Source organism: Oncorhynchus clarkii, chromosome 31, assembly GCF_045791955.1.
Source record: "Oncorhynchus clarkii lewisi isolate Uvic-CL-2024 chromosome 31, UVic_Ocla_1.0, whole genome shotgun sequence".
Classification (NCBI taxonomy): domain Eukaryota; kingdom Metazoa; phylum Chordata; class Actinopteri; order Salmoniformes; family Salmonidae; genus Oncorhynchus; species Oncorhynchus clarkii.
In genome coordinates this window covers 27693298-27763172 of record NC_092177.1, presented here as the reverse complement: position 1 = coordinate 27763172, position 69875 = coordinate 27693298, and the positions used below count along the sequence as shown (strand labels likewise).

General features: G+C 44.3%; 4 protein-coding genes, 1 non-coding gene and 3 pseudogenes across 7 annotated transcripts in view; 5 read left to right on the top strand and 3 right to left on the bottom strand.

The window, feature by feature from the left end:
* Window positions 1-4209, top strand: part of LOC139391122 (FERM and PDZ domain-containing protein 1-like) — a 43622-nt gene extending 39413 nt beyond the window's left edge. For both annotated transcript variants that reach the window (XM_071138665.1, XM_071138664.1), the window contains exons 16-17: window positions 1-13; window positions 149-4209. The exon at window positions 1-13 is cut by the window's left edge and continues 1091 nt beyond it. In XM_071138665.1, coding sequence (XP_070994766.1) covers window positions 1-13; window positions 149-2685 — 2550 coding nt within the window. In that variant the 3' untranslated portion in view covers window positions 2686-4209. The remainder of the gene's footprint in view (window positions 14-148) is intronic.
* Window positions 4210-11001: 6792 nt separating this feature from the next.
* LOC139391151 (mitochondrial nicotinamide adenine dinucleotide transporter SLC25A51-like) lies at window positions 11002-16715 on the bottom strand. The gene is made up of 2 exons (XM_071138711.1): window positions 16579-16715; window positions 11002-13668 (listed from the first exon to the last, which is right to left on the bottom strand). Exon 2 carries the CDS (start codon window positions 13577-13579, stop codon window positions 12656-12658), a length of 924 nt encoding a protein of 307 aa, XP_070994812.1. The 5' UTR covers window positions 13580-13668; window positions 16579-16715; the 3' UTR covers window positions 11002-12655.
* A 577-nt stretch (window positions 16716-17292) lies between these two features.
* On the top strand, window positions 17293-23124 carry LOC139390972 (integrator complex subunit 10). 2 transcript variants are annotated; one of them, XM_071138406.1, is made up of 18 exons: window positions 17307-17575; window positions 17758-17825; window positions 17913-18016; window positions 18114-18253; window positions 18342-18423; window positions 18539-18694; window positions 18914-19088; window positions 19262-19431; window positions 19600-19739; window positions 19822-19975; window positions 20088-20170; window positions 20290-20442; window positions 20536-20644; window positions 20727-20806; window positions 20918-21080; window positions 21249-21342; window positions 21699-21767; window positions 22304-23124. In XM_071138406.1, exons 1-18 carry the CDS (start codon window positions 17447-17449, stop codon window positions 22458-22460), a joined length of 2226 nt encoding a protein of 741 aa, XP_070994507.1. In that variant the 5' UTR covers window positions 17307-17446; the 3' UTR covers window positions 22461-23124. The 2 variants fall into 2 exon arrangements, with proteins under 2 accessions (XP_070994508.1, XP_070994507.1); XM_071138407.1 differs by lacking the exon at window positions 21699-21767 and having other exon boundaries at window positions 17293-17575.
* LOC139390888 (toll-like receptor 6) lies at window positions 22941-26116 on the bottom strand (annotated as a pseudogene).
* A 794-nt stretch (window positions 26117-26910) lies between these two features.
* Window positions 26911-26982, bottom strand: trnap-ugg (transfer RNA proline (anticodon UGG)). The gene has a single exon. It is a non-coding gene; the product is annotated as a tRNA-Pro (tRNA).
* An 8182-nt stretch (window positions 26983-35164) lies between these two features.
* On the top strand, window positions 35165-40514 carry LOC139390887 (beta-klotho-like; annotated as a pseudogene).
* A 3664-nt stretch (window positions 40515-44178) lies between these two features.
* Window positions 44179-47862, top strand: LOC139390551 (ubiquitin-conjugating enzyme E2 K-like). Its single transcript, XM_071137746.1, has 7 exons — window positions 44179-44641; window positions 45580-45673; window positions 45952-46010; window positions 46129-46211; window positions 46332-46431; window positions 46588-46716; window positions 46928-47862. Exons 1-7 carry the CDS (start codon window positions 44579-44581, stop codon window positions 47000-47002), a joined length of 603 nt encoding a protein of 200 aa, XP_070993847.1. The 5' UTR covers window positions 44179-44578; the 3' UTR covers window positions 47003-47862.
* Window positions 47369-56612, top strand: LOC139390886 (neuronal acetylcholine receptor subunit alpha-9-II-like; annotated as a pseudogene).
* The last annotated feature ends 13263 nt before the right edge of the window (window positions 56613-69875 follow it).

Genomic DNA, 69875 nt, shown 5'->3' with positions numbered 1-69875 from the left:
TCTGATGGTACAGGTGGGTTGTTGACATGACTTCTTCACTGACAGACTAACTGTTTAAATGTGTTAAAGTTTGATTTCTGTCACCCTATTAACACCTCTCTCTCTCTCTCTCTCTCTCTCTCTCTCTCTCTCTCTCTCTCTCTCACAGAAAACAGTTTGGATGCGGCTGACAATAAGAGGCACAGTAAACGCTGGACTGGCACAGGGAACGGACTGCCAGTGGTACCAGAGATGGAGCCTCCCTCACCCCTCAAAAATAAGCACTCCTCCCCTGACCACAAGAAACAGCAGGAGACCCAACGAGACCCAAAGCCCCATTCAAACCAGGCTTCCACTCAGAGGGTTGATGCCAAGACCAAGCCTCCACCATTGGCCCCCAAGCCCCAGCTACCCATAAAACCTGAACTGGCCCCCAAGCTCCAGATGGGCCCCCAGAGGTCTCCCCAGCGCGGCGGTCCATACTCCCATTGTAACGGAGATGCTGGTGGGGGCCATGCGGGCCTGCTGGAGGTAGACACCATGGAACCAGACAGCATGGAGTTTAAATCAGTCACCTCGGGAGCGGGGGGGCCTCCACTCGCCTCCCCCCTCATCACGGCGGTACGGAGGAGCCAGCAACCCCCTGCCGGTCCACAGGGTGTGGAGAACGGGCCTAAGATAGAGAACAGTTCTAAGAACGGGACTCATCACGTGCTTCCTAAGGACCCTGTTCTGGTCACTGCTGACAACAGGAGAGCTGATGTTGAAACTAAAACAAACAGGGTTACCCTGCTGAAGGCAGAGGTCAGAACGGGGGTTGGGGTGGACCTCCCGAAAAAGCTACCAAGCTTGTCCCCCATTCCACATTCTGCTTCAGGAGATGAGATCAGGTTGAGCCTGGCCACCCCTCCTCCACTCTCTCCCAAACCCTCCCCTCCTTCTCTCCATCCCCTATCAGTCCTCCCCATCCCGGTCTCACAAAATGAGAAAGAGGGGACGTGTCCGCCGAGCGGCCTCCACCCCTGGGTTAGTTGCAACGGGAGCAATCAGACCGGGAGGAGGGTCTCTCTGAGTCACGAGAACCTGTCGCCCAAAAATACAGACGCCCCCCTCAGCCTGACCACCTCCCTCACCACCTCCTCTAAAGGGACAGCGGGAGACCCAGAGAGCACAGGAAAGTCAGGGTCAGACCTGAGGGTCAGTTCTTCCAGCCTGGGGGGCCGTCTGCCTACCTCAGCCCTGAGAGGGAGGATCCAGGCCCTGCCCTGGTACATGACCCGCTCCCAGGAGATCCTGGGCACCCTGGACCACTCTTCCAACAGCTCTATCAACGGGGATGTCACGTCCGGCTATGGCTCCGGTTTGTCAGTCAGCGGAGCCTCTGAGGTCAGCAAGGTCACTGCCCAGGCAACAGTTGGTGAGACTGCAGGGGGAAAAGGGAAGAAGGAAGTGGTGGAGGATGGAGCCGAGGTTGTCATAGCAACCATCAAAGAGTACCAGGAAGTGACTCCCCGTGCGAAGGAGGCCAACGGGAATAGTGGGTCGCACCCCAACCTGACCCTGAGAGAAAACGGCGCACACGTCTCAGAACCCTACGGATTCCTGGGGTCCTGCAAGTTGGAGCAGCCTCAGTCCAGACCCCACTCAGAGGTGGGGTTAGGGGGCGGTTCAGGCCCGCCCCTAGAGGGGGACTCTCTGGAGCACACCCCTCCCCCGGCCCACCGTGAGGCGTGCGGCTGCCGCACCGTCTACGCCAACTGCTTCAGCGGTGACGTGGAGGACGGCTGTGGCTTCGACGAGGAGCTCACCATCTACGAGTTCTCCAAACGCACGCGCCCCAAACCAGCCCATTCTACACCCCTGGCCTCCCCCATCTCCCCCATCCCCTCCCCCAACATCCTGTCCCTGCTGAGAGACACCCCTCGCCCCCTCTCCACCCTCTCCACCACCTCCTCAGAGCTCAGCCCACTCCTGTCCCGCCCTGTCTCCCCCACGCCCCCCATCGGCTCCCTGCGTTCCCTCACCAACAAGCACTATGGGGGGCTGAAAGGGGGCTTCGTCTCCCTGAGACAGGACATCAATCAGCTCCTACTGGTCCTGGCTGGGCCAACACCATCATCAGAACCCTCCAAAACAGATCAGGATGAGGGTGGAGAAGGGGGACCCAACCCAACCCAAGGGGAGGGTGCAACCGCGTGCTGTGGAGGTGCAAGTCCTCCGCCCATGACGGAGCCTGAGAGGAATTTACTCCAGGCGGAGGCACGGCGGTTGGCAACAGGGTGCCAACGTGCTACGCGTGTGGGCTGGGCTCCAGAGGAGGCGCTTCGTTCCTTATCCAATAGTTTCAGTGCCCTGGTGCAGCTCTCCGCAGCCTGCCTGAGAACACACCCCTGTCCTGGATGTGACGTCTGCCGCAGCGGGGGTCAGATCCAGAGCACTGATGATGATGGGGGCCAGGAGGAGGCTCTGGACAAGCTGAAGGAGATCGTAGGGCTGTACAGGGAGTTTGTTGTGGCTGTGGAGACTGCTGGAGCCGGGTCTGGGTCCAGCAGTGGGACGGGGTCTGGGGATGGACAGGGAGAGGGCGAGGGGGTGAGGCTACTGGCCAAACGGTGCACGGTGCTCATCTCTTCCGTCTTTTCGCTAACACAGCTGTTCAGGACGCACTCGCCGGACACACCAGGTCACACGCCTCTCAACTTTTGACCTCTGAACTTTTAAAACTCCTTCTCGCTACCAGGACTAAGGTGATACAGTACAGTACATACACACCTGTACAGTAAGTGCCATGCACACGCACACACACACACACACATACACACACACACGCACACACATACACACAGACCTACTAAACACATCCTTAAATGATGAAAATAACCTCTTCCACTGACTGCCATTACTGCTAGGTCTCCTGATGGACTCATCTGGACTATGCATTTGTACATAGGTATTTTATAACTAACTATCTATCTTCTTATTGTATACTGTATGTATGAATTATGTATGTACGTATTTATGTATGTATTCATTTCTATGACTGTTTGCGCCATGGTCCTTGCTGGTGTAAGACCTTATTGATGTTGTAGTTTCTTCTACCTCCCTCCACCTTCTGTTCCTCCTCTGGGCTGGTGTCTGCTTTAGCTGCTTCAATGATTCTTCCTCCTCTGGGCTGGTGTCTGCTTTAGCTGCTTCAATGATTCTTCGGATCCAGTTAAAGGTGCAATCTGTAACTTAGATGTTTCTATTGGGAACTCTAGGAAAAAGTACAACGAGCATGTTATGCCAAATAGTAAAACACAACACAAACTTTTACATTCGCGAAGACCCACCCCTTCCGTTTACAATCAAATGAAAGGGGAGCACTATTAGCCGTAAAATAAAAAAACAGATTGCACCTTTAAGAAGAGAAATGAACCATGTGAAAGCTATCTATTTCTGTTCCATTCCTGGCTGACTACTTGTGTGCGAATGCTTGAATGGAGAAAACACTCAATAACCCAAACGCTTATATGCAGTAATTATACAGTATATCAACTTTGAATCCAAAGGATACATATATTTTTCTGGGGTGCATTGCGTGGATGGGGGAATAGTGGAAAGGATATTCATTTGGTATTTTGTAAAAAGGTTTTGACACGGCACAAGGAAGGCTGACTGTTAAAACATACTAAATGTAGCATCGATCCAAAGGCATTTAACACTGAGCCACAATTTTTACTATTTTACTACTTGCCCATGTTTAGCTCTGCAGACGGGCGGACTGACTGATTCGGTTTGTACCAGACCTGTAGATAGATATACATCTATGTTTGTGTTAGTTTGAGTCTATCTGTCCTTCCTTGGTTTATGGCTATGCAAACATAACCCCTGTTCTCCCACATATCATTCTCTGTTACATTTGTGTTAACATTAAAGACAAGAATACCTGCATATGTTTTATAGTCTTTGTTCCTGGAAATACAGAGAGGGCTTCCATGTATTATACTGGAGTGTCTGGACTATGATTACGGGTATGTTCAGGATTGCAATGTTCTGCAACGTTGCATGTAATCGGATGCAACATATCTCAGCAGTGGCTTCTAACCTGATGTGTTGTGGGTAAAATGCAGAGCTGTTCTGTGACTTGGAAACTGTTCACAACTCACTTGATCCTGGACAGAGCCCCGGTCAAGATTCTGTAAACATGTTCAATCTGAACTTTGACTAAATAAATGGGTGTTTTGCCTTTCGTTTGATGAGACACACAGCTATTTGATTGACGCTATCATTCTCCTCCTTTTTGTTCAAGCTAAACACAGATTTGCCTGTAGCATCAGATTCAAACAAGTTCCAATAATAAGTATTTAAGATTATCGACACTACAGTTGAAGTCGGAAGTTTACATACACTTAGGTTGGAGTCATTAAAACTTGTTTTTCAACCACTCCACACATTTCTTGTTAACAAACTATAGTTTTGGCAAGTCGGTTAGGACATCTACTTTGTTCATCACACAAGTAATTTTTCCAACAACTGTTTACAGACAGATTATTTAACTTATAATTCACTGTTTCACAATTCCAGTGGGTCAGAAGTTTACATACACTAAATTGACTGTGCCTTTAAACAGCTTGGAAAATTCCAGAAAATTATGTAATGGCTTTAGAAGCTCCTGATAGGCTAATTGACCTAATTTGAGTCAATTGGAGGTGTACCTGTGGACGTATTTCAAGGCCTACATTCAACCTCAGTGCCTCTTTGCTTGACATCATTGAAAAATCAAAAGAAATCAGCCATGACCTCAGAAAAAAATTGTAGACCTTCACAAGTCTGGATCATCCTTGGGAGCAATTTCCAAACGCCTGAAGGTACCACGTTCATCTGTACAAACAGTACGCAAGTATAAACACCATGGGACCACGCAGCTGTCATACCTCTCAGGAAGGAGATGCGTTCTGTCTCCTAGAGATTAACGTACTTTGGTGCGAAAAGTGCAAATCAATCCCAGAACAACAGCAAAGGACCTTGTGAAGATGCTGGAGGAAACAGGTACAACAGTATCTATATCCACAGTAAAACGAGTCCTATATCAACATAACCTGAAAGGCCGCTTAGCAAGGAAGAAGCCACTGCTCCAAACCCGTCATAAAAAAGCCAGACTACGGTTTGCAACTGCACATGGGGAGGCTTGCAAGCCGAAGAACACCATCCCAACCGTGGGATGCACGGGGGTGACAGCATCATGTTGTGGGTGTGCTTTGCTGCAGGAGGGACTGGTGCACTTCACAAAATAGATGGCGTCATGAGGAAGGAAATTATGTGGATATATTGAAGCAACATCAAGAAATCAGTCCGGAAGTTAAAGCTTGGTCACAAATGGGCCTTCCAAATGGACAATGACCCCAAGCATACTTGCCATTTTTCCTATTTTGTTGCATTACAACCTGTAATTTAAATTGATTTTTATTTGGATTTCGTGTAATCGACATACACAAAATAGTCCAAATTGGTGAAGTTTAATGAAAAAAAAAAAAAACTGAAAAGTGGTGCATGTATTTGCTATAAATCCCCTAATTAAGATCTGGTGCAACCAATTACCTTCGGAAGTCACATAATTAGTTTAATAAAGTTCCCCTGTGTGCAAACTACGTGTCACATGATCTATCACATGATCTCAGTATATATACACCTGTTCTGAAAGGCCCCAGAGTCTGCAACACCACTAGGCAAGGGACACCACCAAGCAAGGTGCACCACCAAGACCAAGGAGCCAAAATGGTCAGGGACAAAGTTGTGGAGAAGTAGAGATCAGGGTTGGGTTATAAAAAAATATCTGAAACTTTGAACATCCCATGGATAGTGGTTAGAGTGGTTGGAGCGTTGGACTAGTAACCGAAAGGTTGCAAGATCAAATCCCCAAGCCGACAAGGTAAAAATCTGTCGTTCTGCCCTTGAACAAGGCAGTTAACCCACTGTTCCTAGGCCATCATTGAAAATAAGAATTTGTTCATAACTGACTTGCCTAGTTAAATAAAGGTCAAATTAAAAAATAATAATAAAATGGAAAGAATATGGCACCACAACAAACCTGCCAAGAGAGGGCCTCCCATCAAAACCCACAGACCAGGCAAGGAGGGCATTAATCAGGCAACAAAGAGACCAAGGATAACCCTGAAGGAGCTGCAAAGCTCCAGAGCGGAGATTGGAGTACCACTTTAAGCCGTACACTCCACAGAGCTGGGCTTTACGGTAGAGTGGCCAGAAAAAATCCATTGCTTAAAGAAAAAAATAAGCAAACACGTATTGGTGTTCACCAAAAGGCATGTGGGAGACTACCCAAACATATGGAAGAAGGTACTCTGGTCAGATGAGACTAAAATGGAGCTTTTTGGCCATCAAGGAAAACGCTATGTCTGGCGCAAACCCAAAACCTCTCATCACCCTGAGAACAACATCCCCACAGTAAAGCATGGTGGTGGCAGCATCATGCTGTGGGGATGTTTTTCATCAGCAGGGACTGGGAAACTGGTCAGAATTGAAGAAATGATGGATGGCGCTAAATACAGGGAAATTCTTGAGGGAAATCTGTTTCAGTCTTCCAGAGATTTGAGACTGGGACGAAGGTTCACCTTCCAGCAGGACAATGACCCTAAGCATACTGCTAAAGCAACACTCGAGTGGTTTAAGGGGAAACATTTAAATGTCTTGGAATGGCCTAGTCAAAGCCCAGACCTCAATCCAATTGAGAATCTGTGGTATGACTTAAAGATTGCTGTACACCAGCAGAACCCATCCAACTTGAAGGAGCTGGAGCAGTTTTGCCTTGAAGAATGGGCAAAAATCACAGTGGCTAGATGTGCCAAGCTTACAGAGATATACCCCAAGAGACTTGCAGCTGTAATTGCTGCAAAATTTAGCTCTACAAAGTATTGACTTTGGGGGGGGGTGAATATTTTTGCACGCTCCAAGTTTTCCGTTTTTTTGTCTTATTTCTTGTTCGTTTCAAAATAAAAAATATTTTGTATCTTCAAAGTGGTAGGCATGTTGTGTAAATCAAATGACACAAACCCCAACCCAAAATCTATTTTAATTCCAGGTTGTAAGGCAACAAAATAGGAAAAATACCAAGGGGGTGAATACTTTCGCAAGCCACTGTAACTATCTCGATGGTTTGGCTCAGCTTGGTTTATCCAAAGTGCTGCCCACCAATTGGCTCACCGACATGACTTAGGAACAGAAATGTTGACCTGACATTGAACCCTGGGGTAAATATTTGTAGCAGTACTTGTGAACAGGGCTTGGCACAATACTGAGCTTTCTTCCATCATCCCTTTAACATGAGTCATCACTTACCAAGAATGACTGTGTAAGAAAAAACAATATAGTGGAAACTAAGCAAGCTAATGAAAATCCACCTCTGAATATGTGTAAAAGTCACACTGCACTTTCCTACTTAGTCCTGATTAGTGAACACCCATAGAAAGACAAAAGGCCTTTCAGTAGCAATCTACAGGGGGAAGCCCTAGCTGAACTGCCTGGGGCACGTCTGTGCCTTCTGCCCGGTCCATCTCTCTCTCCAGACCAAAGTCCCCATGTCACATTGCCCTTAATCTGATCGTTATCTTCCAACGTCTGACTTCTTAACCCAGCAGTCAGATCAAGGCCCTCACAAAGCCATACTAACCAACCCTGTGGCTTGGCTTGACAGTTGTCCTCATTTCCCCAGTCGCAGGCTGTACCAGTAAGATTGTTTGGTTGGTGTTACCGTTTCGGGTGAAGGCTAATGTCTTGTGGACAGATTCTGCATGTAAATGGAAATGACATACTGTCGTGAGAATTTTACTTCTGGGTAGTGGAGATTAGGGGAATGGCAAAATGTTTCTTGCCCTGAAATTGCCATAATACCATAACATGTAGACATACCCTTTATTGTGTTAATTAGAGTTATTTGGACATACAATGAAAGTGTGTTTTGAGTAGTATGCATGGAAAAACTTCCTGTGTGGTTTGTCAATAGGGATTAGCTGGTCGTTTCGGTATGAACAAGGTGAACAGTAACAGTGAGTAATGACTGAACCGAAAATGGAAGATCTGAAGCGTCAAGTTCACAATGGTAATGTTGACTCACTCACACCCAAATGATGACACACATACACAACGGTTTAAGAAGCATTTCTAGAAAACCTTTATATAAAACGTGGGTGTCTTCTTATAAAAAAAAATATTTTACTAAATTGTTAATTACACTACATGACCAAAAGTATGTGGACACGTGCTCGTCGACCGTCTCATTTCAATATCATGGGTATTAATATGGAGTTGCTCCCCTCCTTTTCTGCTACAACAGCCTCCACTCTTCTGGGAAGGCTTTCCACTAGATGTTGGAACATTGCTGAAGGGACTTGCTTCTATTCAGCCACAAGAGCATCTGGGAGGTCAGGCACTGGTGTTGGGCGATTAGGCATGGCTCGTAGTCGGCGTTCCAATTCATCCCAATGGTGTTTAATGGGGTTGAGGTCAGGGCTTTGTGCAGGCCAGTCAGGTTCTTCCACACCAATCTCGACAAACCATTTCTGTATGAACCTCACTTTGAGCATGGGGGCACTGCCAGATGGTAAAGTGTGATTCATCACTCCAGAGAACGCATTTCCACTGCTCCAGTCCAACATTGGCAAGCCTTACACCACTCCAGCTGACACTTGGCATTGTGCATGGTAATCTTAGGCATGTGTGCGGCTAATCAGCCATGGAAACCCATTTCATGAAGCTCCCGACGAACAGTTCTTGTGCTGACATTGCTTCCAGAGGCAGTTATTCCACATTTTGTTGAGTTACAGCCTGAATTCAAAATGGATTAAATCATGTTTTTTTCTCACCCATCTACACACAATCCCCCATAATGACAAATTAAAAACATGTTTTTTGGACATTTCTGCAAATTGATTGAAAATTAAATACAAAAATATCTAATTTACATAAGTATTCACACCCCTGAGTCAATACATGGGAGAATCACCTTTGGCAGTCATGACAGCTGAGTCTTTCTGGGTAAGTTTCTAAGGGCTTTGCACACCTGGATTGTACACTATTTGCATTATTATTTTCTAAATTCTTCAAGCTCTGTCAAATTGGTTATTAATCATTGCTAGATAACCATTTTAAAGTCATGCCATAGAATTTCTAGCAGATTTAAGTTAAAACTAACTCAGCCAACATTCACTGTTTTCTTGCTAAGCAAATCCAGTGTAGATTTGGCCTTGTATTTTAGGTTATTGTCCTGCTGAAAGGTGAATTAATCTCCCAGTGTCTGGTGGAAAGCAGACTGAACCAGCTTTTCCTCTGGGATTTTGCCTGTGCTTAGCTCCATTCTGTTTATTTCTATCCTGAAAATCCCAGTCCTGAACGATTGCAAGCATAACCATAATATGATGCAGCCACCACTATGCTTGAAAATATGGAGAGTGGTACTCAGTAATAATGTGTTGTATTGGATTTGCCCCAAACATAACACTTTGTATTCAGGACAAAATATCATTGCTTTGCCACATGTTTTAAAGTATTACTTTAATGCCTTGCTGCAAACAGGATGGCTGTTTTGGAATATTTGTATCCTGTACAGGCTTCCTTCTTTTCACTCTGTCAATTAGGTTCGTATTGTGGAGTAATTAAAATGTTGATCCATCCTCAGTTTTCTCAACATTGGCCTAATGGTGAAACTGAGCAGTTTCCTTCCTCTCCAGCAACTTAGTTAGGAAAGACGCCTGTATCAATTAAACAGCCATCACTAGCACATTAGAGGCTGATGCCTATAGGCATAGCCTAGAAATCACTGCCCACTTTAAGGAATGGATCACTAGTCACTTGAATAATGTTTACATATCTGGCATTACTCATCTCATATGTATAAACGGTATTCTATACTATTCTATGGTATCTTAGTCACTTAATGTTTACATATCTTGCATTTCCCATTTCATATGTAAACTCAACAAAAAAAAGAAACATCCTCACTGTCAACTGCATTTATTTTCAGAAAACTTAACGTATAAATATTAGTATGAACATAAGATTCAACAACAGACATAAAATGAACAAGTTCCACAGACATGTGACTAACAGAAATGGAATAATGTGTCCCTGAACAAAGGGGGTGGGGGGGGGGTCAAAATCAAAAGTAACTGTCAGTAGCTGGTGTGGCCACCAGCTGTATTAAGTACTGCAGTGCATCTCCTCCTCATGGACTGCACCAGATTTGCCCGTTCTTGCTGTGAGATGTTACCCCACTCTTCAACCAAGGCACCTGCAAGTTCCCTGGACATGTCTGGGGGGGAATGACCCTAGCCCTCACTCACACAATTCAGAAAAAGTGAAGGGGTGTGAATACTTTCTGAAGGGACTGTATATAGTGCATCTTCACAATATGATTGAACGTCATGACTTGTTTTTGATTGGGGAAAAAAATGACATTCACAAATTGACCCCCCTCAAAAAAAGAGTATGCTTTCTCTTTCAGTCTTTCAGACATTTTAACTGTTAATTTTCAATGCTTGCTGGCTTGGTTAGCAGCGCATTCATTTAAAATCTGTGACCAACAACAGACCTGTAATTATTTTGGAAATGTTTTATGTAATAGCCTAGTGACAGTTTTTCTGAAACACTCAGTAAAACATACTTGTACCTTCAAAGCTAGAAAAGTGTACTGATCTTATTCAGCGCTTAGAATTGTTGAAAATACAGAAGGCATATAGACAGCGAGAGGGTCAAAGTAAAGGGCAGATTTCACTTTCTGTGCCACAACACTACTCCATATCCCTTTTCATCTGCATTCAGTCTCCCTCATACTAGTTCTCACACACTCCTCCAGTGCCCTCTTTCTAGCCCAACAGGGGTTATGGCCAGAGAGGAGTACACAAATGTTCAGCCGTAAGAATGGAGAGAAAGAGAGAGCAAGGGAAAAATACATATGGAGAGAAACAAGTGTGTAAATGAAGGATTACATCGAGAGATGGAAGTATAAATTGATAGGCAAAACGTGTGTTCCTGTATTGTTGGTGTAAATGTTTTATTATTATTTTTTCAGTCTATTTCATGAAGGACTAGAAGTTATGGGTAACAAGTACATTTTAATTATACTTAAACCAATGGGTACTTGTCAACACTTTGACAGACAAACACTACAAGTAGCACTTCAGGAATATGCTAATTAAACACACATTTGACAAACATTTTCAAGATTCGCTTAGATTGGCATTGGATGACATCATAACAATGAAGCACTTCCCTAGTTCAGTTCCCCTGTGCTTCTAAGCTACTGCTTTTACCAATCATCTTTCAAGTAAAAGAGAGCACTATAGAGAGGAACAGTAACAACGGATTTTGGTAGGCACTAACTCAGGCTTTGTCCAACGAACCATGGCAGTGGCAAAATTGAGTTTTTGTAGGGTTTTTGGATAAAGGTCTGTGATATACACAGGCTTAGGAGATTTGTCATTTTGTTCTAAGGGATAATCTTCATCAGCTAATGTCACTTGTTAATTTTGACGCATTTATTTAATAAAAAAATCAGTCTTCATAATTCATAAAGGTCCTGTTAACGGACTGATATTATTGCATAGAACACAACGTATAAGATCTTCTAAGCCTGTGTAAAATGCTGACCTTATTTTCAGCGTTTATCCCCAAACCATATTCATTCCCCATTAATTTTCCCTATAGGAATGGCTGAACGAACCAGAGGTAACTAATTTCCGTGTTTTAGGACTACAAGCTGGCGAGCGCTATACCTACAGGACAAACACAGTTAGGGTCGTACGCCGCAAGCCGCTAGGGTCGTACGCCGCAGAGGGTCGAATCTGTGCAATAATCCAAGATGACCGACATTGTAAATAGCAGAGCTCACAGTCAGAGAATCAGAGCAGGGAAAGCAGGGGTTGAAGGGACTAATAATCAATGCACACAGAAACACAGGTCAAAACACTGAACAGTTCTTTAAGAGGTGCTCTTGGTCACTGAAAAGGCTTACCCCCTGTGAATCTGCCTCTGAAACTTTGTTGGGTACCACATCAGACTACAATGGGAAAGGTACTTACAGAATGTCAATCATTTGTCAAATCCATTTCAATTGATACATTTATAAAAATAAAAGATTGAAGGCTTTCGTTGGACCCAGACCTCTCACTTTGATACTGTGACTTTAAACAAGCGGCAATTCATCTCACACTGACCCGATGGCCATTGTCAGTAGAGAAACGTCACCTTTCAGATACCCTCTGTCCTCTTCTGCTTGCCATAGACACTTACCCCCCCACATAAACTATCTGGACCTTTTTGGGTGGGCAGTGGGCACATCAGTTTCAAGTGCCAAACACAAGAGACAGCATCAATTCAAAAACAGATAAAGCAATACCTCGCATCACAAAGCCTCTCCCCTATTTGACAGAGATAGTTTGTGTGTATGCATTGATATAAATGCTATAGGTGCCTTTTTTTAATGTAGTTCTATCCTTGAGCTTTTCTATTGATGTACTATACGGACCCCAGGAAGAATAGCTGCTGCTTGTGCAACAGCTAATGGGGATACAATAAAACAAAAAAATTGCGTTCATCCTCACCCTCAAACACTTACGCAAGTCTTTCATATTTTCTCTCGCTCCCCCTTTCTACACCTCCCCCTCTTTCTATCCCCCGTTCAGTATCAGAACACTTTGAGCAGCAGCTCGTACGTGGCGTTGATGATGCCCCAGGAGAGAAGGGAGCGGTGGTAGTTGAGGTGGGCCCCTCTAAACAGCATGGCCACGCTGCCGCCTCTCTCCCGCCAAACCGTCATTAACACCTCCCCACAAGGCCGGAACGCTCCACCAACTTGGGACTGGGCACGGGACTTCACCACGTTCAGCGGGTAGAACATGATCCCCAGCGCCGCCCCTAGCACCCCTCCACACACAAAGTCATTGACCAGGTGGCCGGCCCGGCTGGAGGCTTCAGGGAGCTGCTCCTTGATGGGCCCGCGGAGCCCGAAGAACAGCATGTTACTGGGACCGTTTCTTATTAAGACTGGCACCAGGCCGCGGTAGCACTCCTTCACACCGTACTCTCTTAGGAGCGTCCGGAAGGTGTGGGCCGTGTTGTGGAAGCGGCCGTGGTGCCGGTGGTCCTGGAGGAGAGTCTGCACCCGCTCAAACGGCATCAGGGCAGCCTCTGCCGTGCCCGCCAGCGCAGCTGCGAAGCTCCGCGTCACTAGCTCAGGAATGCCGCTGCCTGTGGACAACTGGTCCAGTAAGACATGGGAGAAGTCCTCATACAGGCCGAACATGATGGCTACCGTGGTGGTCTTCTGCAGAAGAGGAGGGAGCAGCCCCCTGTAGAGGTTCCTCATCCCGTCCCGTTGGAGCTGCCCGACAGCCTCTCTGGCCCGCACACCGTGCAGCTGCTGCCTGAACAGAACTTTCTGGATGGGGAATGTCACCATGATGTTGGTGAAGGCAGCTATGGAACCACACGCATAGTATTTCCCTCGAGGGGTGAGAGCTGCCCCCAAACCCCTGCCAGATAGCAGGGAGACCCCACTTTTTCCAAGGGAGCCCTGGGGCTGTGATGTGCGGGCTGACTCTGGGTCCATGGTGGTAACACCATGGGAGGTGAGACACACCCTGAGCCTACGCCACAAACATCACCGCTGGGGAGACGACCTCTTGGATGATTTTCAACCTGTGGGAGGGAATAAAAAATATTCTTAAATTGAAAATCCACATATTTAAAATGCAATTATATCTATTGATGCTGAAACTGTGTGAATGGAAGCTTCCTGTTCATCTCAGCAAAACATGCCATGGCTATAATAACATTGTAAATGGATGGTCAACCAGTCTGCAAAACTCCCTCATGCATAGTGGAGAAGGATTGTGTGACAACGAGGCTTGTATCCAGAAGGCATCAGGTTCTGCACTGCGGTAGGACCAATGACTGTATATTTGAATGGATAAAGCCATCGATCACTTGACACCATTCATTCCAATGTGAAAATTTGGCTTCAATGCGATATTGAGTTAAGTTGGTTACGATGGCGTCTCATGGAGACATAACATTCACAGTTTGAGCTACGCCAGGAAGTGACATTGCAGGCTAGCTCAGTGCTGCCCCTCTCATTGAGTAACTCAAGTTGAAGGCCAACCGGGATACGGCAGGCTGCCATTAGCAACTAAATTATAACTTCTGTGTGAGATTTTAAAATAAATAGGTTCAAGGACATACATCTGGTGTATTAGAAGCAATTATTGGTACCATGAATGTCTTCTAAATTATTTTTTTCCTGCACTGCCAACAATGCCTGCAGTACCGCATTCGGCCTTCAACTGCCGTTGCTTCAATGAGAGGAGACAGTTATTCTCTCCTGGGTAGGACTGGTGTTGATACGAATATTCTACAAAACAATGACCAGGTTGCCAATGTAAGAAGGATCTTGTGTAAGTAGGTTTGGTATTGCAGTCCAGTGCACCACGAACTAACACAATCCAGTTAAGTGCTGCTGCCTCTATTGAAGTTTGCCACCGTTAACACCTCAGTGATAAGAATTATTGCATAACACTTGGGTCTAATGTACAAGGGTTCTTAGACAAAGGTGCTATTTGGTCATCAGAAGGGGAATTCAAATCAATGACGTGTATATATACACACCTATAAATAATTTATACCTCTGCCTAGATGTTTTTCAGCCAGTTGTCTTGAAAAAACAAGGTCCTACACACAGAGCATGCGCTAAATACACAAAAGTATGTGGACACCCCTTCAAATTAGTGGGTTTGGCCATTTCAGCCACACCGGTTGTTGACAGGTGTGTAACATTGAGCACACAGCCATGCAATCTCCATAGACAAACATTGGCAGTAGAATGGCCTTACTGATGAGCTCAGTTACTTTCAACATAGCACAGTCATAGGATGCCACCTTTCCAACAAGTCAGTTCATCAAATTTCTGCCCCGGTCAACTGCAAGTGTTGTCACTGCGAAGTGGAAACGTTTAGGAGGAACAACGGCTTAGCTGCAAAGTGGTAGGCCACTCAAGCTCACAGAACAGGACCGCCGAGGGCTGTAGCACATACAAATCGTCTGTCCGCGGTTGTAACACTCACTACCGAGTTCCAAACTGTCTCTGGAAGCAACGTCAGCACAAGAACTGTTCGTCAGGAGCATAAGATCACAATGCGCAATGCCAAGCGTCGGCTTGAGTGGTGTAAAGCTCGCCACCATTGGACTCTGGAGCAATGAAGTGTTCTCTGGAGCGATGAATCACGTTTCACCATCTAGCAGTCCGACGGACAAATTTGGGTTTGGCGGATGCCAGGAGAACGCTACCTGCCCCAATGCATAGTGCCAACTAAAGTTTGGTGTAGGAGGAATAATGTTTTGGGGCTGTTTTTCCTGGTTCGGACTAGGCCCCTTAGTTTCAGTAAAGAGAAGAGAAATCTTAACACTACAGCATACACTACAACATTCTAGACAAGTCTGTTCTTCCAACTTTGTGGCAACAGTCTGGGGAAGGCCCTTTCCTGTTTCAGCATGACAATGCCCCCAGTGCACAAAGCGAGTTTCAAACAGAAATGTTTGTCAAGATCGGTGTGGAAGAACTTTGGGATGAATTGGAATGCTGAATGCGAGCCAGACCTACCCACCCAACAGTGCCCAACCTCACTAATGCTCGTAGCTGATTGTTAGCAAGTCCCCACAGCAATGTTCCAACATCTAGCACAAAGCCTTCCCAGAAGAGTGGCTGTTACAGCAGCATGGGGGGGACCAACTTCATATTAATGCCCATGATTTAACAATGAAATGTTCAATGAGCAGGTGTCCACATACTTTGTCATGTAGTGTAGGTCAGAGGGTGATAGAAGTGTCACTGAAGGGTCATTAGAGGTCAAGTTGTCACCTTGTACAAATTAACTGTCCTGAACCTGGTTGCCGAGTCTGATCCAGACACCGTAAATAACAGGTCCGAAGCACAGGACAAAACTGTCTGCTAAATTGGTCTTCCTGTTCAGAACGGTAGAATAAAATGATTGGTGAACGGGTTTCCACTGACCAACTTTAGACAACAGGTACTAAATCAGATTCCATAGCCACAAAGTCAAAATTAACAATAAGAATTTGCTTTTTGGTCCTAATTTAAGGTTGTGGTTAGGCATGTGGTTAATCAAGGTTAGGTTTAACATGAAATGTTAATTAGAGAAATTGTGGAAATGGGCGGAGTTGATCGATAATTATGACTGTGGTTGTGTTAACCAGGTGAAAGGGGTGTTGCTAAACTAACAAGCCAGTTAGCTAGCTAACATCAATTAGAGGGCCGTTTACTTGCCAGTGACATGGCTAATCTTGACAGTCAAGATTTCATTAGCAAGCTATTGTTACTAACAGCCTTTTGACTCTGCTAGCTACAGTTTGCAGGCCTTGTGCTAGCGAGTTAGTTAACGTTAGCTAGCATGTTGCACTACCGTGTCAAAGCTGACAACTTGACTTGATTTTAAACCACACAAGCTGTCGTGGTAAACGTAAAAAAAAAAAATTAAAAAGCTCATTATAATACTATATTTAAAAACTATGTCCCTCGTATCCAACTTTACTTGCCGCGTTAACTCCAGCCGTTGCCTTTTGCCTTGCCACGAAGAATCCGTAATTTTACCACAGAAAATATCTTATTTTAGGTCGTACAGTCTGCTGTGTCGATTGTGGTGAAACAGGCAGGAAGGAAAACCAATAACGATGCAGATTACGGGCATGCCCTACGGCGCATGCGCAAATAAATGTGTTTTAATTTATTTTCCACCACAGTTTTTGGTGGAAAGTTTCAGGCTATTCCTGTTGGTTCTCTTGAAACAGGTTTACAATGTATATTTGACTAAATAACATTTGCACCTCGAATGGATTATATTTTGAGGGTTAACTCCGTGACTAGAATGGAGTGGCGCAGCGGTCTAGGCACTGCATCTCAGTGCAAGATGCGTCACTACAGTCCCTGGTTCGAATCCAGGCTGTATCACATCCGGCTGTAATTGGGAGTCCCATAAGGCTGCGCAAAGCCCAGCGTCGTTCGGGTTTGGCCGGGGTAGGCCATAATTGTAAATACGAATTTGTTCTTAACTGACTTGCCTAGTTAAATAAAGGTCACATTAATATTATTATTTAAATAAAGCCTCGTGCTTTTTATTATGTTTATTTTGCATTAACGCATTTTACTCAAGATTCGCCCTTCATTTTATGTGTGCAATATTCTGTCATTGCACCAGGTGGCAGCATTTACCTGGAAATACGATCCCTCGAGTCTAATGACATCACATCTGCGACTGCTAGTCGTGATGTCATCAAAAGGTTGCCATTGAGCGGAGCGATAAACAAATACCCCAGTTTCAACAATAGGAAATTCATATTTTTGTTTGTTTATGTCTGATAACCGCACTAACCCTGTACCTCACGGAATTCAATAATACAAGCAAATATGTCAGCACAAAAGGACTGCGAGTTTTTAGTGAAACGGGCTCGGGATCTAGTGTCCGAGGACCCGTGTGCAGCCAAGGCTTGGCTGATAACCGCTCGAACCCTCTATCCCACGGACTTCAATATTCAGGTAAGCTGCGTCTAGTAAATTACATTGAAACGCTAGCGGACTAAACTCGGATTTGACAAATTACTAACGAGCCATTTGGAACACATGTAGTAGTCAAGCTAGTCTCTGTCAAGAGATCTGGTCAGTGGCTTTGTTGCACAAAGGCTGGAATGGAATGTCACATTGGTCTCTTGTCTTGACAGCACGAGATGTACACCATTGAGAGAAATGCAGAGAAGACGGCTTCAGCGGGCAGACTGCTGTATGATATGTGAGTGAAAGTTCTTATCTCGCTACTTCTGCACACAGTACTGTTGATGACTGGTGTAACTGCTGTTATGTGTGCTGTGTCCTTCAGGTTCATCAATTTCCCTGATCAGCCTGTTGTGTGGCGGGAGATTACTGTCATCACAGCTGCCCTGCGGAGCGACTGTCAGGACAAACAGGCTCAGTTCCTACGAGGTGAGGACTGTGTGTGTGTGTTAGATCTACATGAGATCGTTCCTGATTGGGTGAAATGTTAGAAGTGTTAACACTGTATTGTGTATGTTCACTGTAGGTCTGTTTGAAACCCTGCCCGGCCCAGTGCAGTGTGAGGTGCTGCTGAAGGCCACAGAACAATGCTTCAACACCCTGGAGAAGGCTGAGATGCTTCTGTTACTGCTCAGGCGCTTCCCAGAGTCTGTGGTCCAACATGGGGTACGTAACCTCTCACCTCTGACCTTCAACACCGTGTTCAATAACACAGAATAATTTATCTGTAGCTTTGTTTGCACTCGCATTCAAGGTCAATTTGGGAGATTCCCTATTGGAGGCGGAGACGGCTGAAAAACTGGAGACACCTGTCAACTGTTTCAGGAAGCTGTTTGGTGAGAGATTTCTCTGAATCAGATGATCGAAACCTAGAACATTTGGACCTCAAAAGATGACAAATGTAAAGTAACTATATATGCATTCTATGTTACTTTTCTTCCTCTCTCACAGTGTGTGACGTTCTCCCGTTGATCATAAACAACGTGGACATGCGTCTGCCTGCCAGTCTGCTGCTGAAGTACATGCTGAAAGCAGCAGAGTTCTACATCGGTTATGTCACGCGGGGCCCGTCTGCTGACGGACAGCTGCAGGGCAAAGCCCTAAACGGTAGCTGAGTACTATTTATAATATCTGCATTTGATCTAATTTATTTCACATTGCATGCAACCTCCACATTGCTACTACTTGCATGCCATCAGCTAGTTTTATGATTTTTGTCCTCAATTTCTCCCTCTTTTCTTTCTGCACGTTTGCTTACACTTTCCATTTTCACGTGTTTCACGGTCCAATGACGTTGCCCTGTACTCATCTTCTCCCTTCTCTCAGGCTCTCAGGAGGGTGGTGGGCTGAAGTCTCCCAGTGTGTCTCGGGGGTCCCAGCGCTATGTGATTGAGGGGCTGTCAGAGAAGTCGTCTTTGGTGGCGGAGCCCTGGGAGAGACTGCTGGATATCCTGGCAGTGGTGGGGGCTCGTTGCGAGTGGCAGGGGGACAAGGGACAGAGGTAGGAGCACAGATCATCTCCCAGTATGTGAGTGTAACTGAAGTGAATGTGTGTGTGTGTTTACTTATGAGTGTGAGTGGTTAGCCTATACATACTCTATGCATGTGTTTGTTTTGCAGGATAATGCTGGGTGTAAAAGCCTGTGCATCACTGTTTACGTGTGTGTTTTGTAGAGGCTACGTGGAGATGCTGCAGTGGGTTAAGGAGCTGTGTTGCTACCTGCCCAGTCTAGAGGGAGAGACCAGGTCACGGTGCTGCAGTCAGGTGGTCATCTGTGCCTCGCTGGTCCTCTTCCGCAGTGCCTACCTCTACGTCTCAGCTGTACAGCCTGCTCTGTTTCACGGTCAGTCTCTCCCCCTGTGTGTTCATATGTATTTGTATTCACATGACAATGGAAATGTCCATTTTGTGCTTTGAGCGTTGGTCTTGTGGAGATTCTGTTTGAGGCTCTCTCCTTAGTTTACAGTGAGGTTGTTTGTGTGTTGCGTCTGTGTATTTATTAATGTTGCAGGTGTGAATGCGTTGGCCTCTGGGTCGTGGATACTGTTGGAGGACCTGAGCTCAGTGTACAGTGAAGTAGAACTGGAGAGAGGAGCAGGGAAACACGCTCACAAGAAACGCAAACTGGCCGACGGCCGCGAGAAGACCATGGTGAGAGGATAGATGGGAAGTCTTTGTGGACTGTGTGTGTGTGTGTGTACATGCTCATGCATGTATTTGGGTGTTTCTTCAGAGCTCAGATGATGACGAGGGCCTGGGGAAGGGGCGTGGCCGGAACATCATGGTCAACAAAACAGAGATGCCCGGGTGGGCAGAGACTCTGGAGAGCTTCCGTTTGGCCAGGGAGAGCTGGGATCTCCTCCAGTCCCACGACAGCCTGGGGACCGGTACGCCCTCCAAATACATCCCCCAGCTCCCAACTGCGTGCTCTCTAAATGCATGTCCTGTCTAAGTAAATGTTTGTCGTTCTGATGAAATGTTTTCACACCCATTCTCCAGAATTCAACAAGATCTGTTCCTCCTGGAAGACAGACAACTGGCTGTGGTTCAGAATATTCTTCACAGATATGATCATATACCAGGTAAACATAAATAATGATCATTGTTCGTTAGGAGTTCATCAGTGTTTTGTATGTACATGTTTGTCTGTGTATGTCCACAGATTTGTGTTCAATGCCAGTGTGTGTGTCCTCTCCCCCAGGGTCATTACCGTAAGGCCTTGTCCAGCTTACTCCAGATGTCTGGGTTTCAGCAGCCTCAGCCTGGACAGAGCTCCCCAGGACAGGGTAACCTGGAGCACCACAGGACCCTTATACAGCAGGCCTCCTGCCACTACGCACTGGGAGAGTACAGGGTGGGTATGCACATACAGAGAGCTCATCCAGAAACATGCATACAACCAGAGAGAGATTGCGTCACTGTTTTTCTGTGTCTCCGTCTGTATCAGATGGCGTGTGAAAAGTTACTTGATGTAGTTGGTGGGCTGGTACCCCAAAACCAGGATCCAGTCAAGAACACTGACGAATCGGGCAAAGCCAGAAACAAGCCCAGGAAAGGTAAGGTTCACTGTGTGTGAGATATCTTCAAATGTCTTTGTTTTATGTCCATGCTTACAATGCGGTGTGTTTTTGTTGCTAGGCAATGATCTGAGGCTGCTGCCCTGTACGAGTAAAGCGATTCTGCCATTCTGTCTTCAGCTGATGTTCGCCTGTTTCAAGGTACCTCAACACTGCCCTTACAAATCAGCCTAAACACAGAACTATTTTGATAAGGGTCTGCAGGTTTTAATTCCCCTTAAACTCAAATAACCTATTTTTAATTTTCATCAGCTTCGTGCCTTCACGGACAGCCGAGACGACCTCTCCTTGGGTCACGTGGTGGTGCTCCTGCAACACGATTGGCCACAGGGCGAGTCTCTGTTCCTGAAAGCCATTGATAAGATCTGTCAGCAGGGCAGCTTCCAGTATGAGAACTTCTTCAACTACGTCACCAGTATCCTTATCAGACAGTATAGCTAAAACAATATATATATATATTTTTTTATATATATCTAAAACAATTCAAGACTAACGAGTTGGTTGAGAAGATATGAGAACGACTGGGGATTGCAGACACTTTATAGCTTTTTGTCTCTCTGTTGTTTGACTTTAACTCGTTCAGATATTGATATGCTGGAGGAGTTTGCATACCTGCGCACTACGGAGGGGGGGCGGGTCCAGCTGGAACTACTGCCCAATCAGGGAATGTTAATCAAGTAAGCCCCTCCCACTGGCAGATGCTTATGTATTGTACGCAGTCATGCTCACATGGATGTAGCGAATAGCAGCTCAGCTGTCAGGCGTTATGTTGAGAAAGGGTTAGAGGTACAAAGCGCTGTCTATCTAAGGTCGGGAAAAAAGTTGTTTAGGTTGTTTGAATGCAACCACTCTCAGTGCGAGTTGAGGAGTAGAATGAGGTTGCCTCTAGACACTGATCTATGATCAGTTTCAAGCTTCCTCTTAATGTTAAACGTAAAGATTTTTAGAGGGTAAGCTGATCCTAGATTTGTGCTTAAGGGCAACTTCTAACCCGGAGCGTGAGTTGATGAATGTTGGTGTTTACTGTCCTCAGGAACCCTAGTCCCGCCCTGGGTGGGGAGTTAAACACCCTGCTGCTACCTGGGGTGCAGACGACCGACAGGTACCCCTGCCCACCACCCCTACCCCAAACACTCTCTCCATCCCTCTGCCCCAAACCTCATTTTGGTTTTCGGTCTGTCGTTTTCATCGAGTCCTTGTCGTGTTTTATTTTTGAGAAGGCGTTTGACCCATTGCATCCGTTTATGTGGTCGTTACTGATGTTTTTAAAGTCAATTTTGGTTGTATTTTTCATATCTGTAGTTGTCATTGCATTTGTGAACATTCACGTTTGACTATGTGTTACTGTTTTTGATGTTGTTGAATCTTCCCCGTCTAAATTTTGCCTGGTTGGTAGATACCCTATACTCTCATTCCATCTCAAAACTATGAATACTGTATTTGGGGAAACATGTTTCCTTGATGTTGTGTCATTTTATGTTTTATCGTTGATAAATTGGTGTTTTCAACTGTTACTGTAGAGGTTTGGAGAAAAATGAACATTATCAAATGTCTGATTTCTAAAATTATGTTTTTCTATGAAAATGCTAGAAATGGTTTCTTTCTCACACCCATTGTCTGGCTTCCTCTGCCCTGTAGGCACCACACGGTGACGCGTGGCATCACTAAAGGGGTGAAGGAGGACTTCCGTCTGGCCATGGAGAGACAGGTGTCACGCTGCGGGGAGAACCTGTACACTGTCCTCCACCGCTTCTGTGTCAACGAGAAGATCATCATCATCCAGTCCCTGCCCTGATCTGACACCTAACCTCTGACCCCTTCACCTTTAAACCTCGGACATCTGACTTTTGAACCTGCTGAGACCAGGAGCCCAGGCTTATGGGTCTAATGTCCACAGTGAAAGTCTGGTCTTCCTTGTAGCTTGTGTGCCCAGAAGACCATCGTCGTCTTCCATCAGACCTGACAAATTAACTTCTGACCCCTGAACAGCCTCTGTGACCAAATAACACACATAATTAGAAAGAGGCAAATTCATTGTTTTCCTCTTTCAAGGTTTTATTTATGGTGCTATTTTCATGAGGGTACAATGTTGGACACTTTTTGTGCTTGCCTTAAACTTAGATGGCTACTTTCAGAGAAGGTTCTGTACTTGGGGAGCATACTGTTTCTGAGGATACTAAACAGGTATTGGTGGTGTATAGTGTGTCTGTATTTGCTGTCTAGTGTGTCTTTCATTGGCTATCTTGATACATTTTGTTTACTTTGCCTAGTTGGATCATTTTGTGAAGCTGATGAAAAAAATGAGAGGTTCCAAATCATTGTGAGATTGTTGGAAAGTTGACAAACGTGAGCTTGATATTGTTAGATAACGTTTTATTGTTTTTCTTTTTTATAAAGCTGTAGTAAAATAGATGTTAGTTTATATGAATTCTCCATTAAACCTGATTGGTTGGAAACAACAGTTCTTTCTTGATTTCTCCACCACTGCAGTGCAGCCCTGAGGTTGGCCCAGAACAGCCTGTGCTTGCCCCTGTCCTGGGGCCACTCCAGGTAGGTGTGCCTGCCCATCATAGCCTTCGTTGGTAGGACTTGGAAGGGATCATGTACTGAGTCAGAGGCTCCAGTAGCACCAGGATATCGCTGTCAAACCCACAGGACAGCCGCAGATAGCTGGCAAAGTACAGCTTGTAGTAGCACCACTCGCTCCGGACGAAGTGTCCAGAGAGGATGAACACATCGCCGGCTCCTCTCCACACATTGGATGATGTTCTCCACGATCGGCTTCCCTGGGACGAAGTCCCTCTCATGGCGACAGATGTGGAGCCCCCTTGGCCGGAGTTCTCCAGGTTAGCAAGAGCGGGCCCTTGACCAGTTGTGGAAAAAGGACCCAATTGTCACACTTGAGTTAAAGTATAGATACCTCAATAGAAAGTTACTCAAGTAAAAGTGATAGTCAGCCCGTACAATTCTACTTGAGTAAAAGTCTAAAGTATTTGGTTTTAAATATACTTAAGTATCAAAAGTAAAAGCATAAATCATTTAAAATTCCCTTTATTAAATCAAAACAGATGTATTTGTCACATGCGCCGAATACAACAGACCTTACCATGAAATGCTTACTTACAAGCCCTTAACCAACAATGCAGTTTTAAGAAAAATAGAGTTAAGAAAATATTGACTGAATTATCTAAAGTTTAAAAAAGTAACAATAAAATAATAAGGCTACAGTATATACAGGGGTACCGGTACCGCGTCAGGGGGTACAGGTCAGTCGAGGTAATTGAGGTAATATGTACATGTAGGTAGGAGTAAAGGGGAAAAGCAGACAGTACCATTTTCTAGTTTTGAAGTCGGGCACACTCCAACACTCAGACATTATTTACAAAAGATGCATTTGTATTGAGTGAGTCTGTCAGGCAGGAGGGATGACCAGGTGTTCTCTTCATAAGTGCATGAATTTGACCATTTTCCTGGCCTGCTAAGCATTCAAAATGTAACGAGTACTTTCGGGTGTCAGGGAAAATGTATGGAGTAAAAGTAAAAGTTGTCAAAAATTATAAACATATACCTCAAACTACTTAAGTGGTACTTTAAAGTATTTTACACCACTGCCCTTGACCCCGTCTGCATTATGCTGGCTGTAGGACACGAAGGAGTGGAACAACACCCCCTCCAGGTCCTGGGGCCGGACCTGCTGGGTCCTGGAATGGTGCTTGGCCTGGGTCCACTGCCAGATCATACTCAGGTACCACGGAACGTCCAGGTGGTGGCACAGAGTCGCCATAACAATGATAACCGTGACCGCTGGGCACCAGATGGTCGTTGCCAGCAGGCCAACGCTGCAGGATATCTCCTGGATCTGGAAGCCCTCTGGTGTGTGGAGTTCCTCAGACTTCGGGGTAGCTGCAGTGGTAGGCTCGTGGCCAGTGGAGAAGTTGGATTCCTGTGTGTCCGCTGCCCAGCCCAGTCCCAAAAGTACCCAGATCCCTGAATCCTCTCAGGGAATGGGTGAAGGGGTTTCTGCTGGCGTTTAGAACCCGTAGAACAGGGCAGGCCCCCAGACCGGTCAAAGACTGGGCATGGAGGGAGTTCTCTGTGAGCAGGAGATACTTAAGGTGTGGGAATCCAGCGCACACCGGGAGATTCTTCAGCCGATTGGTACTAAGGTACAGAGCGAGGAGAGAGTCTAGGGCCAGCAGGGCCTCTGGTACATTGGAGATCTGGTTGTTCTGGAGGTCCAGGGTGGGGGTGCTGTTCGGCAAGCAGCTGAATACCAATTCGCTCAGCCCATTGGAGGATAGGTTCAGGTGGACAGCCAGTGGCATTCCTGGCCGCTGTAAACCAACGAGTTGAGGCTGAGGTCCAGGTGACGCAGAGAGCTCATGTGCTGAACACTTGCTCAGGATTTGAAGGTTCTTGAGGTTGTTCCCTCTTAGAACCAGGATGTCCACTTTTTATTCAGGGTTGTACACTCCACAGCAATTTGCAGTTCTACTCTGGAGGACACTGTATCAGTCAGGGTGCAGTCTGAGAAGTCTAGCTGCAGTATCCCGCTGGGCAACCTGGGGCAGGTCATGTGTATGATGGACGTCTCAGTCATCGGCAGGTGCTCCACAGGCACGTTGATGAAGAAATTACAGAGGGCTTCCAGGGAGAAGAAAAAGGTAACCACCCCCTCTCGAATGTGTCTCTTCGTGGGGTGTCACTAAAAGACGGATGTGGATAGCCATGTCTGAAGTGCTCAGGTGGGCGATGGGGGATTGGAACACCGCGTTTACGGTGTTGGTCAAGTGCTCCCAAGTGATGACCATATTGGCTAGGTGAAGATGTAAGGTGTTGTCAGCCCCTCTCCCCTTCAAAAGTTTCACCAGGTAACTGTGGTCGCCCTTCGGGTTCATACCCATCAGCTCGACCTCGTTGGACATGCGGACCTTCTCTGCCTGGATGTCACCCAGGCTGCCACTCTCATAGGCTGTGAAGTTCTCCAGACAAAGGGTCAAAGTTTGCAGGTGTACGTCAGGGATGTTGATGTTTGCTCCGAGCCCCAGACTCTTGCTTTCCCAGGCTACAGAACTCTGCCCCCAGGTTAATGGTGTGGAACAGGTTCTGTATGAACAGCAGGTACCGTTGTTCAGTGAGATTCTGGAGACGATTGTGGGAGAAGTCCAGACTCTCCAGGAGTGGAGTTGGATGGAATGTCTCCGGATCTATCTCCTCCAAGACATTCCAAGACCGGTGAGTGGTCACTTGGAAATTCTCATGGGGGAGTTTGTTTATGTTGTTCTGGGAGAGGTCCGGGGCTTAGGTGGATGGCGGTAAGTTTCTGGGGAAGGAGAGGGTTTTGGAAGAGAGGTTGACAATGAGGGTGTATATTTCTGAGGAAGAGAGGGTGCTGCGATGGACACCCACTAACACAGCCACTGCCCAGAGGGTGACGGCCACATTCCTCATCTATGGAAAGGATCAAGCGGAAGAGGGAGAGAAAATGTAAAAAGCATTGGTTTTGTAAAAGAGGTTCAGTACACAGTGTGTTTGTGAATCACAATAAAATGTAAAGGCTTTGTTTTAAATATGAATGTCATGCAGCGTCCTTATTCACAAAAAAAGCTTCCTTGTTTTTTTTTTATAGACTTTTGAATACTCTTCAGCTTTTTTGGTCTATTATACAGTACTTGCGGTACACACACACACACACACACACACAGAAAGAGGGAAAAAAGGAAAGACTCACCTGTCCTATTCACTGTCTTTTCAAGAGGTGTTTTTTGTTGTTGAAATGATATTCAGTCAGTCTGTCTCTCTCATTCCTTTCAGCTTTATCTCACGTTTCTCTGCCTTTGCTATTGTGTTGCTTTCACACTCATACTATGTATTACCTTATCAGTCTCATGTTTAACACTTCCTCTCTGGCTTACAGTAAATGTTGAGCAGAGGGAAACAGACATTAGAAACCATGCCATTCAAACGTGCAGGAAACATGTTCCTCCTTTACATTTCATATTTCTTCCATTTAATTCACACTGATGGGCAGAGATAGAGTTTGACAGGCAATGAAGTTGAGATTTTGCCACGTCTGTGGATTTGGCATCGACTAGAGGCTATGATAATATATTACTCAATGTATGGCTTCAGTATAAAGATATTAAATAGATTTAACTTATTGATTTTTATTGATTAAAAAGATAAATTAAGAGAACACCTTTTATGAACATGGAGGATATAACGACAAAAACGTTTTAAACATGGGGCTCGTCCGGGATTTGAACCCGGGACCTCTCGCACCCAAAGCGAGAATCATACCCCTAGACCAACGAGCCCTACAGGTAAGTGTAAGGGACCATCTTATAAAACCAACCTATTACGTCAGCAATGATAGGACAAGGAATGTATGGCTTCATGCCAAGTTAAGTGCACTTTTAAACACTCCCACTTCACTCTGACTTTCTAGACGTTAGCTGACAGCTCACGAAAACGATGCATATGCTCAATGGGGTAGAAGGGAGAAGTTTGTGTCTGGATGGCCAGATAGCTACCAACAATGACAAGAAATGTCTATGTGGGTAATCGTAAATGCCTAGTTTCATCTTGGTCTTGACACAATGTCTTGTTTGGACTGATTTCATGTCAATGCTTATATTGCAGAAATTCGCAATATAGAAAACCAACAACAGTAACGATGTATTTGAGAGACAAGTGCTTATGTGCAAATGTATTTCTGTTTTCAATAAACATTGGAGACAAAATATAGTTTACATGTTAACAATCTAGGCCAACCACATCTGTTTTGCCCCGTAGTTGCGCATGCGTCGGTTTTGTTGCTAAACAACCAACCCATCTATAGTGTGCTGTTCTCATGGCAGCGTTCACTGGTACACCGCCTTTGAGGCATGGGCCTCAGAGAGTGCGCATTCATGCATATGGGCCCCTGTGGGAGTCCGTCATATACAGCGGCAAGAAAAAGTATGTGAACCCTTTGGAAATATCTGGATTTATGCATCAATTGGTCATAAAATTAGATCTGATCTTCATCTAAGTCACAACAATAGACAAACACAGTGTGCTTAAACTAATAACACACACATTATTGTATTGTTCTTGTCTATATTGAATACATCATTTAAACATTCACAGTGTAGGTTGGGGAAAGTATGTGAACCCCTAGGCTAAGACTTCTCCAAAAGCTTATTGGAGTCATGAGTCAGCTAACCTGGAGTACAATCATTGACACAAGGTTGGAGATGTTGGTTAGAGCTGCCCTGCCCTATAAAAACACTCAAAACATTCAGAAGAAGCATTGTGAACCATATGCCTAGAACAAGAGAGATCTCAGAAGACCCAAGATTAAGAATTGTTGACTTGTATAAAGCTGGAAAGGGTTACATCCCTAAAAGCCTTGATGTTCATCAGTCCATGGTAAGACAAATTGTCTATAAATGGAGAAAGTTCAGCACTGTTGCTATTCTCCCTAGGAGTGGCCGTCCTGCAAAGATAACTGCAAGAGCACAGCGCATAAGGACTTACAGAAATGTCTGGAACATGCTAACTTCTCTGTTGACGAGTCTACGATACCTAAAACACTAAATAAGAATGGTGTTCATGGGAGAACACTACGGAAGAAGCCACTGCTGTCCAAAAAAAAAAACATTGCTGCACATCTGAAGTTCGCAAAAGAACATCTGGATGTTCCACAGTGCTACTGTCCAAAATATTCTGTGGACAGATTAAACTACAGTTGAGTTGTTTGGAAGGAACACACAACACTATGTGTGGAGAAAAAAAGTCACAACACACCAACATCAAAACCTCAAACCAACTGTAAAGTATGGTGGAGGGAGCATCATGGTTTGGGGCTGCTTTGCTGCCTCAGGGCCTGGACAGCTTGCTATCATTGACAGAAAAATGAATTACCAAGTTTATCAAAACATTTTACAGAAGAATGTAAGGCTATCTGTGCGCCAATTGAAGCTCAACAGAAGTTGGGTGATGCAACAGGACAACGACACAAAACACCGAAGTAAATCAACAACAGAATGGCTTCAGTCCTGACCTCAACCCGATTGAGATGCTGTGGCATGACCTCAAGAGAGTGGTTCACACCAGACATCCAAAGAATATTGCTGAACTGAATCAGTTTTGTAAAGAGGAATGGTCCAAAATTCCTCCTGACCGTTGTGCAGGTCTGATCCGCAACTACAGAAAACATTTGGTTGAGGTTATTGCTGCCAAAGGAGGGTCAACCAGTCATTAAATCCAAGGGTTCACACACTTTTCCACCCTGCACTGTGAATGTTTACACGGTGTGTTCAATAAAGACATGAAAACGTATAATTGTTTGTGTGTTATTAATTTAAGCACACTGTGTTTGCATATTGTTGTGACCGAGACGGAGATCAGATCAAATGTTATGACCAGTTTAGGCAGTAGTCCAGGTAATTCCAAAGGGTTCACATACCATTTTCTTGCCACTGTATATATTTTCATCCCACATTCAGCGGTTGTAAAGTCGTCAATGGTAACTGATTGCTTCGGCCTAACTTCCCCTACTCACCATATATCATCACTGATCTCCTGTTTGATAACCTTAGCAAATCATTTTAGACCCGTCCAGGCAATAGTGTGCAACTGCAGCCCGCACTTCAGGGCGTTCCTGCATGTGGGCATTCGTGTATCTACAGGAACAATAAAGCAACAAGCAGATTGTACAATATTAGGAGGCAATATACATACTGAACAAAAATATAAACGCAACATGCAGCAATTTCAACGATTTTACTGAGTTACAGTTCATATAAGGAAATCAGTCAATTGAAATGACTTCATTAGGCCCTAATCTATGTATTTCAAATTACTGGGCAAGGGCGCAGCCATGGGTGGGCCTGGGAGGGCTAAGGCCCACCCACTGGGGAGCCAGGCTCAGCCAATCAGAATGTGTTTTTCCTCACAAAAGGGCTTTATTACAGACAGAAATATTCCTCCGTTTCATCAGCTGTCTGGGTGGCTGGTCTCAGATGATCCCGCAGGTGAAGAAGCTGGATGTGAAGGTCCTGAGCTGGCATGGTCACACGTGGTCTGCGGTTGTGAGGCTGGTTGGACATATTGACACATTTTCTAAAATTAAGTTGGAAGTGGCTTATGGTATTGAAATTAACATTAGCTCTGGTGGACATTTCTGCAGTCAGCATGTCAATTGCACACTCCCTCAAAACTTGCGACATCTGTGGCATTGTGTTGTGTGACAGAACTGCACATTTTAGCGTGGCCTTTATTGTTCCCAGCGCAAGGTGCACCTGTGTAATGATAATACTGTTTAATCAGCTTCTTGATATGCCACACCTGTCAGGTGGATGGATTATTTTAGTCTAGGAGAAATGCTCACTAACAAGGATGTAAACAAATTTGTGCACAACATTTGAGAAAAATAAGCTTTTTGTGCATATGGAACATTTCTGGGATCTTTTATTTCAGATCATTAAACATGGGAAAAACAATTTACATATCTCAAGATGAGCTACTTTGAAAAACAGTATTGCTGTTCACAAAGAAAATGGGAGTTGTTGAGATTTGTTTTCTTCTATTGCTTCAGCAGATTAGTCTTCTCTTTTCAGCAGACAGATTAGTCTTCTCTTTTCAGCAGACAGATTAGTCTTCTCTTTTCAGCAGACAGATTAGTCTTCTCTTTTCAGCAGACAGATTAGTCTTCTCTTTTCAGCAGACAGATTAGTCTTTGTCTTTCAGCAGACAGATTAGTCTTCTCTTTTCAGCAGACAGATTAGTCTTCTCTTTTCAGCAGACAGATTAGTCTTCTCTTTTCAGCAGACAGATTAGTCTTCTCTTTTCAGCAGACAGATTAGTCTTCTCTTTTCAGCAGACAGATTAGTCTTTGTCTTTCAGCAGACAGATTAGTCTTCTCTTTTCAGCAGACAGATTAGTCTTCTCTTTTCAGCAGACAGATTAGTCTTCTCTTTTCAGCAGACAGATTAGTCTTCTCTTTTCAGCAGACAGATTAGTCTTCTCTTTTCAGCAGACAGATTAGTCTTCTCTTTTCAGCAGACAGATTAGTCTTCTCTTTTCAGCAGACAGATTAGTCTTCTCTTTTCAGCAGACAGATTAGTCTTCTCTTTTCAGCAGACAGATTAGTCTTCTCTTTTCAGCAGACAGATTAGTCTTCTCTTTTCAGCAGACAGATTAGTCTTCTCTTTTCAGCAGACAGATTAGTCTTCTCTTTTCAGCAGACAGATTAGTCTTCTCTTTTCAGCAGACAGATTAGTCTTCTCTTTTCAGCAGACAGATTAGTCTTCTCTTTTCAGCAGACAGATTAGTCTTCTCTTTTCAGCAGACAGATTAGTCTTCTCTTTTCAGCAGACAGATTAGTCTTCTCTTTTCAGCAGACAGATTAGTCTTCTCTTTTCAGCACACAGATTAGTCTTCTCTTTTCAGCAGACAGATTAGTCTTCTCTTTTCAGCAGACAGATTAGTCTTCTATTTTCAGCAGACAGATTAGTCTTCTCTTTTCAGCACACAGATTAGTCTTCTCTTTTCAGCAGACAGATTAGTCTTCTCTTTTCAGCAGACAGATTAGTCTTCTCTTTTCAGCAGACAAATTAGTCTTCTCTTTTCAGCAGACAGATTAGTCTTCTCTTTTCAGCAGACAGATTAGTCTTCTCTTTTCAGCAGACAGATTAGTCTTCTCTTTTCAGCAGACAGATTAGTCTTCTCTTTTCAGCAGACAGATTAGTCTTCTCTTTTCAGCAGACAGATTAGTCTTCTCTTTTCAGCAGTATGCATTTTCTTTCCAAACGGTACGTTTTTCCAGCGATTGTATTTTGAAATGTGAAAAAGGCAAACAGACAGATGTAACCAACCTATAGAAATATAATCCATAGATGGCAGTTCCCATTCAAATCATGACTGGCAGACATTGCTAGTGTAAATCAAATTGCCATGGTAAATTGTTTGAAAGCCCTTCTATGGATTATATGTCTATGGGCACGACACAACAAGCTGAATATTTAGCTCGGATGCTGGCCAAGTTGTGGCCTTTCCAACTATAGGCAACCGGTAACTGCCAAAATAAAGGAAACACTTGAGTAAATGAGGGATACAAATGATATGTTATGCATATCCTGACATGGTTTAGGTCATCTTGTAGAATCTATGCCAAGACGCATCGAAGCTGTTCTGGCAGCTTGTGGTGGCCAAACACCCTGCCTTTTATTTTATTTAGGCAGTTACCTGTATTTGCTTGTGATGAAATTGAATTCACACTTATGTTTTTTGTAAAATATTGATCTATTGGCCAAATGATTGAAAAATAAAATCTATACTGTATTTCCTTTATCTGTATTTGTGTTTTTATTTGCTGACTCTTGGTCCTCGCCCCGCTAAGCCCCCGATTCATCCGGCTCTGCCTCAAATCAGATCAAAGATAGGCAAACACTCACACAGACACACCATTTGTCAAGTGGAACATCATGTCTGTTTTCACCTGTCATTGTCTTTAATTAAATCTAGGATAACAGTAAGGACTGATTTGGCCATAAAATCAGAGGGAACTGTGCATTTTTCCTCTGATTTTTCTGTGCAGCATGGTTAAACTGTATTTTATTTGGTCATCCAATTGGAGCATGAGTTTTGTCTTGTGGGTGTGCCCCACAGCAAAACCCTTTCTGCCAGGCACCACAGGCTGAAATGACATCTCTGCATCGACCTATCAGTTTTCAGATGTGTTGGTATTTTGGTCCATTAATATTAGTATTTTCAAAAAGCAAACATAAAAATGTAAAAGTCTTGATGAAAATGTATATTTTCTTTAGTATATCACACAACTGTCATAAAAATGTCATGAATTTTAGCCACTTTAAAATGGACATAAATCCATAATTTCAAAACTCATTACATTGAATTACGCATATTTTAAAAGCCAATTTCATAGAGAATGTAACAAACTGGACTACATGTAACTTTGAAGACATGGTGATTGGGTCTAAACAGGTGTTTGGTGTTTGGTTGTCTAAATTCTGTGAACTTGTCTTTAACTGCCATTTCCCGAAAATCAATCTTCCCACATGCCAAATCATTTTCCTCAACTTCAGAAGCATCTATATTCACCAAATGTTGTGTGGTTATCCTTAGATATATTCTCGAGACTTCCCCAGAGTGAATTGTTGATATGTTGTAAATGTTTTATTCTGGATAGCATTTACTTTAGAAAAATGTGCCTAAAATGTCCTTAGTATTTTACAGATGGAAAGTTTTAAAAAGTATTTATCCACAATCTGCTCGGAGTAAATCCAGTCCTGGAATGTCTTAACAAAATGAAAGAACAATATTTAGACTGACTTAATCCAGTCCCCCTGAAAAATGGATTTGCCAGATATGGACATATGCACATATTTAATGACATATCATCTAATTTAAATATTTGAATCTAATACTTTAGAAAAATGTTAATACAAATAAATATTATATTTGTATCTACATTCAACTGGTAAAAGTTGTGATATAATTAAGAGGGAAAAAAAATCCCCTATTAGGGCGTGGTGACTGGCTTTAACTCAACCTTATTTTAGCTATTTCTCAGACGGTTCATTAGGGTTTGAATAGCTGCAAGAACATGCCAATCTGTTCCTTATATCCATTAGGTAGTAATGGTTCCAATAATATGTTAGTGTAGAGAGAGAGGGAGACTAGAAGATTTAGCAAGAGAAAGTGATTGTGAGCTAGAGATGAGATTGAAAGGGAGAGAGAGATCGAAAGAGAGAGTGAGAGAGAGAGGGAGGGAGAGTAAATTTAGTCGAGGTGAGGATCAGAGTTCAAGCTAATCATTGACAAAATGTGTGTGTGCCTGCATGTGTGTTCCTGGCTGTATGAGTCAGTGTTGGGGAGAGTGGTTGTGCATGCCCAATGTACATTATGTGTCAGAGAGAGGGAGGAGGACACAGTAAAGGAGAAAGAGAGAGAGGAGGACAGAGTAAAGGAGAGAGAGAGGGAGGAGGACAGAGTAAAGTAGAGAGAGATGGAGGAGGACAGAGTAAAGGAGAGAGAGAGAGAGAGAGAGGGAGGACAGAGTAAAGGAGAGAGAGAGGGAGGAGGACAGAGTAAAGGAGAGAGAGAGAGGGAGGACAGAGTAAAGGAGAGAGAGAGAGAGGGAGGAGGACAGAGTAAAGGAGAGAGAGAGAGAGGGAGGACAGAGTAAAGGAGAGAGAGGGAGGAGGACAGAGTAAAGGAGAGAGAGATAGAGAGAGAGAGAGAGAGAGAGAGAGAGAGAGAGAGAGAGAGAGAGAGAGAGGGACATAGTAAAGTAGAGAGAGGGGGAGGAGGACAGAGTAAAGGAGAGAGAGAGAGAGAGAGAGAGAGAGAGAGAGAGAGAGAGAGGAGGACAGAGTAAAGGAGAGAGAGGGAGGAGGACAGAGTAAAAGAGAGAGAGAGAGAGAGAGAGAGAGAGATGTGGACAGAGTAAATGAGAGAGAGAGAGAGAGAGAGAGAGAGAGAGGGGGATTTGGACAGAGTAAAGGAGAGAGAGAGAGAGAGAGAGAGAGAGAGAGAGAGAGAGAGAGAGAGAGAGAGAGAGAGAGATAAGGACAGAGTAAAGTAGAGAGAGAGAGAGAGAGTACAGAGTAAAGGAGAGAGAGAGAGAGAGAGAGAGAGAGAGAGAGAGAGAGAGAGAGAGAGAGAGAGAGAGAGAGTCACGTAAGAGAGAAAGATAGAGAGAGGTTAGAGTGAGTACAGAGTAAAGGAGAGAGAGAGAGGAGTACAGAGTAAAGGAGAGAGAGAGAGAGTACAGAGTAAAGGAGAGAGAGAGAGAGAGATAAGGACAGAGTAAAGTAGAGAGAGAGGGAGGAGGACAGTAAAGAGAGAGAGAGAGCGAGAGGGAGGAGGACAGAGTAAAGGAGAGAGAGAGGGAGGAGGACAGAGTAAAGGAGAGAGAGAGAGCGAGAGAGAGAGAGAGAGAGGGAGGAGGACAGAGTAAAGGAGAGAGAGAGAGGGAGGAGGACAGTGGAAATCTCTCAGTAAATGAGAGAGAGAGAGGGAGGGGGAGAGAGTAAAGGAGAGAGAGAGGGAGAGTAACCGTAGTGAGTCCTGAACGGCCTTCCAGGTGTCCTTGGAGCGCTGTACCCATTCCTCCACCGCAGGAGCCTCGGTCTGGCTCTGATGCCATGGGGCCAGGACCGGCTGGTAACCTAACACACACTCAAAAGGAGACAAGTTAGTTGAGGAGTGGCGTAGGGAGTTCTGAGCTAGTTCAGCCCAGGGAACATACCTTGCCCACTCACCAGGCCGGTCCCGGCAATAGGACCGCAGAAACCTGCCCACATCTTGGTTTACGCGCTCCACCTGCCCATTACTCTCGGGGTGAAAACCTGAGGTTAAGCTGACCGAGAGTCTCTCCATAAACGAGAGAGAGAGGGAGGTGGAGGAGACATAAAATCTCACGTCTTTAGCTAGCGTGGGCCACCAGTATCTCCCTCTCAGACTCCGCACTGCCCTCTCGATGCCAGGATGACCCGAGGAGGGGAGAGTATGAGCCCACCGAATCAGCTTGTCCCGGACCCCCCTCGGTACGTACTGAGTTCCCACTGGACAGTTGGGGGGGGCCGGCTCTGACCGTGAGGCCTCCTCTATCTCCGCGTCCACCTCCCATACCACCGGTGCCACGAGACATGACGGTGAAATGATGGGAGCTGGCTCAACGGGCCGCTCCTCGGTATCATAGAGGCGGGACAGCGCGTTGGCCTTGGTGTTTTGGGAGCCTGGCCGGTATGAGAGGGTAAACCGGAACCTGGTAAAAAACATGGCCCATCTAGCCTGACGTGGATTTAGTCTCTTCGCTGCCCGGATATACTCGAGATTACGATGGTCAGTCCAGATGAGAAAGGGGTGTTTAGCCCCCTCAAGCCAATGTCTCCACACCTTCAGAGCCTTGACTACAGCTAACAACTCCCGGTCCCCCACATCATAGTTTCGCTCCGCTGGGCTGAGCTTGCTCGAAAAGAAAGCACAAGGGCGAAGCTTGGGTGGCACGCCCGAGCGTTGGGACAGCACGGCTCCGACCCCAGCCTCGGACGCATCCACCTCCACTATGAACGCTAAAGAGGGGTCCGGATGCGCCAACACGGGCGCATTGGTGAACAGCTCCTTCAAACGAGTGAATGCTCTGCCCGCCTCTGCTGACCAGCGCAAGCGCACCGGTCCTCCCTTCAGCAGCGAGGTGATGGGAGCAGCCACCTGACCAAAACCCCGGATAAACCTCCGGTAGTAATTGGCAAACCCTAAAAACCGCTGCACCTCTTTCACCGTGGTCGGAGTCGGCCAATTACGCACGGCTGTAACGCGGTCATCCTCCATCACCACCCCAGAGGTGGAAATACGATATCCCAGGAAGGAAACGGACTGTTTGAAAAACTCACATTTCTCCGCCTTGCAATACAGGTCATGCTCCAGCAGTCGCCCAAGTACCTTACGCACCAGAGACACATGCGCCGCGCGTGTGGCAGAATAGATCAAGATGTCATCGATGTACACTACCACTCCCTGCCCGAGCAGGTCTCGGAGAATTTCGTCTACGAAGGATTGGAAGACGGCTGGAGCATTCTTCAACCCGTATGGCATGACGCGGTACTCATAATGACCAGATGTAGTACTAAATGCAGTTTTCCACTCATCTCCTCCCCGGATACGCACCAGATTATACGCGCTCCTCAGGTCCAGTTTTGTGAAGAAGCGCGCCCCGTGAAATGATTCCACCGCCGTAGAGTAAGAGAGAGAGAGAGGAGAGGATACACATGACTCCTAGGAAGTGCAGCGTTCTCCAGAAGGTTTATCACGCAGTCCTCTCGACGATGAGGTGGTAATTGGGTCGCCTTCTTTTTACTGAAGGCGATAGCCAAATCGGCATATTCAGAGGGAATGCGCACGGGGAAGGGTTGGTCTAACGACACCAGGACAGAGTAAATGAGAGAGAGAGAGAGAGAGAGAGAGAGAGAGAGAGAGAGAGAGAGAGAGAGAGAGAGAGAGAGAGAGAGAGACCATTCCACACTGCGTTGGCCCACTCGAGGGCTAAGGACAGAGTAAAGTAGAGAGAGAGAGAGGAGTACAGAGTAAAGGAGAGAGAGAGAGAGAGAGAGGAGTACAGAGTAAAGGAGAGAGAAAGAGAGAGATAAGGACAGAGTAAAGTAGAGAGAGAGAGAGGAGTAAAGAAGAGAGAGGGAGGAGGACAGAGTAAAGGAGAGAGAGGGAGGAGGACAGAGTAAAGGAGAGAGAGAGAGCGAGAGAGAGAGAGAGAGAGGAGGACAGAGTAAAGGAGAGAGAGAGAGGGAGGAGGACAGAGTAAATGAGAGAGAGAGAGGGAGGGGGAGAGAGTAAAGGAGAGAGAGAGGGAGGTGGACAGAGTAAAGGAGAGAGAGAGAGAGAGAGAGAGAGAGAGAGAGAGAGAGAGAGAGAGAGAGAGAGAGAGAGAGGACAGAGTAAATGAGAGAGAGAGGGAGGTGGACTGAGTAAAGGAGAGAGAGAGGGAGGATGACAGAATAAAGGAGGGAGAGAGAGGGAGGTAGAGAGAGAGAGAGATAGGTAAGTCCAACCAGGTTCGTCGGGCAGATGAAAAGTGTACCTCTCCTTTCCTAGGCTCCACATGTTGACATCTCAGTCTCCTATACTCGTTCGCTTCAATCCCTTCATCTTCTATTCTTCCATCATGGATCCCTCACATTCTTCACATCCAGACCCCTCATACTCACACAGGAACAGTCCCTCAGAATGAGACCAGCTTTTCTTAAAGGATTTTTGAAATATCTGGAGAGGATCATTCTTCTTACTCTGGCTGCAATATGGTAACATACCATCTCTCCCTCCTCCTGGAAGCGATAGTCTGGGACGGGGCTTTCTGTTCCCTGGGTGAGGGCAGGAGGCAGTGGCAGCAGCCCTCCACCCCAGAGCCTTACAACCAGAGCCGGTCCTTTCTCAATGGGACTTTCCCTCCAGGGATCCTCTAGGGCACTGGGACCTCTGCCTTTCATACCCGAGGGGGCCTCAGACCGGCACAGGCCCCTCAATCTGGTACCACTTCACCGACTCAGGTCCCCCACTGAGGTGTCACAGACATAGGCAGTGACAGTTACACCCACTGGTAGGATTATGTTGAGGCACTGGGGTACATCACCATTCACAACCCATACCTTGGTGGCTGTCCAGGGGTACGGGATGGGAGTTCACACGCCTGGAGAGACAGAAGACTCCACCTTATTCATCGTATTCCACAACATCTTCAGGGTGTCAGTCAGGGTCAAGGTCAGTGTTGTAAAGTACAGTAAAGTAAAGTAAAGTAAAAATACTTTAAAGTACTACTTAAGTATTTCTTTGTGGTGTCTGTACTTTACTATTTATATTTTTGACAACTTTTACTTTGACCTCATTACATTCTGTCACGTCTGCTTCCGCTCTTCCCTTCCCTGGCGCTTGAGGGCGCCAGATTACCCTGCATCACGCACTCCTACCATCCATCATGCACACCTGCCTTCCCTCGCCACTCGCATCAGCGTTATTGGACTCACCTGGACTCACTTTTCTCCTGTTTATTTCCTCCCCTATATTTGTCAGTTCCCTGCTCTGTTCCCCGCTGCTGCATTGTATTGTTTCTGACACTGTTCCTGTCTCATCTCTGTCCGTTACAATTAAACGTTTTACTCCCCGTACCTGCTTCGTCTCAACAGCGTCATTCCGCGTGACACATTCCTAATGAAAATTATGTACTTTTTACTCCATACATTTTCCATGACTCCCAAAAGTACATGTTACATTTTCAATGCTTAGCAGGACAGGGAAATAGTCCAATTCACACACTTATCAAGAGGACAACTCTGGTCATCCCTACTACCTCTGATCTGGCACATGCTTCATTTTTAAATGATGTCTGCGTGTTGGAATGTGCCCCTGGCTATCGGTAAAAAAATTAAATAAAAATGGTGCCAACTGGTTTGCTTAATATAAGCAATTTGAAATGATTTATACTTTTACTTTTGATACTTAAGTATATTTTAGCAATTACATTTAATTTTGATACTTAAGTATACTTAAAACCAAATACTTTTAGACTTTTACTCAAGTAGTATTTTACTGGGTGACTTTCACTTTTACTTGAGTCATTTACTTTGAAGGTATCTTTACTTTTACCCGTGTTCGTGGAGGGTGAGATCCACTCATAGATGGCTCCTGTCTGAGTTCACCCCTGAGGAGAAGCTCTGGGTGAGGGGAACAGCTGACTTCCTTTCCCTGTCCTTTGGGCCTAACAACCTGTGTCTGGGCCAGAGCCGGGTGTTCCCAGACCTGAGGCGGGTACTGGGCTGGGTGCGGCTGGACTACGGGGGCCTTCCAGTGCTGGTGGTGGAGGGGGGCTGGTTCTCAGATGCAGCTGTGGAGATGGAGGATACAGTCGCTATCTACCCGATGACGAGGTTCATCAACAAGGTGCTGCAAGGTGAGGAGGGAGGAGTGGGTAGAGGAGAGGGCAGGGTTAGGGAAAACAGAGGTCAACAAGAGAGTATATTTGACAGACTGACCCCTTTAATATATTTAACCTCTGCACTGTTGTGCTATTTCTACCTCTGTGGTAACTGTGTCTCCTCATTTAATTCTCTCTGTGTTTGTTGGTGTCCAGCGATGGTGTTTGACAGTGTCAGAGTGTTTGGCTACACAGCCTGCTCTCTGGTGGATGGTTTTCAGTCAGGACAACTGGGGTCCCAAAGACCACCGCTCAGTTCTACAGGCAGGTCGTAAAGGACAACGGTTTCCCTGGTGATGAGACCACCAGAGAGGTCAAAGGGTGTTTCCCATGTGACTTCCACTGGGGCGTGGCCGACTCAACCGTACAGGTGAGGGGATGAGAAGAGGACAGGATGCAGAGACGAGAGAGGGAGGAGAAAGGAAAAGGAGATTGTGATTTTATTTAGTAAAACTGCTCTGCTTTTTTAGGACTCGATCTCGAACAGAACAATACGCAAGCTAGGTCATTACACACCTTGTAAGAAATAAACACAAACATTTATATTCTTGTTCTCCTTAATTAAAGGTCCATTTCCACCCCTTCTCCCCTTAATTCTTGGACCCTCATCTGTACAGCTGGAACCTGACAGGGGACAGACAGGGCACTGCGCCCTGTCCAAGGGGTCAAGCTCCACACCAGGATGACTACCTGGCCATCCGAGGTCACCTGGGCCTCTTTGAGTCCACAGGGGCATCTCACTACCGCTTCGCTCTAAACTGGTCCCTCATCCTGCCCCATGGAGATCTGTCTAATGTGCACACAGAGGCCCTGAGGTAGACGCACACTGTATAGTGCGTATTCAATGTTTAATACACATGCAAACATACACTAGAATGCACGCCTGCATGGATACACATTGCATTTTAAATCACTTCAAACTCTTTTTACAGATTCTATCGCTGTCTCCTGACTGAGCTCCGCAAGCAGGGCCTGGAGGCCATGGTCATCCTCTACTACCCCACGAACAGAGCCCCTCTGCTGGGCTTGCCTGGCCCGGTGCATGGCTCCAGAAGCTGGCTGAACCAGAGCACGGTGGAGGCCTTCCAGAGCTACGCTCTGCTACAGGGCTGGGCCCTGGGTGAGTTATTGGATCACCATCAATGAGCCCAACAGACTGATGGAGTGGAGAGGAGCAGCATCTGGCAGCCCATAGCCTCCTGCTGGCCCACACTAAGGCCTGGAGGCTCTATGAGAGGGAGCATCTCAGCCAACAGAGAGGACGTGTCCCTGGCCCTGCACGCAGACTGGGTAGAACACGCCAACCTAATCCTGGAGTCACATGCAACCCCCGCTCAGAGATTCCTGTGTTTTTAAACCTTTATTTAACCAGGCAAGTCAGTTAAGAACAAATTCTCATTTTCAATTAAAATACAGTAAACTCACAGACTTTACTGTATGAGGTACCTTTGAGATCCTAAAGTGAATCCCAGTGAGAACTGTCCCGTTGTACTGAGACAAACATTCTGTGCAGTACTGTAGCCACAATAAGTGCAGTGGTTTCCCTGGCAACAACGTCACATCTTCCTGTAGGGTCAGCACCCGCCGGAAAGTGTGTTCCATCTGCGCTCGCATCTCAGAGAACAAACCCCTGCTGTTCTTCACTGCATGTCTCCTCATCACACTAGCTTTGCTAGTGGCAGTCATCATCATCATCGTCAGGAGGAAGAGGACTAGGAGTAGGGGGTGGCGGTGTGTCCTGTCCCACTGGGGATGAAGTGTCAGCTGTGGGAGAGAGTGGCCCTGCAGCGTGTGACAGAAAGGATCCGAGTGGTCAGCTGCTAGGCGTTTGGTCCTGTCGTAATGGTTCTTGGGGACAGGTCTAGGATCCGCTTACCCTCCTGAAATCCAAATCTTGAACTGAGAGGAAAAACACAAAACTGACTGTAGAGCAGTGTCTAGGGGGAAACTTCATTCTAATCCACAAGCCCACTGGGATTGTGCTTAACACAGCGGGATCAGCGAGGGCCAAGGGGTCATCTTTACCAATACCAAGTGACTAATAGTCTCTGTCTGAGCCCTAGAGATCCCACATATTGAAAAACAATGTATCTCCAACGAATACAATTGACAGTTTGTAGCCTATAAACTATCAGAAACATTTGTTTTTGTATTTATTATGAATCCTCATGCTGCCAAGGCAGCAGCTACTCTTCCTGGGGTCCAGCTAAATTAAGGCAGTTTATACCATTTTAAAAACATTACAATACATTCACAGATTTCACAACACACTGTGTGCCCTCAGGCCTCTACTCCACCACTACCACATATTTACAGTACAAAATCCATTTGTGTGTAGTGCGTATGTTATCATGTGTGTGTGTGTGTATGCATGTGTCTGTGCCTATGTTTGTGTTGCCTCACAGTCCCAGCTGTTCCATAAGGTGTATATTATATATTTTTTAATCCAATTTTACTGCTTGCATCAGTTACTTGATGTGGAATAGAGTTCCATGTAGTCATGGCTCTATGTAGTACTGTACGCCTCCCATAGTCTGTCCTGGACTTGGGGACTGTGAAGAGATCTCTGGTGACATGTCTTGTGGGGTATGCATAGATGTCCGAGCTGTGCTGCAGTAGTTCAAACAGACAACTCGGTGCATTCATCATGTCAATACCTCTCATAAATACAAGTAGTGATGTAGTCAATCTATCGACCACTTTCAGCAAGGAAAGATTGACATGCATATTATTAATATTAGCTCTCTGTGTACATCCAAGGCCCAGCTGTGCTGCCCTGTTCTGAGCCAATTGCAATTGTCCTAAGTCCCTTTTTGTGGCACATGACCACACGACTGAACAGTAGTCCAGGTGCGACAAAACTAGGGCCTGTAGGACCTGACTTGTTGATAGTGTTGTTAAGAAGGTAGAAACTAGGGCCTGTAGGACCTGACTTGTTGACAGTGTTGTTAAGAAGGTAGAAACTAGGGCCTGTAGGACCTGACTTGTTGATAGTGTTGTTAAGAAGGTAGAAACTAGGGCCTGTAGGACCTGCCTTGTTGATAGTGCTGTTAAGAAGGTAGAAACTAGGGCCTGTAGGACCTGCCTTGTTGATAGTGTTGTTAAGAAGGTAGAAACTAGGGCCTGTAGGACCTGCCTTGTTGATAGTGCTGTTAAGAAGGTAGAAACTAGGGCCTGTAGGACCTGCCTTGTTGATAGTGCTGTTAAGAAGGTAGAAACTAGGGCCTGTAGGACCTGCCTTGTTGATAGTGTTGTTAAGAAGGTAGAAACTAGGGCCTGTAGGACCTGCCTTGTTGATAGTGCTGTTAAGAAGGTAGAAACTAGGGCCTGTAGGACCTGCCTTGTTGATAGTGTTGTTAAGAAGGTAGAAACTAGGGCCTGTAGGACCTGCCTTGTTGATAGTGCTGCTAAGAAGGTAGAAACTAGGGCCTGTAGGACCTGCCTTGTTGATAGTGCTGTTAAGAAGGTAGAAACTAGGGCCTGTAGGACCTGCCTTGTTGATAGTGCTGTTAAGAAGGTAGAGCAGCGCTTTATTATGGACTTTTTTTTTCTCCCCATCTTAGCCACTGTTGTATCAATATATTTTGACCATGACAGTTTACAATCCAGGGTTACTCCAAGCAGTTTGGTCACCTGATTTGTCCCAAATACAATGATTTTAGTTTTAGAAATATTTATGACTAACTTATTCCTTGCCACCCACTCTGAAACTAACAGCACCTCTTTGTTAAGCAGTCATTTTGGTCGCTGTAGTAGCTGACATGTATAGTGTTGTGTCATCCGCATACATAGACACTCTGGCTTTACTCAAAGCCAGTGGCATGTCATTAGTAAAGATTGAAAAAAGTAAGGGGCCTAGACTGATCATGTATCGTGTAGGCCAACAATAGACTGCCCTGTATGACTTGTTAGTGTGTATCACTCTGTGTCCTGATCTCATGTCTTGTTTACTTGTAATCAAGTAAAGGGAGTTCACAGGGCGTCTGGACTGATAGCAGAGTTATTTTTCTCTCTTGGCTCCAGAGCCATGTTATCTATGGATGGCCAACTCAAGCACTTGTTTAGTTCGACTAATTTATTGCGCAATTTTATTGAGGGGGTAAAGATGATGTGTAATGTCATTGTAAATACATAATATGTTATTCTGTAAATTAAACCATAATAATTTGCTATACATGACATTCAATAAAATACAACTGTATGTTGCAGCTTTCCCTTTTTCAAATTGATGTTATCTGTTGTAGAAGCTTTGATTGTGCCAGAAATGTTGCTGTTCTATGCGCGCACTGATTCTTTGAGACACTGCTGCCCCCTAGTCTTATGTCCCAACGCTAGTTCAAGGCCCTTGGCGAGAATACAGAGAGAAAGAGCTGACCATGATACACAGGCTGAGAAAGGTAGAACATAGTCAGAGACAGAGTACAGGATGAAGTAATACCATAGTCTACCACAGAGTCTGATTCTGATTTTAGTATGTAAATGAACTGACATACGTAGATAGTTAAGTCATCTTGAGCTGTCATTTGTAGCGATATGGCATCTCCACATGAAGCAGTTTTTCTAGTTTGTGACAGTCAAAGACCACTAATACAAATGAGGAAAGGATTTATTTGTTCTGATAGATTGATAGAATAATTTTGGACGTTGTTCTCATCCTATACTTATCGCTTCCTCATCAGCATTCTAGATCCAGTAAGGACGTATGAAGCAGTGAACCATATATACGTATATACTGCTGAATTGAGAGTTGTCCCAGATGCATATTTTTCTATAAGAAGATTCTGAATGTTGCCCCATTGTTGCATCATTGAGGTCCAGATAGGTAACAATACATATAATGTTAAATGTACAGTGTAATTATTTATATATTAAATTATACTTTGGACAATATAATCAAGCATATATAAGCAATTCTAGGCCTGTTTTTCATTGTCCACTCACAATAAATAGGTGTACCAGTTATTGCAGACAAGAGTCTCTGGAATGTAATGACAAGGAGGGAACTAATGACAAGTAGTGTACAGCAAAGCAATGCTGTCGAAATCACATGATCCGCTTTTCAGCTTGCATGCAGTTAGTATTAAAATGTTTCCAGCATCACAAACTGTCAACTGCGTACATTGTGACAATTCTTCCAGAAAATACACATGTCCCTCGGCTCTTTAGTAACTAGCTAGCGGTATATTTTATGACATCGTGGCTCAGTCACGTTTGCGCAGAACTTAGCATTTAGTGGTAACTAGCTGTACCCTTGCAACTGTTATTGTTGCTTGGATCCAAAAGTGACAGGCAGAAAGAACGAAAGTGCGAGGGGGACTGCGAATTAGCTGGGTTAGCTAGCTACTAGTAGGGCTGAAGCCAAGCGAGGCCTGACTGAGCGAGAGGATCGTGTTCCCTTCCGACAGAAACACGGCGAAATCATGGCCAACATCGCGGTTCAAAGGATAAAACGGGAATTTAAAGAGGTTCTCAAAAGCGAGGAGGTGGGCTTATTTTTTTCAATCGACCGTGAACGATACGCTAAATATCTAGCTAGCTAGCAAGCTAACGCTAGCTGAGTTGGGTGTCTAACACGATTGCCTGTTGTTGAAAATGAGTGTTTTATTATATGCTAGCTAGCTACTGAGGTTACTTAGACAGATGTTAACAAAGGTGAAGGACAAGGCGCTAACTACCCTGTTTGCAAACGGAGGCCAAGGAAGGAACGCGTGACTGGATTGTTCGCAACGTTGGTGAACGTTATGCTGCTAACTTAACTAGCCTACAGGAAATTCCCTGCCTTGATGCTAACGTTAGCGCTTCCAGCGAAGGTAGCTAGCTAAGCATTGAAAAAAGTCACGCTGGTTTAATATGAGGCTTAATTAACCTTTCTAACGTCAGACGATGGGTGGTAGCTAACTAGTCAACTAAGAAGTATGATATTTGCCACCCACAGTTAACGCTGTGTTTTTACTACCAGGGTGTCAACTTCTGCCGCATTGGCAGATTTGGGTTCGAAAGCTAGCGTGACATTTTCTACCTTCTTGTCCTGTTGCAGGTGATTATGACATGCTTCATGCCATGCATTGAAAGTTAACGGTATTGAGCAACACAAGTGTCATGTCATGGTAGTATTTTAATTGTGAATGGAGTTAACGTTAGCCAACTAGTTTAGCATATCCCGTAAGAATCTGTAGCACAACTTGGACCTGACAAAGTTCTCATACTGTTGCTTCTATCAAATGATATCATATTCAAGTGGAAGGAGACAGGTCATGTGAACGTATTAGCTGTCACCGATCGTTCTGTGAGTATGTCTGTTGAGAGGAAGTTGGGTATAGATGAGGTACCCTCTTATGGCTACCCCTCCTTTCCTTACACCCCAGCACATGCTCTGTGACAGAACCAACTGATGACCTCTGCTTCTCTCCTTCTCTGACAGACGAGTAGAAACCAGATAAAGGTGGACCTAGTGGATGAGAACTTCACAGAGCTGAAGGGGGAGATTGCAGGGCCACCTGACACGCCGTATGAAGGTGAGAGGCCGGGGTTTACTGACTTGGGACTGTGGACACACCTACCTGTGTTTAGTTGAGGGCTGAGGCAGACTTACTTAGCTTACCTGAGTCAAACTCTAGTCTGTCTACTGCACCACAATAGGATTCAAAGCATTTTTCCATTAAGGGAGCTAGGCTTGTGTCATGCAAAAGGTTACAGAAGATTTGAGCAGTCGCTTGATCCCATATTTTAGTCAGTACTTGTGCATATGTTGGCGTTCTTGCTGTCATAACTATTTGCTTTCTGTATTTTTCAGGTGGCAGATATCAACTAGAAATTAAAATTCCAGAAACATATCCCTTCAATCCACCAAAGGTATGTATAAAAAAATAACATTCTAATGTTTATTGTTCAGTTGTGAATTTTGTCAACATTGACCTGTGCCAGGGTGAAGTCCTTTGCTAATTCACTTGCTTGTTTATGTGCTTCCCAGGTGCGATTTATCACAAAGATCTGGCATCCCAACATCAGCTCAGTCACAGGTGCTATATGTCTGGACATCCTCAAAGACCAGTGGTAAGTCACTCTGTTCCAATACTCTTTAAAAAAAAATAACAAAAATTCATTGTCATGTCTTAGTTACGGATGATCCCAGTTCTTAGTACTCTAATACCATCTCCTCTGTGTGTCTGACAGGGCGGCAGCTATGACGCTGAGGACAGTGCTGTTGTCACTACAGGCCTTACTGGCAGCTGCAGAGCCAGATGACCCACAGGACGCTGTGGTGGCCAATCAGGTGAGAGGAACACTGGGTGTCTGTGTGTGAGAGAGGGAGAGTATGCATAATAAGTCACCTAGTGAGGTTTCTATGCTGCTGCCTGCTCGGTATTGTGATGTGTTCTTTATTTCTTTCTCTTTTTTGCCCCCCCCCCCCCCCCCCCCCCCCCCCCAGTATAAGCAGAACCCAGAGATGTTCAAACAGACGGCCAGACTCTGGTCTCATGTGTATGCTGGCGCCCCCTCCTCCAGCCCAGAGTACACACGCAAAATAGACAAACTCTGTGCCATGGGCTTTGACAAAGTGAGTGATCAACCCCTTATTACTGTCTCATACCTTCATAAGTCATTTATGCTTTATTATGGTATTACAAGACCACTGTTGATAGGTGATGTTCTTTGATCCCATTTTAATATGGTTCACCAATGGATCTCAGTTTTGTGTTTTGAATACTGTAGCACAGTTCTGACAGTGTTCTAAACTTCTTACACTCCTGTTTGTCCCGTCTTCACAGAATGCAGTAATAGTGGCGTTGTCGTCGAAATCCTGGGATGTGGAGACAGCAACAGAGCTACTGCTCAGTAACTGAGTCTCAATGCCCCCATCTGACCCCTCTCCTTCAGTCTCCCTCCATCTGAAGCCCTTTTCTCTGCTGTCCCTCTGACCCCTCACCCCTCTTATCTACCTGTTGGATACCCCCTTTCAACCTCCTGGCATTTCTCCCATTGTCAACATCTCTGTACCACTCTCCTCCATCTTCCCTGCCATCTTCATGTTGGCACTGTTCCCTGCCATCATTTCACATACCTCAATCAAATGACTCCTTCCCTTAGGCCATGTGCCTCTCTACTCATGCTATTCATGTCCATTACCATCCCAACTCCTTCAGTCGCTGGCTTTGTCTCAACATTCTCCACCGGCGTCCTATGACGTATACAATCCTTTTACATCAGTTATGACCTTGAAGAAAGTAAGGAAATGTTGTAAGATTGTTTGAACAGAGAAATCTCCACCATTTTGGCACTTACCACATCACTGATGTTTCCTAGCACTTGCAGTATCCACATGATGTGTCAACTGGCTTAGTCTTACCATCCTAAACTCTCCATCCCATCAGCAGGGAGCCCCACCCCTCTCAACCCTGTCATGACTATCATCATCACTCTTTCTTCTTCCCCCTTTTTTTATCTGGTTCTGGCCTCCTACAGGAAGACGATTAGATTCCCATTTTTAAAAAGAGAAAGAAAACAAAAAACAGAAACGCTCAGCGCACTGTTTACCGAAAACGCTACTCAAGCAAATTTAAGACTGGGAGTTAAAAAATAATAAAGTGGTTTGAAAGATATCACATCCACTGAACAACGCCAACAGAGGTTTAAAAAACAACAACCTGTCAAAATAATTCATCTGTAAATAAAGCTATTAAAGTCTGTGTAAATTAATCCAAAATGTGTGATGTTTTATTTGCTCTTTAGAAATTCATTATATTGCCGAATTACTTTGAGTATTGTGTTTGCATTTGTGTGTGCGATTAGTAGTCTTCCCTCCCTGTATGTGTACAAAAATCTAGGGTGAGAAGCTAAATTTATAATGCTGGAAGAAACAAAGTCCAGTGGGAATTATATACTTGAGGAAAGTAGAACAAACATATGCAATACAATATAGAATTGTGTGTGTGTAAGCAGGCTGCATACATATGCATGTTTATTTAAATAATTCCATTTGTATGCACTGCACTATCAGTAGCATGAAAGGACTTACTAAATGGGTTGATTCTGTCTAGACATGATTAAAACCCCACATGCTAGTGGATCGGAGCATGAACTAGATTAACACATTGTACAATGGGCTATCAGTTCTTGTTTGAGAAAAGCCACAGAGCATATTGTTTGTGTAGTCAGGCGAGAGTTATTAGGCTGAACACAACCAGATGGCAGGGTAGGTAGCGTGTTGTGTCTGAGCCAGCCTTGCCAACAAGCCCATCTTTTAACACAGGAGTGAACCTGGCATTGCTCTCCGATACCCATATTGCAGCATGCCTGCACTGGGAAGAATGCCCTTACACACAAGCTTGTATCAGTCTGTGTGTAAATAGGCCTACTGTGTCTGGAGGCTGGAGTTAGGCCTTAGTTTCCCTATTGCGACCCATGCAGACTCCCCTGCTGCACAGCGACACCTGCTATCGAGATACAGACAAAGCCAACCTCAGGTTTCCCAAGTCACAAAAGCTTGTTTTGTATCTCTCTTTGTTACCATGATGAATATCTCTCCCCTGACACACCACCAAAGTCTTCTGCCAGAGCTGAGAAAAGCTGTGGGATTTAGTGTAGGTGATACTTAGTAAAGTGAGATGTGACCTGAGTAAGTGTCAGGGTGGCAACAGCTTGGGTCCCAGCTTTAGGTTTTGTGAAGAAGACAACCCTATGTTTTGGACTTGAATACCCCCATAGGAACACGTCTACTGGTTATACCACCCAGATATAATCCTGCGCCATCTATTCCCTCAATGCCCCATTACCCAGGTCTCCTAAGGGCCCTCCAAGGCAACCAAAACCCACATCCAGTCTTTGTATTTGATTGGAAATTGTAGGCCTAACCATTTGATTACCCTGGTATCCATGATGATAAAATCACACAAACCATTCCTATGCCCTATCCAAACCTGATATTCAAGCCCATTGATCAACAAATTGGTAGGCCTAAACCTATTACATTATTCCTTCTGCTTCAACCAGTGTCTGCCTCGCGAGCACACCTGCCAATAGTTTGATTTACAGCTGAATACATCCTGTGTGTTGTGCCTATGGTCCGGGGGCATCTGGTTTGATTTGATCTGGTTTCCCCGGTCTCTGCCTTCTACGTGATAGCCGGGGTCCTATTCCGTGTCTGAGCGGGCATGCAACCTCTGCTGCCCTAAAGCGCGAGGAGGGCTGTTATAAGCAATTGAGTTCAATTGGGATTGAATGGACGTCATGCAAACCTGGATGGATTTAAACAAAGGAGCGGGTGTGTGTTGATTCAACTTCCTCCTGGTTCCTTCTGGACATTCATCCTAAACGCGGAAGATGTTTCCAATTGTGTGCTTTGCGATGTTTTTGCTCGATGGTAAGTCAGTGACATTAGCTGTATTTAGGACGTGTTTGGGAAATCCTACAATGGAGTTAAGCCTATGGAAATGTAAACATATGTCTGTCTTATTTTAAATTATATTAACAGTCTTATTTTGACCTAGATTGACATTGTTGCTTTTATATTTAAAACGTCACAGTGAGCTCATTTTACGCATTGGATTACGCGGGATGCGCCTTGCATTTGCGACCAAGGCGTCACATCTCTCCACACCCCAGACAACTCTCGAGACAGGACCCTTCCCCAATGTGGGCTATTCGGTCCATTGAGGGGGTAACACTGGAGGGAGGCTTGAACCAGCATTCCATGGGGCTAATACCATACCACCCGTGCCATAAATTATTAGACCCCTTGGCAGAGGAAGTAGCCTACAGTCATGGGCAAAAGTGTTGAGAATGACACAAATATACATTTTCACAAAGTCTGCTGCCTCAGTTTGTATGACGGCAATTTGCATATACCCCAGAATGTTATGAAGAGTGATCAGATGAATTGCAAATAATTGCAAAGTCCCTCTTTGCCATGCAAATGAACTGAATCCCCTAAAAACATTTCCACTGCATTTCAGCCCTGCCACAAAAGGACCAGTTGACATCATGTGTGTGTGTCCACATGTCTTGTGTGTGTGTGACTGCTGTGTGCATGTGTCTGCGGTATGTGGGCACCTGCATCTATGTGTGTGTGTGTTTATACAGTATCTGTGTCTGTCTGTGTGTGTGTTTATATCTGTGTCTGTGTGTGCAGGATGAGAGGAACCAGGTATTGATAGCTGTGGATCCGTCAGATGTGGCACGATGCCTACCTGAGGTGGAACAAGGAGGACTATGATGGCCTGGAGGTCATCTCTCATTAACACAGGTGTGAGTGTTGACGAGGACAAGGCTGGAGATCACTCTGTCATGCTGATTGAGGTTGAATAATAGACTGGAAGCTTCAAAAGGAGGGTGGTGCTTGGAATCATTGTTCTTCCTCTGTCAACCATGGTTACACGTGCCGGCATCATTGCTTTGCACAAAAAGGGCTTCACAGGCAAGGATATTGCTGCCAGTAAGATTGCACCTAAATCAACCATTTATCGGATCATCAAGAACTTCAAGGAGCGAGGTTCAATTGTTGTGAAGAAGGCTTCAGGGCGCCCAAGGAAGTCCAGCAAGCGCCAGGACCGTCTCCTAAAGTTGATTCAGCTGCGGGATCGGGGCACCACCAGTACAGAGCTTGCTCAGGAATGGCAGCAGGCAGGTGTGAGTGCATCTGCACGCACAGTGAGGTGAAGACTTTTGGAGGATGGCCTGGTGTCAAGAAGGGCAGCAAAGAAGCCACTTCTCTCCAGGAAAAACATCAGGGACAGACTGATATTCTGCCAAAGGTACAGGGATAGGATTGCTGAGGACTGGGGTAAAGTCATTTTCTCTGATGAATCCCCTTTCCGATTGTTTGGGGCATCTGGAAAAAAGCTTGTCTGGAGAAGACAAGGTGAGCCATACCATCAGTCCTGTGTCATGCCAACAGTAAAGCATCCTGAGACCATTCATGTGTGGGGTTGCTTCTCAGCCAAGGGAGTGGGCTCACTCACAATTTTGCCTAAGAACACAACCATGAATAAAGAATGGTACCAACACATCCTCCGAGAGCAACTTCTCCCAACCATCCAGGAACAGTTTGGTGACGAACAATGCCTTTTCCAGCATGATGGAGCACCTTGCCATAAGGCAAAAGCCACAGCTAAGTGGATCAGGGAACAAAACATCAATATTTTGGGTCCATGGCCAGGAAACTGCCCAGACCTTAATCCCATTGAGAACTTGTGGTCAATCCTCAAGAGGCGGATGGACAAACAAAACCCCACAAATTCTGACAAACTTCAAGATTTGATTATGCAAGAATGGGCTGCCATCAGTCAGGATGTGGCCCAGAAGTTAATTGACAGCATGCCAAGGCGGATTGCAGAGGTCTTGAAAGAGAAGGGTCAACACTGCAAATATTGACTCTTTGCATCAACTTCATGAAAGTGTCAATAAAAGCCTTTGACACTTATGAAATGCTTGTAATTATACTTCAGTATTCCATAGTAACATCTGACAAAAATACTAAAGACACTGAGGCAGCAAACTTTGTGAAAATGAACTTTGTGAAAATGAATATTTGTGTCATTCTCAACTTTTGGCCACGACTGTACGTACGTACGTACATACATACATACATACATACATACATACAGCGCCTTGCGAAAGTATTCGGCCCCCTTGAACTTTGCGAACTTTTGCCACATTTCAGGCTTCAAACATAAAGATATAAAACTGTATTTTTTTGTGAAGAATCAACAACAAGTGGGACACAATAATGAAGTGGAACGACATTTATTGCATAATTCAAACTTTTTTAACAAATCAAAAACTGAAAAATTGGGCGTGCAAAATTATTCAGCCCCTTTACTTTCATTGTAGCAAACTCTCTCCAGAAGTTCAGTGAGGATCTCTGAATGATCCAATGTTGACCTAAATGACTAATGATGATAAATACAATCCACCTGTGTGTAATCAAGTCTCCGTATAAATGCACCTGCACTGTGATAGTCTCAGAGGTCCGTTAAAAGCGCAGAGAGCATCATGAAGAACAAGGAACACACCAGGCAGGTCCGAGATACTGTTGTGAAGAAGTTTAAAGCCGGATTTGGATACAAAAAGATTTCCCAAGCTTTAAACATCCCAAGGAGCACTGTGCAAGCGATAATATTGAAATGGAAGGAGTATCAGACCACTGCAAATCTACCAAGACCTGGCCGTCCCTCTAAACTTTCAGCTCATACAAGGAGAAGACTGATCAGAGATGCAGCCAAGAGGCCCATGATCACTCTGGATGAACTGCAGAGATCTACAGCTGAGGTGGGAGACTCTGTCCATAGGACAACAATCAGTCGTATATTGCACAAATCTGGCCTTTATGGAAGAGTGGCAAGAAGAAAGCAATTTCTTAAAGATATCCATAAAAAGCGTCGTTTAAAGTTTGCCACAAGCCACCTGGGAGACACACCAAACATGTGGAAGAAGGTGCTCTGGTCAGATGAAACCAAAATGGAACGTTTTGGCAACAATGCAAAACGTTATGTTTGGCGTAAAAGCAACACAGCTGAACACACCATCCCCACTGTCAAACATGGTGGTGGCAGCATCATGGTTTGGGCCTGCTTTTCTTCAGCAGGGACAGGGAAGATGGTTAAAATTGATGGGAAGATGGATGGAGCCAAATACAGGACCATTCTGGAAGAAAACCTGATGGAGTCTGCAAAAGACCTGAGACTGGGACGGAGATTTGTCTTCCAACAAGACAATGATCCAAAACATAAAGCAAAATCTACAATGGAATGGTTCAAAAATAAACATATCCAGGTGTTAGAATGGCCAAGTCAAAGTCCAGACCTGAATCCAATCGAGAATCTGTGGAAAGAACTGAAAACTGCTGTTCACAAATGCTCTCCATCCAACCTCACTGAGCTCGAGCTGTTTTGCAAGGAGGAATGGGAAAACATTTCAGTCTCTCGATGTGCAAAACTGATAGACATACCCCAAGCGACTTACAGCTGTAATCGCAGCAAAAGGTGGCGCTACAAAGTATTAACTTAAGGGGGCTGAATAATTTTGCCCAATTTTTCAGTTTTTGATTTGTTAAAAAATTCTGAAATATCCAATAAATGTCGTTCCACTTCATGATTGTGTCCCACTTGTTGTTGATTCTTCACAAAAAAATACAGTTTTATATCTTTGTTTGAAGCCTGAAATGAGGCAAAAGGTCGCAAAGTTCAAGGGGGCCGAATACTTTCGCAAGGCACTGTACATACAACAAATTGGCCTACCTTCTGTATTCTTTCACAAATAAGACTGACTTCTATTCTCCTATTGTAGTGACCCACTCGGCTCAGGGCCAGTACGCACAGCAGCTGCTTACTGACCTGATGGAGAACTACTCGAAAGCCCTGTGGCCAGTTGAGGACACAGACAAAGCCCTGAACGTCACCCTGCAGATCACTCTCTCCCAGATCAAAGGCATGTCTCCGAGATTACTGACTAGGTCTCAGCGATGAGTAGAGGACCACTGGTAATCTATGACCGGCTTCTCTCACAATGAGGCTTTGACAAAATGTATATCCCCTGATCAAATACTGTGAGTACGTATACAGAGGATAACTCTTCTGAGAGATATCGTAGAGAGAGATCATGTACTTTAGATCAGAGGAACCAGGCAGCAGCCAGCGCTGTTCTGCTCATTGCTAAGACACGTATAGTCCATCAACTCTGTGACTCACCTGTTATTTTACCTATGTATGCAAGGCACAAGTACTGTACCTTGAACATGCTGTATGATACCCAATTGGTTCCTCTGGTGATGTGTATGAGAGACGTCAGATGTACTGTACAGGCCTACAGTTAGCAGCCATATACTCTTTCAGTTCAGTGGAGTGTCAACCTCCCATTTGTGTGTGTGTTACTAAGTGTACCTTGTCCAGTGCTCTCTAAAGAGAGCTGTCCTACTGCCAACTCACTCCGTGTCTCTGGGATGATATCACTTTGAAATGCAGACAGACTAATGATGTGTGTGTGTGTGTGTTTTGAGTGTCCCATTACTCCTTGGTTCCATGCTTTGGTCAAGCAATGTGTCAGGTTCTGGCAGTGACAACCCCTCATCCCCTAAATCTAAACTCCTCATCCACCTGATATTGACAGATAGCTGGGTCTGAATTTCACTGTATGAAAGCTAATCTGAGACTTTAGTGGGTTAATGAGAGAGAGAGAGACAATGACAAGAAGAATAAGACTGTTCGCTAGTATATTGCCCTTATCTGTGTGTGTGTCCACATGTCTTGTGTGTGTGTGACTGCTGTGTGCATGTGTCTGCGGTATGTGGGCACCTGCATCTATGTGTGTGTGTTTATACAGTATCTGTGTCTGTCTGTGTGTGTGTGTTTATATCTGTGTCTGTGTGCAGGATGAGAGGAACCAGGTATTGATAGCTGTGGATCCGTCAGATGTGGCACGATGCCTACCTGAGGTGGAACAAGGAGGACTATGATGGCCTGGAGGTCATCCGGATCCCCAGCAGTCTGGTGTGGAGGCCTGACCTCGTCCTCTATAACAAGTACGCGCGTACGTGACACAGATATACTGTACAGTACAGCCTCTAAACCATAATCATTTCTACTATCTAGAAACAACCTCCCTTACCAAGAATAACTGTTGGTCCATGAATTGTAATTTGAATTTGAGCTCCTTTGTGGTGGTCGTCTCCTACTTCCCCTTCCACAGCCAGGAGTGCAACCTCACATTTGGCTCCTGGACATACAACGGCAACGAGGTGTACAGGATGGGCACCCACACCACACACCACACACACACCACACACACACACACATACTTTGTTATTTAGACTGTCTCCTGTGTCAGTATAAAAGTTAAATGGTGACAACTTGGTGAGCCTGAAAGACAGACAGGCAGACACACCCTGTCCTACTGCTTCAGACTGCCCTACCACAGACAGGCAGACACACTCTGTCCTTGTCCTACTGCTTCAGACTGCCCTACCACAGACAGGCAGACCCACCCTGTCCTACTGCTTCAGACTGCCCTACCACAGACAGGCAGACCCACCCTGTCCTACTGCTTCAGACTGCCCTACCACAGACAGGCAGACACACCCTGTCCTACTGCTTCAGACTGCCTTACCACAGACAGGCAGACCCACCCTGTCCTACTGCTTCAGACTGCCCTACCACAGACAGGCAGACACACAGTCCTGTATGTGGTGATGTCATTCTGCCAATGCAGACAAAGTCATTGTGTGTGTGTGCATTATACATGCACTGAAACACCACTGTTACACTCCTATTGTATTTCACCCTCTATTCCGATGTCTCTTCCCAGGTTGACATAGCCATGGGCATGGACAGTGAGGACCTGCCGGACTTCGTGGAGAACGTGAAGTGGGAATGCCACGGCATGCCGGCCAACAAGATCGTCATCATGTACGGCTGTTGCTCCGATTCCTACCCTGATATCACCTACACCGTCCTGCTACAACGCCGCTCCTCCTTCTACATATTTAACCTTCTGCCCCGCTTCCTCATCTCCTTCCTGGCCCCGCTGGGCTTCTACCTGCCAGCTGACTCTGGGGAGAAGGAGTCCCTGGGGGTCACCGTGCTGCTGGCCTTGACCGTGTTCCAGCTCATGGTGGCCGAGAGAATGCCGTCGTCTGATTATGTACCCCTTATTGGTGAGTGCAGACACACACACACACACACACACACACACAGAATCCATGTATTTACATGAAGTAAGTTGTTTTCCTCTCTTCTGTCTGTCACACAGGAAAGTAGTACGTCACTACCATGACAATGATCACAGCCTCCACAGCTCTCACCGTCTTCATCATGAACATCCATTTCTGTTGTACCGAAGCCAAACCCGTCCCCCATTGGGCCAAAGTCCTCATCATCAACTACATTCCCAAGATCATCTTGGTCTATGAGGTGAGAGAGAACTGTGTCCCTGCCACCTCTTCCCCCTCCTCTTCCTCCTCACACAATGGACAGGACGACTTCCACCACCCCATCTTCAGCCCCACCACCAGGCCAATGGGAAACTGGGAGGCCACAGCGGGCGAGAGAACCAGTACCGCCACAAACACTCCGGATCCCAAACCCCTGGACTTCAACGTCACCCCAAGCCTTGACCCCCAACACCACATCACCAGAGATTAGAAGACCCAGCTCCAAGTACGAAGGTTTTGAGTCCAACGGGAACCTCTCCCTGGGGGATTGCTGTAAGGAGGCGCCTCCATGCTGTCCAGAGGTTGAAAAGGCAACCGTGTTCTGTAGTCATGGCATCAGCTTACCCGGGGTGGACTCCAAGCTGGTGCGGAACGTGGAGTACATCGCCATCTGCTTCCGGTAGCAGAGGGCCTCTTGCGCCACCAGGCAGAGTGGAAGAAGGTTGCCAGGGTGACGGATAGGTTATTTTATGTGGATCTTCTTCATCATGGTCTTCCTCATGAGCATTCTGATTATCGGCAAGGCGCCATGACAACAATGGATGAAAGACTATTGGACTGTTATATGACATTACTGAAGTCAAATCATTTCACTCTTTCTTGTCATCCCCTTACAGACAGACAAATACATTTTAAATTAAAAACATAAAATGTATTAAATTGCTTCAAATGTAACTGCAAGTGTAAAATGTGTGCAAATGAACAGTACACACACCAATCACTGTTGTCTCTGAACTCCATTCACCCTTCCTATCCTCATCTCTCCACTAAATAGAACCAGAGGAACCATCACGTCTTATTCACCAGTCTGAAATCAGACTCCCGGGGTTTCAGTGACAAAGGCCTCGCTCTGGATCCACAGGCCTGGAATCCTTTTTCTCTTCAAAATCATTTAGTTAATGACTGCTTTGTTTCCAAACAGGCGCTGTGTAGATCTAATATAATATGGACCATGAATTATGCAACACAATGAGTTTACCCCCTCCAGTCACCCATACCATGAACTTGGTAACGTTCAGGTGTGCGTGGCAGGTCGTGATTGTAGTAGGGTCGTGTACGCCTGACACTACTCACCTCATGGAAGTAGTCAACCACTCAAAGGACAAAGTGTATGACCAGTGAGCCCCCTGTATACCTCAGTTAAGAAACAGTTGATCCCCATTTGTCCCTATGGAGCCTTGTAGAGGTGAATCTTTTATTACAGAATTGTCACTACTACCCTGTATATCCAGCAGAGGGCAGACATCTCTCACCAATTCTCCACCTGAACCCGGCACAGGTGGATGCCACAGACCCATGACAATTAGGGGACAAATCAGATGTCTATACAACAATCACTTTACATGTGGTTTACACACACACAAAAACAAATGTTGATTGGTCATATATCCCTTTATCTGACTTTCTATAATGCGGGGAGGATCTTAGTATGCAGCAGCACAATTCTGATCTTTTTTTCCACTAATTGGTCTTTTGACCAGTCACATCAGATGTTTTCACACCAGCTGTTTTTCCGAGCTGATCTGATTGGTCAAAAGACCAATTAGTGAAAAAAAGATCAGAATTGGGCTGTCTGTGTAAACGCTGCCATGGTTACTTGTTTCATAACCGACCAGTGTTAAAGAGATGAGGCGTTTAGGTAACAAATAGTACATTGTCTTTACTGATACATAACTGGTGAAACTCCTCTGACATGTTAATGCCAGTCTATTCCTCCTCAGGAAGGAGTTCAGCCTGAGCAGTCATCATCCTCTTCAGGGAAGTGAATGTCATGCTGAGGTATGATGTGTCTGGGAGTGAAATCTCTCACATTTGCACGCTGGGGAAGCCTGTCTCTGGTCTTATTAGTGCACAGTGAGCCGCCTGCGGGGGCCCGAAGCACGCTATAATCACCCCAGGAGCCAGGGAGTAGTGGGAAACATGTCATTTGCACAGACAAGAGAGAGGCTGGGGTGAGACGGCTGTGGAAAATTGCCAGGGTCTTTTTATTTCACGGGAGGGCGGCTGGGGGAGTCTATCATCCCCTGTCTGCAGGAGGGGAGGATTGTTATGATATGGACAGAGAAATAGCTCCAAGTTGACTTTATACAGTGAAGACAGTGGTACAGTGATTTTCAAATGCAAGTTGACTTTGTGAAGGTAGAAGAGGAGACTCGAGGATCCGGTCAAAGTAACAGTTTAATACAGCTCTTCTAGGGTACAAGCAGTCACATTATAATGCTAAAAAAAAAGTACAATAGTCATGTTTCTTCAGTCTCCATGTCAGATACACTTCATTATAACATCAAGATTGTTTATTGTCTTTCTGTCATAAAACATAGGTTTATTGTCGTAATGTCTGGTTTCTGGTAACTGTCGTGTCTATGACGTTAGCTGATAGGGAGTGGATACCCAGCAAAGCAAATTCTACTACTTTTACTTCTGTGCCATGATGTTCTGGCACAGAGAGTGGGGTTGAATTGAGTTACTGAGACCTGTGAGTACTCTGTGCCGTATGTGATCTGATGTGCTGGGTGATGAAAAAGTTATGTTTAATCTATTAAGCAAGTTACTCCTGTTATGATTGAAAGCAACCATATGTAAGATTATGAGGTTGAGGGGCAAGTTCCGGGCCGGGCAAGCGACATTAGTGGCCGCTTAAGGCCCAATGGCTGCTAAGAGGCCCCTAGACCATTAAAAAAGTACATGTATTACATTTTTAGTCAGGGTCCCAACTTACTTATGGGAGTGAGAATAGTAGAATATAGAAGGTGCAATTTCAACATTTTTGATCGCTGTAATGTTTGCAGCAAGTTTCTAGTCCTCTGTTTTATGGAAACAGCTAATATAACATTTTACAAACTGAGTGGTTCGAGCTCTGAATGCTGATTCGCTGACATGCCCTTAGCCGTGGTATATTGGCCATATGTCACAAACCCCTGAGGTGCCTTATTGCTTAAGTATATCATTTTAATCGGCTCACATCCATGACTATTAACATTTACATATCCATTTTACATGTTTAAAGATGCCATATTGCAATTACTGATCATAACATCTTTAGAAATCAATGAATTAGACAGCTATTTGGGGTCATTCTTAATTCTGTGAATAATTTATCATCTTTATATCTATGGCTCATTTGGTTATGTATTCTACATCACTATGAACATTTACAAGATATTATTGGGCGTACTGCAATTATATTTCATACCGGTATGGTCATACGAAATTGATCCAATAAGACCCCATTGAGTTGTTTGGCGGCCATATTGGAAAAAGGCTTCTGTGAGGTTAATGTGTGAATCCTATGATGGCCCTGTATATACAAATCGTTCCTGTTCTAGCTGTGTGTGTGAAATTTGGTTCCAAAAGGTACAATCCAAAAACATAGCTCCACCACTTTATGGAGTTCTATTGCTACCCACTGGGCACAGACGTCAATTCAACATCTGTTCAACGTAATTTCATTGAAATGACGTGGAAACAATGTCATTCAACCAGTGTGTGTCCAGTGGGTAAGCGTCCAACATTCTAATGTCAATGGCACAATATGGGCGATTTCTAAACAGTAGTTGTAACTGATGCTTTCTAAGTTGATTATATCACATATCATTTAAAAGCTAATTTCACGACCTTTCAGAACCATTTGGCAAACAAAGTTTAAAATGTATCAGGGTTTCCTTTTTAAAGCCATTTCTACAGGTAATTCTGATATGTACCCTTGAGGTCAAAGTTCTGTTGACCTGAACATTGCGAAAATGTGTATGACGTACAGCTGTGAATCTTAGCTTTCCAATGATATATGATTAAAGAGGATACGTGAGCAGTAACTTGTTGTATACTGACATTGTTTGCCATCAGGTAAAATCCCTATGGGAAAAGTAATGGGATGGAAGGATGAAAGAAAGCGTGCTAACACAGAATGCTTGTCACGTCCTGACCTTAGTTCCTTTTTTATGTCTCTATTTTAGTTTGGTCAGGGCATGAGTTGGGGTGGGCATTCTATGTTTTTGTATTTCTGTGTTTGGCCTGGTATGGTTCCCAATCAGAGGCAGCTGTTTATCGTTGTCTCTGATTGAGAACCAATACTTAGGCAGCCTGTTTTTCCACTATGATTTGTGAGTAGTTGTTTTCTGTCTTTGTATTAGTTACCAGGCGGAACTGTTTCGGTCGTTCTTTTTGTTTGCTTTGTATTGCAGTGTTCAGTTTAATAAAATGACGAACACTTACCACGCTGCATATTGGTCCGATCCTTCCTACTCCTCCTCAGAAGAGGAGGAAAACCATTACAATGCTACCATTGCTGCACTGCTATCACACATTTTTCCAACTATAGGGATATAGCCATATAAAAACTCATTATGAGACGTCACCCTAAGTGACTATTAGCTCTAAACCTTAAAGCTGAAATATGTAACTTTTTGGGCGATCCGACCAAATTTACAAATTGTGATTGAAAGCAAGTCTAAGAAGCAGTAGATCTCTTCTGTGCGCTATTTCTATGCTTCACATTCTTAAGATTAGTTCTTGTATCTTTTACTTTAGGTTTTGTACACCAGCTTCAAACAGCTGAAAATACAATATTTGCTTATGGAAAATATATTTCACAGCGGTTTAGATGGTGCAATGATTCTCGACACTATACTTGCTTATTTTGCCACATAAACTGAAATTAGGCGAACTATTAGTATTTTAGCAACCAGGAAATTCTGGAGCGATTTCTGCATAGAGCATCTTTAAAGCTAGCCTACAATTAAAAAAACAACAAAAGGGAGTCCCTTCCACTTGTTTTGGTATACAGCTGAGGGATGGGCTTAGGAAACGTTACCCCATCAAATTCAAAGATAGCGCTTGACATGCAAGGACCGATAGTCCATAACATCCACAAGATAGTTTAACTATATCTTGAAGCTAGATACATTTTAGTCTTCAAAAATGTCAGAATAATAGTAGAGAGAATGATTTATTTCAGGTTTTTCACATTCCCAGTGGGACAGAAGTTTACATACACTCAATTAGTATTTGGTAGCATTGCCTTTAAATTGTTTAACTTGGGTCAAATGTTTTGGGTAGTCTTCCACAAAAATGTTGTCACATTCCTCCTGACAGAGCTGGTGCAACTGAGTCAGGTTTGTAGGCCTCCTTGCTCGCACACCCTTTTTCAGTTCTGTCCACACATTTTATATAGGATTGAGATCAGGGATTTGTGGTGGCCACTCCAATACCTTGACTTTGTTGTCCTTAAGCCATTTGCCACAACTTTGGAAGTGTGCTTGGAGTCATTGTCCATTTGGAAGACCCATTTGCGACCAAGCTTTAACTTCCTGACTGATGTCTTGAGATGTTGCTTCAATATATCCACATAATTTTCCCGCCTCATGATGCCATCTATTTTGTGAAGTGCACCAGTCCCTCTTGCAGCAAAGCACCCCCACAACATGATGCTGCCCCCCCGTGCTTCACGGTTGGGATGGTGTTCTTCGACTTGCAAGCCTCTCCCTTTTTCCTCCAAACATAACGATGGTCATTATGGCCAAACAGTTCTATTTTTGTTTCATCAGACCAGAGGACATTTCTCAAAAAAGTACGATCTTTGTCCCCATGTGCAGTTGCAAACCGTAGTGGTGATTTTGGAGCAGTGGCTTCTTCCTTGCTCAGCGGCCTTTCAGGTTATGTTAATATAGGACTCGTTTTACTGTGGATATAGATACTTTTGTACCTGTTTCCTTCAGCATCTTCACAAGGTCCTTTGCTGTTGTTCTGGGATTGTTGTGCACTTTTCGCACCAAAGTACGTTCATCTCTAGGAGGCAGAACGCGTCTCCTTCCTGAGCGGTATGACGACTGTGTGGTCCCATGGTGTTTATACTTGCGTACTATTGTTTGTACAGATGAACGTGGTACCTTCAGGCATTTGGAAATTGCTCCCAAGGATGAACCAGACTTGTGGAGGTCTACAATTTTTTCCTGAGGTCTTGGCTGATTTCTTGTGATTTACCCATGATGTCAAGCAAAGAGGCACTGAGGTTGAAGGTAGTTAGCCTATCAGAAGCTTCTAAAGCCATGACATAATTTTCTGGAATTTTCCAAGCTGTTTAAAGGCACAGTCAACTTAGTGTATGTAAACTTCTGACCCACTGGAATTGTGATACAGTGAATTATAAGTGAAATAATCTGTCTGTAAACACTTGTTGAAAAAAATTACTAGTGTCATGCACAAAGTTGATGTCCTAACCGACTTGCCAAAACTATAGTTTGTTAACAAGAAATTTGTGGAGTGGTTGAAAAACGAGTTTTAATTACTCCAACTCCAAGTGTACTCCAACTCCAACTCCAAGTGTATGTAAACTTCCTACTTCAACTGTATATTGTTTTATGATGATACCATCTATCTTTTCATATTTGTGCAAATCTTTCTAAAAGAGAAAATGGATACAATACAATGCATATCAATCAACAGAGGTAAGAATATGTAGGCTATTAGAATATGTTGAAGGCTGGCTGTATTGGGTGCAGATGACTGAACCGCTCACTTTTGTGTCTGTCTGCAGGTATACAGACAATTGGTATTGGTATGTTTTACAGCTCACATTTACCATCCTCTTCCCTTGTGTATGTGTATGAAAACCATTATCAAAAGTTTTTTCATTCACCACAAAAAACAAGGTTTGAATATTGTCGTGTGCATATTTTGTTAATCATCTGTATAATGACTTTCATTTATTTTTATTTTTAATTTGACCCCTTTTTCTCCCCAATTTTCATGGTATCCAATTGTTTTTAGTAGCTACTATCTTGTCTCATCGCTACAACTCCTGTACAGGCTCGGGAGAGACAAAGGTTGAAAGTCATGCGTCCTCCGATACACAACCCAACCAAGCCGCACTGCTTCTTAACACAGCGCCATCCAACCCGGAAGACAGCCGCACCAATGTATCGGAGGAAACACCATGCACCTGGCAACCTTAGTTAGCGCGCACTGTGCCCGGCTCGCCACAGGACTCACTGGTGCCGACACTAGGCCAATTGTGCACATGCACTGCTGCCATCTAGTGGCCACAATCTAAATTGCACCCGGGCTGGAATAATACATTATGGCCTTTCTCTTGCATTTCAAAGACGGTACAAAATAAATACAAAAAAACTTTTTTTTCTTCTTTGTGTTATATTTTACCAGCTCCAATGTGTTATATTCTACTACATTCCTTTCACATTTCCACAAACTTCAAAGTGTTTCCTTTCAAATGGTACCAAGAATATGCATATCCTTGCTTCAGGGCCTGATCTACAGGCAGTTAGATTTGGGTATGTCATTTTAGGCGAACATTTAAAAAAAGGATCTGATCCTTAAGAGGTTCATCAACACGCCCAGAGGATATACCCATTGGACTTGGGGCTCTCCTGGGAGTTTAACTCATATTAGATTTCTCTTAAATTCTGCTTTGCACTAAAATCATAATAAACACTGACAACTAAAATATTGTTTTATTGTTACGCATATTATTATTTATTCTAATAATAGTGGAGGGGTACCATTAAATGTACCCCAAACAATTCTTCAAAAGGTTATTTGAGGATCCATTAAAAAGAGGTTTAAAGGGTAATTAAAATAACTTATAGAGGTTCCCCCACAGTTTCAATTTGAAGAACGCCTAAAGGATACTCCAGTAACCTTTACTTTTTAGAGGGTACATGTAGTTCAACTAGTAAAATAACTACATTCTGCAGTTCAACTAGTAAAATAACTACATTCTGCAGTTCAACTAGTAAAATAATTACATTCTGCAGTTCAACTAGTAAAATAATTACATTCTGCAGTTCAACTAGTAAAATAATTACATTCTGCAGTTCAACTAGTAAAATAATTACATTCTGCAGTTCAACTAGTAAAATAATTACATTCTGCAGTTCAACTAGTAAAATAATTACATTCTGCAGTTCAACTAGTAAAATAATTACATTCTGCAGTTCAACTAGTAAAATAATTACATTCTGCAGTTCAACTAGTAAAATAATTACATTCTGCAGTTCAACTAGTAAAATAATTACATTCTGCAGTTCAACTAGTAAAATAACTACATTCTGCAGTTCAACTAGTAAAATAATTACATTCTGCAGTTCAACTAGTAAAATAATTACATTCTGCAGTTCAATTGTAAAATAACTACATTCTGCAGTTCAACTAGTAAAATAATTACATTCTGCAGTTCAACTAGTAAAATAATTACATTCTGCAGTTCAACTAGTAAAATAACTACATTCTGCAGTTCAACTAGTAAAATAATGACATTCTGCAGTTCAACTAGTAAAATAATTACATTCTGCAGTTCAACTAGTAAAATAATTACATTCTGCAGTTCAACTAGTAAAATAATTACATTCTGCAGTTCAACTAGTAAAATAATTACATTCTGCAGTTCAACTAGTAAAATAATTACATTCTGCAGTTCAACTAGTAAAATAATTACATTCTGCAGTTCAACTAGTAAAATAATTACATTCTGCAGTTCAATTGTAAAATAACTACATTCTGCAGTTCAACTAGTAAAATAATTACATTCTGCAGTTCAACTAGTAAAATAATTACATTCTGCAGTTCAACTAGTAAAATAATTACATTCTGCAGTTCAACTAGTAAAATAATTACATTCTGCAGTTCAACTAGTAAAATAATTACATTCTGCAGTTCAATTGTAAAATAATTACATTCTGCAGTTCAATTGTAAAATAATTACATTCTGCAGTTCAACTAGTAAAATAATTACATTCTGCAGTTCAACTAGTAAAATAATTACATTCTGCAGTTCAACTAGTAAAATAATTACATTCTGCAGTTCAACTAGTAAAATAATTACATTCTGCAGTTCAACTAGTAAAATAATTACATTCTGCAGTTCAACTAGTAAAATAATTACATTCTGCAGTTCAACTAGTAAAATAATTACATTCTGCAGTTCAACTAGTAAAATAATTACATTCTGCAGTTCAACTAGTAAAATAATTACATTCTGCAGTTCAACTAGTAAAATAACCATATAATCTGCAGTAGCTTGGTGGTAGTTGAACTTGGTGGTAGTTGAACTTGGTGGTAGTTGAACTTGGTGGTAGTTGAACTTGGTGGTAGTTGAACTTGGTGGTAGTTGAACTTGGTGGTAGTTGAACTTGGTGGTAGTTGAACTTGGTGGTAGTTGAACTTGGTGGTAGTTGAACTTGGTGGTAGTTGAACTTGGTGGTAGTTGAACTTGGTGGTAGTTGAACTTGGTGGTAGTTGAACTTGGTGGTAGTTGAACTTGGTGGTAGTTGAACTTGGTGGTAGTTGAACTTGGTGGTAGTTGAACTTGGTGGTAGTTGAACTTGGTGGTAGTTGAACTTGGTGGTAGTTGAACTTGGTGGTAGTTGAACTTGGTGGTAGTTGAACTTGGTGGTAGTTGAACTTGGTGGTAGTTGAACTAAATCTAGGTAGTGTTTTCAGTAGTTAATTACTTTTTGACATGTAGCAGTTTAGCTACTTACTGAACCTGCCTAATTCTCACTTGAAACATTGTTTTTGTGTTCAATAATGACACATTATTTTAACATATGACTCAAAACTGATCTGTTCTTGCAATTTGTAGTCTATGACATTTCAGATTTATGATAATTTTTCACAAAGTGAATTGGCTGTAGTGAACTAGTTTTTAAAAGTAACTTTAGTTCAGCCAATTGTATTTTCCTTAAGGCAGCTTTAGCGTAGCTTAGCTTATTCCAGTGTGAAGTGAAATAGTTGGTCGGTTGGTAAACTATATTTTCAGAATAGATTCCCAAAACGGGTTATTTCCTCTATCATTTCCCTGTGAAAAAAGAAGAAATACAAGTAAAATGAGACTGCAGCAGGAGGCCAGCAACTGAGTGTAGAACAGCTTAAAACATTCAAGTTGTGTTAGTGTTACTGAAATTGTGATGTTCTGTGGTAGGCCTATTTCCTCTGAGGATGTGGCGGGTATAAAGCTTGGGATTCCAGTAATTAGCATGTACAGTGCATTCGGAAAGTATTCAGGCCCCTTCCCTTTTTCCACATTTTCCAGTATTCAGGCCGCTTCCCTTTTTCCACAGCCTTATTCTAAAAATGAGAAACAAGATTCTCTAGTCTGATGAAACCAAGATTGAACTCTTCGGCCTGAATGCCAAGCGTCACGTCTGGAGGACACCTGGCACCATACCTATGGGGTGGTGGTGGCAGCCTCATGCTGTGGGGATGTTTTTCAGCGGCAGGGACTAGGAGACTAGTCAGGATCAAGGGAAAGATGAATGGAGCAAAGTACAGAGAGATCCTTGATGAAAACCTGCTCCAGAGCGCTCAGGACCTCAGACTGAGGCTAAGGTTCACCTTCCAACATGACAACGACCCTAAGCACACAGCCAAGACAATGCAGGAGTGGCTTCGGGACAAGTCTCTGAATGTCCTTGAGTGGTCCAGACAGAGCTCGGACTTGAACCGGATCGAACATCTCTGGAGACACCTGGAAATAGCTGTGCAGTGACGCTCCCCATTCAACCTGACAGAACTTGAGAGGATCTGCAGAGAAGAATGGGAGAAACTCCCCAAATACAGGTGTGCCAAGCTTGTAGAGTCATACCCAAGAAGACTTGAGGCTGTAATCGCTGCCAAAGGGGCTTCAACAAAGTACTGAGTAAAGGTTCTGAATACTTATTTAAAGCTGAATTAAAAAAAAAAAAATGTTTTATACATTTGCAAAAATGTCTTAGAACCTGTTTTTGCTATGTCATTATGGGATATTGTGTGTAGATTGACAAGAAAAACATGTATTTCATCAATTTTAGAATAAAGCTGTAATGTAACAAAATGTGGAAAAAGTCAAGGGGTCTGAATACTTTCCGAATGTACTGTAGTTACCATGCTGATGGGAGCTTGGTGCTCCAAGGTGTTCCACAATAATATCACGGATAGAACAATGACATTTAGTTATACAAATCTTTGATATTATTGCTGTTTGAGGAAGTTTCCTGCTAACTTGTTAGCTAGCAACTTAATAAGTCGATTTATTCTGTTAGCTTTTGGGGGTAAAATGACCATGTTTCTTTACCCTTGTTTTGATTAAGTTACAAAACAAAACGGAGTCTGCACATCGCGAATAGAAGGAAGCCAGATTGAGCCGGTGCTTATGTTCGGTATCACTTTTTGGTCAAGTAACTTAGCCTAAACATCCGCTTGTACATCATGAAAGACAATGCTTTGTGCTGGTTACTTACTGGATATCTGAGAGAGAACTTCTGGAGATGTCTCCCGCCCCTCTGAAGGTAAATACCGTGACCTGTATATTTAAGCAATAAGGCCCGAGCGGTTGTGGTATACGGCCAATATACCACGGCTAAGGACTGTTCATACGCACGATGCAATGCGGAGTGCCTGGACACAGCCCTTAGCTGTGGTATATTGGCAATATACCACAAACCCCTGCAGTGCCTTATTGGTTACCAATGTAATTAGAGCAGTTAAAATACATTTTTGTCATACCCGTGGTATACGGTCTGATTTACCACGGCTGTCAGCCAATCAGTATTCAGGGCTCGAACCACCCAGTTTATAATATGAGATCAGTTGTTATTTTGTAACGTTAATTCAACTGTAACAATTTACAACACCAACTGTAACTTTTGCCTTTTTTGTTTTGTTATGATTGTAATGGCTCCCGAGTGGCGCAGCAGTCTAAGGCGCTGCATCTAAGTACAAGAGGTGTCACTACAGTCCCTGGTTCGAATCCAGGCTGTATCACATCCGGCTGTGATTGGGAGTCCCATAGGGGGGCGTACAATTGGCCCAGCATCGTCTGGGTTTGGCCGGGGTGTAAATAAGAATTTGTTCTTAACTGACTTGCCTAGTTAATAAAAAAGAATGGGCTGAATGTCAGGTGTTCCATTTCAACTGCATTTAAAGTGGTTATTTTGATACACTCATATTTATCCAGTAGCTAAATGCAACCTTTTCAATTGAATAACGTTTCTAGTCTATGCTATTTTATTATGACAATGTAGCAAACGTGTTTTTAGCGTGAAGAGAATTGTATGGGGTGCTTTTTGAGAAGGCTACATGCATGGTAAGGCTCATCTGAGCCACACTTTGCATCAAGCTAGTATTTCAGTCACATAATACATTGAACCCTAAACTCACAACTACAGCATTTGTTGACCCTGTGTTTTTGTCCTTTCAGGACCTGAGTGGTTGGACAGGGGTCTTCTCAAAGTGATGGTGAAACACAGCTCACTCTCAACTATCTAGCCTCAAAGACCTGAGCAGGAGGAGACTCCTGAGTTGCCTCCAGAAACCCCCACACCTGACAAGGGCCACCTGGGCTTCCCTGATCCCATCAGTCATCTTCAGGGTTTCCACGACCTGGGCTTCCCTGATCCCATCAGTCATCTTCAGGGTTTCTCCTACCTGAGCTTCCCTGATCCCATCAGTCATCTTCAGGGTTTCCCCTACCTGGGCTTCCCTGATCCCATCAGTCATCTTCAGGGTTTCCCCTACCTGAGCTTCCCTGATCCCATCAGTCATCTTCAGGGTTTCCCCTACCTGGGCTTCCCTAATCCCATCAGTCATCTTCAGGGTTTCCCCTACCTGAGGCATCCCAACAGAGCATGTATGAGCTGGCCTTTAACAGTTGAGAGGGCTATAGGTAGGACAATACTTTGAAAGGTTTTCCACAGTTCTTCCTTCGGCTCATAATTACATTTAAGTCGTTTAGAAGACGCTTTTATCCAGAGCGATTTACAGCTGAGTGCATACATTTCATATTTATTTGTCATACTGGTTCCCCGTGGGAATCAAACCCACAACCCTGGTGTTGCAAGCACCTTGCTCTACCAACTGAGCCACATGCTTGCTCATATTATGTCCTCACATAGTGATGTCCCACGGTGATGACCCTCATTCAACTGAACACTGCTGGGAGGAGGTTAACTTGAGCTACTTTTGCAGAAGGAAACCAACAAAGGCAATTCAGAAACCCCCATCCATTTTCATTCATTCCAGGTCCTCTAAATTGCAATTTAAACCTATTTGATTCTAAGCAAACAAACAGCTATTTGAAAATGAGAATGAATAGCCTAAGGGACAATAATTGACAGGTGGAATTTAATCCTGATAGATTGATGGAAGGAAAAGTGCAAGAGAAATCCCATTAAATGGCCATGGGGAATTCAGTGTGTGCTACAAATCAATTGGTCCAATAATCTGTTATCTGTGAAACCAGGGATTGGGGGCAGGTCCACGGCAGCCAAACTCACGGGGCGCGTAATCACTATGGCAGTAAGGGAGGGGAGGTTAGAGGACTGTCAGTGCAGGCCAAGAGATGGATTCGATTTCTCTCGCTCTCCCTGTGCGAGAGGGGCATGTGGTATCTTTGTAGTCAGGAAGGGATTTCTCTCGCTCTCCCTGTGCGAGAGGGGCATGGGGTATCTTCGTAGTCAGGAAGGGATTTCTCTCGCTCTCCCAGTGTGCGAGGGGCATGTGGTATCTTCGTAATCAGGAAGGGGTTTTTCTCCCTTCTATGCTATCTGTCCACTGCACCTAGGTTTGCCTAGCTTGTTGTGGTCCCGGCATATATTTCCCACATTTAGGCCTATGAGACTAACTCAGTGTTCCATCTCCTCAAGCTCCATCGCTCCCCTCCTGTAACTGTAAACGTGTTTGTAAGAGCAGAAGTTCAAAGGTCATACAACAAAATAGGTTGTGTATAGTGTTGGATAGAAGGACTCAGAGATCCTATCTTAACTTTATATTTAGTATAGCACATATCTTTATTAATTACTCTGGCC

What these genes read in the sequence shown, in the direction of transcription:
- LOC139390551 (XM_071137746.1), top strand. Translation starts at nt 44,579, where the DNA reads ATGGCCAACATCGCGGTTCAAAGGATAAAACGGGAATTTAAAGAGGTT. An exon ending in AGGTTCTCAAAAGCGAGGAG is followed by an intron (nt 44,642 to 45,579) that starts GTGGGCTTATTT and finishes CTTCTCTGACAG; the next exon opens with ACGAGTAGAAACCAGATAAA. An exon ending in ACGCTGTGGTGGCCAATCAG is followed by an intron (nt 46,432 to 46,587) that starts GTGAGAGGAACA and finishes CCCCCCCCCCAG; the next exon opens with TATAAGCAGAACCCAGAGAT.
- LOC139390972 (XM_071138406.1), top strand. Translation starts at nt 17,447, where the DNA reads ATGTCAGCACAAAAGGACTGCGAGTTTTTAGTGAAACGGGCTCGGGAT. An exon ending in AGTCTGTGGTCCAACATGGG is followed by an intron (nt 18,254 to 18,341) that starts GTACGTAACCTC and finishes CTCGCATTCAAG; the next exon opens with GTCAATTTGGGAGATTCCCT. An exon ending in ACAGCCTGCTCTGTTTCACG is followed by an intron (nt 19,432 to 19,599) that starts GTCAGTCTCTCC and finishes TTAATGTTGCAG; the next exon opens with GTGTGAATGCGTTGGCCTCT.
- LOC139391151 (XM_071138711.1), bottom strand. Translation starts at nt 13,579, where the DNA reads ATGGACCCAGAGTCAGCCCGCACATCACAGCCCCAGGGCTCCCTTGGA.